The sequence below is a fragment of the Dendrobates tinctorius genome, unplaced genomic scaffold (genome assembly GCF_039654945.1).
Source record: "Dendrobates tinctorius isolate UK_male_01 unplaced genomic scaffold, ASM3965494v1 ptg000094l, whole genome shotgun sequence".
NCBI lineage: Eukaryota > Metazoa > Chordata > Amphibia > Anura > Dendrobatidae > Dendrobates > Dendrobates tinctorius.
The window spans coordinates 18,377,146-18,449,234 of NW_027361762.1; positions in this window are offsets into that span (position 1 = coordinate 18,377,146).

Genomic DNA, 72,089 nt, shown 5'->3' on the forward strand with positions numbered 1-72,089 from the left:
GGAAATGTCAACACTGGCACCACTATGGCATCATTTACTTTAGTCCAATTTGCAGGGAATTCTCCAAGTATAGTGCTGACCTTTTCTTCTTCTATGGGTTGGATGTTGCTTTGTTCTTCCACTCTTTCTTTTAACTGGTCAGGACATAATTTCAAATGATCCCTCGATATTGCTGCTGAGGTTTCCCCTCCTTCTTTACTAATAAGGCACACCTTGGTATTGTCAAAGTTTGATGGTAAAATGGTGTAGGGTTCAGCTTCCCACTGGTCATCCAATTTATGCAGTCTTCTTTTCCTCTTGAGGACTTGTTCTCCTGGTGACAAGGGAACTGCAGGTGCATGTTGGTTGTAGTGCCTTTCTTGTTTTTGTCTTGCCTGAGCTAGACTCTTCTCCACACACTCTTGTACTCTATGGTACTGTTGCTGCCGTTCTGTATCCCAATCAGCATCTGGTGATGTTACTTCAGGTGTCAGGACTCCCATGTCCAAATCAATAGGCAGCTTACCAGGCCTCGCTCTCATAAGGTAGGCTGGAGAGCAGTTGGTGGAATTCACAGGAATGTGATTGTAAAGGTCCACCAGATCTGGCAACTTTTCTGGCCACAGATTCCTCTCCTCCAAAGCCAATGTCTTCAGTAGACCAATCACTACCTGGTTCATCTTTTTACACATGCCATTGGTCTGTGGACGGTATGGTGTTGTCCTGATCTTCTTGCAACCGTACAAGTTACAGAATTCCTGGAACACGTCTGCCTCAAAAGCTGGACCTTGATCTGTAAGCACTCGCTCAGGATATCCATGTAGTCTACAGAAGTGCTGCTGGAATGCTCTGGCTGCTGTCCTGGCTGTTTGATCTTTGACGGGCACAACTACCAGGAATCTTGAGTAGTGGTCCACGATGGTAAGAGCATAGATGTAGCCTGAACGGCTTGGAACCAGCTTCACATGGTCCAGGGCGACCAACTCAAGTGGCTGTTTGGTTACTATTGGCTGTAGAGGAGCTCTCTGGCTGTTTCGGTCCTTTCTGCGCAGGTAACATTGTCCACACTCCCGGCACCACTTTTCAATGGCTTTCCTCTTACCAGCCCAGTAGAATCTCTCCCGGAGCAATGCTTCCAACTTCTTCCATCCGAAGTGTCCAGCTCCATTGTGGTATGCTTCCAAGACCATTGATGCCTCTCTCTTTGGGACTACCACCTGCCAGACCAGCTCATGAGTGCAGGCATTGATACTCCTCCGACACAGCTTTCCTTCATAGATGAACAGCCGACCTCTTTCCTTCCACAACAGCTGAGTTTCTTCAGGAGCATCCGACTCTGGGTGTGAGTCAGCTTGTGACAGTAGCTCCTTCACCAGGCGGACTGCGGGGTCGCTATCCTGCATTTCTGCCCAGTCATGATGGGGCAATGGATTTAGGGTGATCTCTTTCAAGCCAGACCATCTGTTTCTCATTCCTTGAGCACGTTGGGCCGCAATGGGCCGGTGGAAGGGAGGTAGCTCTAACTCTTCAAGAGCCTCAGGGTCTTCTCCTGCATCTGGCAGATTAGACATTCTGGACAGCGCATCAGCATTCTTGTGTCCTGCTCGGTACTTGATGGTAAATTCATAGTTAGACAGCCGGGCCATCCACCGCTGCTCCAGTGCATCTAGTTTTGCAGTTTCCAAGTGAGTCAACGGGTTGTGGTCCGTGAAGATGGTAAACTTGGCTGAAGCTAGGTAGTGCTTAAATCTTTCAGTCACAGCCCAGACTATGGCCAAGAACTCCAGCTTGAAGGAACTGTAATTGTCAGAGTTCCTTTCAGTAGGACGAATCTTCCTGCTGGCATAAGAGATCACTCTTTCCTTGCCATTCTGTACCTGTGACAGTACTGCTCCAAGTCCCACGTTGCCGGCATCAGTGTACAACACAAAGGGTTTGTCATAATCTGGGTAGGCCACAACTTAATCTCCTGTGAGAGCCATCTTCAGTCGAGTAAAGAAGCTCTCCAACTCCTCAGTCCATTCAAAGATGGAACTTTTCTGTTTGGCTTTCTTGGACTGCCCCACCAAAAGATTTTGCATAGGGGTGGCTATTTCAGTAAAGCTTTTGATGAATCTTTGGTAGTAGCTTACCAGTCCGAGGAATTGCCATACTTCATGGAGGCTGCTAGGCTTTGGCCAGTCCCGGATGACTGTGACTGTCAGGATCTGGTGCCACACCTTCTGCACTCACTACATGACCGAGGTACTGTACCTTGGGCTTCAGGAGATGGCATTTGGAAGGCTTCACCTTCAGGCCAAAATTGGACAAGGCTTCAAACACCTCAGCCAGGTGCTCCAGATGGTCTTCATAAGTCTTCGAGAAAACAATGACATCATCAAGGTACAACAGGACTGTCTCAAAGTTCATGTGTCCCAGGCAGCACTCCATCAGCCGTTGAAATGTTCCTTGGGTGTTGCACAGCCTGAATGGCATATAGTTGAACTCACAGAGACCCTTTGGGGTGGTAAATGCTGTTTTCTCCTTGTCTGCCTCTGCCACGGGAACCTGCCAATACTCACTAGTGAGATCCACGGTGGAAAAGGAGTTAGCAGTTTTAAGTGCAGCTAAGGATTCCTCAATTCTAGGTAATGGGTAGGCATCCAACAATCAACACACATTCTCATCGTACCATCCTTTTTCTTTACAAAAACTATGGGAGCTGCCCATGGGCTATAACGGTCTCTGATAACCCCAGCTTCCTTCATCTCTCTCAACATTCCTTTAGCACATTGGTAGTGTGTTGGGGGTATAGGCCGGTACCTTTCTTTAATGGGTGGATGATCTCCAGTGGGGATATGATGTTGAACCCCTTTTACCTTCCCAAAATCTAGGGGGTGTTTGCTGAATACCCGCTCATATTCCTGGGTCACTCTGTAAACCCCATTTTTCTGGTATGAAGGTGTAGAGTCAGTCCCCACCTGCAGTTGCTGGCACCACTCCTCCAGCTGCTTTACAGAGCCATTGTCCTCCACCTGGTCGGATGAGACCAAGGGCTCTGCTGCCTGCATCGCATTGTTACTGACAGGAAACAGCTTAGCAACTGTGGCATACCGAGGTATTATGGCCTCCTCCTCCCCACAATTCAAGAGGCGTACAGGTACTCTCCCTTTTCGGACATCAACTACCCCTCTGGTTGTCAGGACAGTGGGCCTGCTGTCAGAGTATGCTGGCTCTACCAATGCCTGGTAATCCTTTCCTCTGAGACCTATAGCTGCCTGACACCAACATTTCACATCTGGGGGATATTACAATGGGGAAAGCAGCACTCAATCTGACACTGCCAAATTCTCCACCAGAGAGTTCTACCTGTTGTCTTTGCATCAGGGCCTTGATCTCCTTCTGCAGGACTCGTTGTTCACTGGAACCAGCAGTCTCAGCCACCTGTTGCAACAAGACAATAACCTCGGAAAGACAATTTTCAATCACATTGGTACCTAGAGTCATCATTGGATTACATTCTCGTCGATCAATATCCACAACTATCAGACCTTGAGATTTTAACTCTACTCGACCCACTTTAACAGTAATTTCTTTACATCCTATCTGCAGCAAAGACTGACCATTACTGGCAACTACTGTGAGTTCATCAGTTGGGCCACGGGTAAGTTCAGAGTCAGCCCAATACCGCTTGTAAAGGATATACTGTACGGCATACTGGTCACCTGCGAGCCAGTGTCCAGCAAAGCGTTCATGTGGATGCCATCAATCACCACTGGAAGGACTGGTCTCCCTCCAACATACTTGGCTCGCCAGTTTCTTGGGCCTTGTGGTCCTACTCCTGGGGGTTGGCCCTCTGCCCCAGGGGTTACTCGTTTAAAGGACAGAATCTTGCAAAATGGTCTGCCTTGTGGCAGTGACGACAGATGGGACGTCCGTCCTGGTCCTAGCGATCGTTGTTTCTCCCTCGGAGTGGTGGAATCCTCTTCTTCCGGAGCCACGGGACATCCTCTGGACTGGAGGCAAGCTGGATCTTCTGCTTGGAGGACACCTGCAGGGACTGCAACGTTTTAGTAAGTGCAGCCATACCTTTGGTAAACTCCTGGATCTGAAGACGTAGATCTGCAGATGGGTCTTTATCCAGAGTCTGGGCATCAGCCTCCACAGGGATGGAAGGGAAAGATATTGCTTCCTGGTGGTAGGTGATCGCTGGGCGCCTAGGGAGCGCTGGACGGCTGACAGTTGGTTCCTGCAGTACCCGAATAGCCCTGTCCTTGAAATCAGCAAAGTCCAGGTCAGGGTTTTGTAGGGTTATGACGCGCAGCTGCGCTCTGTGGGTACTGGATAGGAGTCCTTCAATAAACTGCTCCTTTAACAGTTTGTCTTCTTCCTTCACACTGTCTGGAACAATTTGCTTGACGGCTCGCAGCGCCTCCTGCAGGTTAAGAGCATAGTCCCTTATACTGTCCTGCGCTTTCTGTTTACATACAAAGAACCTCATCTTGATTTCAGCTGCAGTGAGGGTGTCAAAGGTGCTTCTCACCTTTGCCAGAATCTTTTTAACAGTCTCTTTGTCAGTGTCCAGCCAGGCTTTCACTTCCCTCTGTGCTGCACCTGTTAGCTGCCCAATAATGATGTTCACCTTCTGGCTTTCAGATAGTGGATACACTTCAAACAAACTGCACACTCTCTCTTTAAATTCACTCAGGATATGTGACTCCCCTGAATACTGCGGTAGCCAGGCGGCTCCCGGTATGTAGGGCATGGACAGCGGCATTATGTGGACCGCTGTGGTGGGCGCTGTTGGAGCCGCAGCCGCGTTGAGCCCTGCATCTTGCGGCACTAAGGGGTTTGCGGGGGCGTCCGTCGCTGTATCGGCGCTGGCCTCAGACATTCTCTTCTCCCCCCTAGTTAACGTTAGCCAAGGCCTGGGGTTGAGCAGGCTTACCGGCTGCCGCATTACAGGCTGGATGATCGGGCCGCAGGCCTCCGCTTCTCACTTCTCACGCGCTGTCCTCTCTTCCTGTGCGGGACTTCCCTGCTTCATTCTCTCCGGCAGGCTTCACCCACGAAGGCCCGCCTCTTTTGTTTCCCGCGTGTGCCAATCAGTGGGATAATGGCGGCAATGGCACCAACAGTCTTTTGCACAAAACACAGTCATTGGCACACAGGACCCGGGGATATCAGGCTCCGTTAATCCTGTTTGTGACACCAAAATTGGGTCGCCCTCCCAGGGCTGTGGGGTACTCGGTACCGGGCCGGCCTCTCAGATGGGAATGTCACAGCAGCAGTGACCCGGTCCGTGGCCCTGGGCGCCCATGTAAAAGAGCTTGAGTTGGGAATAAAGTTTGTAAAGGATTCGTGACGCCACCTGTGGTGTTCGGCAAGGAAGGTGTTAAGCCGACGCTGCAAGCAGGTCCGCTGTGACAGATGGTGTAGTGCAGCAATGATGTGATAGCCCTCCACAGGTAGGGCTGTTGGTCCCAGGGCAGTGTAGATTGATGGTTAGGAAGAAGGTGCAGTGTTTGGCACAGAGATGTAGCAGTGCAGAGGATGTTGCAGGAAGGAGGCAAGGACACAACAGGGTGCAGTTTCTTTACCTTTACTTGGCAAACGCAGTCCAGGATCCTGATCACAGATGGCACAGGAGCAGGCTAGCCTGGAAGCAACTCGGGAATCTCTCTATCAGATGGGTTGTGTAGTCTCCTTCCTAGCGCTGGCTTGAGGTACATGCAGTATGTGTTACACTGTAGTTCCTCCTTCTTATCTTCTCTTAGAACTACCTTGTATGGCAGACAACTGTAGCCCTCTATCTCTCTTGGCTCACTCGTCGCTGTTGTGCCTCCGAGTCTTAGGTGGGAATAAAGCATTTACAGCTTCCTGTTCCTCTGGTTTCTGTTGCAGGACCTTCAGTATCCATACAACCATGGAGACCAGGCTCCAGATCATGCGCTATCACTAGGAGGGAGCTCTCTGTCCTCAGCCCAACCTCCAGCTTCTCTCCACACATCTACACACGTTGCCCTCCTCACACTAACTGTGTTATGAATGAGTGACTGAGGAGAAAAAACAAAAAGCAAGCTAAGCCCAGAAAACCGGAGAGGTTGGTAACTAGCGGATTGCAGACCCCTGATCCTATCCACAACAACTAGCAGTAGCCGTGGTGCGTGCCTACGGTGGTCCTAGACGCCTCGTCACGGCCGGAGAACTAAATAAGCCTAAAGAAAGAAAGTGAAAATCTAAACTGCCCCAGAGCAGACCCCAAAGCAATAGACAGCCCCCAACATGTATTGTCGGTGAAACAAGATGAAAACACAGACACAGGTAGAAAGATAGGCTGAGCAAACGATGGGGACCTCGCTAACTAGAAAGGACAGGAAAGAAAAGCTGCTGTCTGCAATCACGCAAAAAACCCTGCCAAAAAGAATGTCCAACACGTCTGATAGAAAAAGGCCCTGAAGTCGCTAGACTTCAAATCACTATATCAGCACTCAAGTATATTCTGAAGACAGAGCAAAAGAGGTCAACTGATCAGAGACAAAATGGGGATTCAGCCCAGTCCCAGCCAGGGCTGGCTGAACACAAAAACTAAGTAAACCAGAAAAAAACTCATATGAACAATAGCAGAGAAAACTTAGCTTTAGGAAGTCAGGAACCAAACTGGAAACCAGGAGCCACAGTCAGGAAAAATCACCAGCAAGAAACTAGGGAGTCGGCTGCCTTAAATCCAATCAGAAACTCCTGATGTCCAATCGCAGTCCTCTTCCTCAGGTGGCCGGTCTCTGCCATTTAGATCAGCTTCATTACTTCCCTTCACCAACAGAGGGAGTCCAGATAGAGAACTCACTACTCCTCTGTCCTCTGCCCTGATGAAGTGAGCCAGCAGGCTCAGGAAACGCGTTGGCTGAATAAAGAACCCTTTACTCTACCAGAAGCAAGCGCAGTCCTTATTGCACTTCCACGTCATTTCTGCAATTTTGTCCTAGGACCCTGTGCAGACTTGCTGCTGCTTCTTAAGCGTTCATGGGTGTTGTGACTTCCTCACAACCCCAATAGGTGAGCACCTTCCTTACTGTTCCACAATTTTAATTGTTTTATACGGATTTCACACAGTGGATGCGCCCTGTATCTCTCCTTTTACTCCTCTGTCAGCACAGCCAGCTCCATAACCCTCACCAGAAGCCAGAGGCAAACCCGAAAATGAGCTCACAACAAACTGACTATTTCCTTTCCTGGCCCTCAGAGTGCACTCTTCCCCCAATCCTGGTTCAGAGCTCCCTCTGCTGGCCTGGAGTGGGAACGTGTTGCATGTAAATGATTAACTGTTAGAGATGCCCTTCATTGCTTCCAAGCATGACATCACCCTCCCTGGAGGAAGGCAATGCCATTGTGGCGACCATACTCCTGGGGGCGCCACATTATCATTGATGAGCTGGCCTGGTTGTTAGATAGTTGATGGTCCATAGTTCCAGAGGAGCAGAGGTCACTATCGTCTGCACAGGAGCTCTTTGTTCTGGGGACTTGTCCAGCTCACAGGCCCGACAGTCTACAAGCTTCCTCTACCGCCACTCTCAGCCGTGGGTGGTAAACGAATCGTTGGAACCACTGAAACGTTTTATCAAGGCCGAAGTGAGCCCCTTTCTCATGAGCTTCAGTGGCCAGGGTAGGCAGCACTGTCTCCGGTATCACCACCTGCCACGAAGCCCCCAATCCTTGTCAAAGTTGAACGTTTCAATATAACAGTCCGTTTCTCACATGCAGGCGCTCCCACTGCTGGAGGATCTTCAATGCTTCTGGAGTCAAAGCACTCCACTGCTCTGGACTAGGCAACTTCTCCTCTGTTACCCAGTGTCTGAACAGAGCATGTTCACGGTCCTCCTGCTGCAATCGAACCCAAGATCTTCCCAATACTCCTTCATGGGGTCTGTATTTGATCCAGCGTGGCCGCCATCGTCCCAGCGCTTCTTCAAAATTGAGGAACCTCTTCTCCTTCTAGCAATTCATCTCTACTCTTCCCAGGTGGTGCATGTCTTGCTCTAGACAGAGCATCAGCGTGCGTATTCTCTGCCCCCCTCCTGTAGGCAATTCGGTACCAAAACTTTGCCATTCGGGCCACCCGACATTGTTCCACGGCACCAAACTTGGTGTTTTCCAGATGTGTCAACGGGTTATTATCGGTACGTTCTAGCACCTCCGAACCGGACAGGTATTCTGCGAATCTCTCCGTCATAGCTCACACCAATGCCAGCAACTCCAGCTTGAAGGAGCTGTAATTGTCTGGGTAATTATTATTATTATTCATTTATATAGTGCCATTTATTCCATGGCGCTTTACATGTGAAAAGGGAAAATATATACAAGTACAATAAACATGTGCAAAACAAGGGACACACAAGTACAGAAGGAGAAAGGACCCTGCCCGCGAGGGCTCACAGTCTACAGGTTGCGTTTGGAATCGTGAAGGGACCGACTAGCATAGGTGATCACCCTTTCTCTTCCGTCCTGCACTTCCGACAACACAGCTTCGGTATAGAGAAGTCCACATAAGCCAGTACCGGTGCCTCAGACAGCACTTTTTTTAGCTCACAGAATGCCTTTTCCTGCCTTTCTTCCCAACTAATGGATCGGCCCTTGCCATTCGGGGGTACTACCTTCAGGAGTTCGAGCAACGGTTGTACCACCTGAGTAAAGTTCTTCACGAAGTGATGGTAGTACCCTGTTAATCTCAGGAATGCACGCACATCCTTCACGGTTTCCAGAGTCGGCCAATCCTTGATCTGATCACCACAATCTTTTCCTGTGAGGGTCTCATTCCCTCGGCAGAAATGACATGGTCCAGGTACTCGATCTGAGTCCGGAACAAGTGACATTTTTGGGGTTTCAATTTCAGCCCATATATCTGTAGATGGCTCAACACTTGCTCTACTCTCCATAGATGGTCTTCAAATGAGGCAGCATACACGATGATGTCATCTAGGTAGATAAGGGTGGCCTCAAAGATCCAGTCGCCTAGACACCGCTCCATTAGCCGTTAGAACGTATCGGGGCATTAGCTAAGCCTAATGGAATTCTGTTGAATTCAAAGAGGCCCATGGGGAGTATAAAGGCCGTCTTTGCTCAATCCTTCTCCAACATGGGCACTTCCCAGTAGCCACTGGCGACACACAATGTTGAGAAGAACTTGGCTTTCCCTAATGCAGACAGAGACTCCTCAATCCGGAGCAGAGGGTATGAGTCGCGTACAGTACAGGCGTTGAGTTTATGGTAATCCACGCAGAACCTCAGGGTCCCGTCCTTTTTCCGCACCAGTACAATGGGGACCACCCACGGACTCTGGCTTTCTCTAATAACACCAGCCTCCAACATTTGGCCGAGCATTTCCCTTACTTCTTGGTACAACTGAGGGGGAATCTGTCAGTAACGCTCTTGAATGGGTGCTGTATCTTCCGTGGGAATCTCATGAGTAATTGCCGTGGTGCAGCCAAAGTCATCCACATGGTTTGAAAAAAAGGATCGGTATCGCCCCAGTAACGCCTCCATTTGATGCACTTGGGTGGTCGTGAGTTCGGACAATTCGACATGAATCATAGAATCGTAGAGTTGGAAGGGACCTCCTGGGCCATCTGGTCCAACCCCCTGCTCAAAGCAGGATTCGCTAAATCATCCCAGTCAGATGTCTGTCCAGCCTCTGTTTGAAGACTTCCATTGAAGGAGAACTCACCACTTCTCGTGGCAGCCTGTTCCACTCATTGATCACTCTAACTGTCAAAAAGTTTTTTCTAATATCTAATCTGTGTCTCCTCCCATTCAGTTTCATCCCATTGCTTCTAGTCTTTCCTTGTGCAAATGAGAATAAAGTTGATCCTTCTACAATGTGACAGCCCTTTAGATATTTGTAGACAGCAATTAAGTCTCCTCTCAGTCTTCTCTTTTGCAAACTAAACATTCCCAAATCCTGCAACCTTTCCTCATAAAACAGGGTTTGCAGACCGGTCACCATTCTGGTCGCTCTTTTCTGAACTTGCTCCAGTTTGTTGATGTCTTTTTTAAAATGTGGTGCCCAAAACTGGACACAATATTCCAGATGAGGTCTGACCAAAGAGGAGTAGAGGGAAATAATGACTTCACGTGATCTAGACTGTATGCTTCTGTTAATACATCCTAGAACTGCATTTGCCTTTTTTGCTGCTGCATCACACTGTTGACTCATATTCAGTCTGTGATCTATTAGTATACCCAAGTCTTTTTCACATGTGCTGTCACTTAGCCCTATTCCTCCCATTCTATATATGCTTTTTTCATTTTTATTGCCCAGATGTAGTACTTTGCATTTCTCCCTGTTAAAAACCATTCTGTTAGTTACTGCCCACTTCTCCAGTTTATTTAAATCTTTTTGAATCCTCTCTCTCTCTTCTCTAGTATTAGCTATCCCTCCTAGCTTTGTGTCATCAGCAAATTTAATCAGTTTACCCTCAATTCCTTCATCTAAATCGTTGATAAAGATGTTGAACAATACAGGGCCCAGGACATGCATCTGCTCTAAAATGCGCCGACCCTCTTGGATGTATTGAGGTTCGGCCGTCGGAGAGGTAGTGACTAGAGTTGAGCGACTTTTGGTTTTTTAGGGTCGCGTTTCGTTTCGTGAAACCCGACTTTTCCAAAAGTGGGGTCGAGCAAGATCGTCCGATTATAGGGAAAAGTCGGGGTCGTCCCGAAACACGAAACCCAATGTAAGTCAATGGGGAATAAAAGTCGGCAGTGAGAGGAGGACAGGAAACACACCTACAGTGCCCATTTGAATGCCAAAAGCATCAATTCTTCTTTCTTAAGCTTGTCAACCTTAATTAACTTCATATTACAAGTTACGCACTGAAAAATGGGGGTTATTTGGCTACAAACTGTGGGGGGGAGGGCTGGCTCCAGGTTTTCATGTGCCCTGGGCGAAAGAGCGCCCCTTTAACACATACCACAACTCATCATGCTCCGATACGGCAGAGAAATAGCGGTATAGTACAATGAAAAATACCTCACTTTTTACATCTCATGACGAGGCCCATCTATTTCTCCATACAGAATCATTGGTCCCATATAATGTTTGAAACAGTATATGATGAGCTCCACATAATGCTACAGTATATGTTGGTCCCCATGGATGAAGCTCCACTGTCTTATGGGCCCAAATAATGCTCCAAATATAATGGGCCCCATTTCTAATGCTCTAGTGTATAATGGGCCCTGTAAATGCTGCTCCAGTGTCTGATGTCCACCTTTGGAATGTTCCAGTGTATGGTGGGCCCCATCTATCATTCTCCAGAGTATAGTGCTCCCCAAAAATTGCTGACCCAACATTGAAAACAATCAAATAAGTCTCCTCGCTAGGGAATCCCTGTACTTGTCAGGACAGGTGCTGTAGCTTGCTTAACAGCTCGCCAGCCGTTCTCACGCCCAGTATGGATTGCACGTGATTGCACAAAGGTTAGAAAGGGTACCGTATCCCTGGATAACATGTATGGATAGCGTACACATTCAAAATATATGTCTATACAGCATGAGGCAGGCTCAGACGGTGTTAGGCCCAGTATGGATTGCACGTCATTGCACAAAGGTTAGAAAGGGTACCGTATCCCCGGATAACATGTATGGATAGCGTACACATTCAAAATATATGTCTATACAGCATGAGGCAGGCTCAGACGGTGTTAGGCCCAGTATGGATTGCACGTCATTGCACAAAGGTTAGAAAAGGTACCGTATCCCCGGATAACATGTATGGATAGCGTACACATTCAAAATATATGTCTCAGGAGGCAGGCTCAGACGGTGTCAGGCACAGTATGGATTTGACGGCCCAGATTACACAGAGGAGGAGCAGGGAGAGGTAAAGATTGCAAATGCTGGGGCCCTGCCCAAGCAAGGGGGGCCCACTCATGGGCGTCGGTACTGGCACTGGGACCCTCATAGTACAGCGGTGTGTCTGACGGCGGGTGTGCACCACCGCCGTCAGAGACACTTGATTGCACTATGAGGGACCCTGTGCCATTGCCCGCGCCCAAGAGTCGGCCTACCCACCTGTCCAGGGCAACGGCACTCGCACGGTGTCGTGCGGTAGGTGGTGACCCCGGCCATGGGGGGGGAGGCAGCACAGTTAGGGAGTTTTAGAAAGTGGCATATGTTGATGTTGGACATTCAGCTGATGCAAAAGGCGAAATAGGTGAAGTACCAGGAAGAGGTGGACCAAAGCAAGCCATTTTTCTGTCACCCTATGTGTCATCAGGGGAAGGTGGGACAAAATCCTTGGAAACCCATGCGTGGTTCATTTTAATGAAGGTTAGATCATCCACATTTTGGGTTGACAGACGGGTCCTTTTTTCTGTAAGGATTGATCCAGCTGCACTGAAGACTCTTTCCGATAGCACACTTGCAGCTGGGCAAGCAAGCTCCTGTAAGGCATATTGGGCCAATTCAGGCCAGGTGTCCAGTTTAGCGGCCCAATAGTCAAAGGGGAATGACCTGTGTGGGAGAACATCGATATGGGAGGAAAAGTAGTTTGTAACCATAGTTGACAACTGCTGTCTCCTGTCACTTTCCATCGATGCAGTATTACCAGTTGTGTGAGCGGTATTTGAAAAATCAGTCCACAACATTGTCATGAAACCCCTGTCTCCAACGCCACTTCTGCTGTGTGCACCACGAACACCTCTGCCAAGCTGCCCCCGGCCCGCACGGCTCGTGTGAGAACCATCACCGCTGCTGTGTGCTGGGAATGCCTCAAGCAACCGATTTACCAGAGTTGCTTGTTTATTAGCCAATATTAGGTCAAGGTTCTCCTGTGGCATGATGTTTTGTAATTTGCCTTTATAGCGTGGATCCAGGATGCTGGCCAACCAGTAGTCGTCATCGTTCATCATTTTGGCAATGCGGGGGTCCCTTTTTAGGATCCGCAAGGCATAATCTGACATGTAGGCCAATGTTCCCGGTGTCAATGATGCACTGCGAGTGCTGGGTGGAGGAGCACTTTCTGGCAAATCCACATCCCTCCAGTCACGCACAAACCCTGTACCAGACCTTGCCACGCCAACATTTTCACTTGCCCCACGAGATGCATCCTCCTCCCCTAAGTAATCATCCCCATCATCCTCCTCCTCCTCCTCCTCCTCTTCTTCCTCCACTTCGTCCAGGAGAGGTCCCTGAGCAGACAATGGCTGAATGTCATCAAGGATTCCCTCCTCCTCTTCCTCCTCATCAACATTGGCTGCAGACGCCTGCTCCTTAAGGTGCGTCAAAGTTTGCATGAGCAGACGCATAAGTGGGATGCTCATGCTTAGGATGGCGTCGTCTGCGCTTACCAGCCGTGTGCATTCCTCAAAACACTGAAGGACTTTACAAAGGTCTTTCAGCTTCGACCACTGCACGCCTGTCAACTCCATGTCTGCTCTCAAAGTGCCTGGCCGTGTATCCTCCCACAAATGCATTATGGCCTGCCTCTGCTCGCACAGCCGCTCCACCATGTGCAGGGTGGAGTTCCACCTTGTTGCAATGTCGATAATGAGGCGGTGGTTGGGAAGGTGGAGCAATCGCTGCAGCTTCTGCATACGAACGGAGTGTACAGGAGACCGGCGGATGTGCGCGCACAGTCTTCGCACCTTCTGGAGCAGGGCTGTTAACTCCGGATAATTTTTGAGGAAGCACTGCACCACCAGGTTCAATTTGTGAGCCAAGCAAGGTATGTGGCTGAGTTTTGAAAGGGCTATGGCTGCCACAAAATTACGGCCGTTATCACTAACTACCTTGCCTGCCTCAAGATGTACACTGCCCAGCCATGACTCAGTTTGTCGCTTCAAGTACTCGGCCAGCACCTCGGCGGTGTGTCTGTCGCCCAAACACATCATCTGCAACACAGCCTGCTGACGCTTTCCACTAGCTGCTCGATAGGGGGACACAGCGTGTGCAACAGTGGCAGCTGCAGATGGAGTGCTCGTACGACTGCGCTCTGTGGACGAGCTTTCGCTTCTGGAGGAGGAGGAGGAGGAGGAGGGTCGAACGCCTACAGCCAACTGTTTCCTATACCGTGGGCTAGGCAGCACTGTCCCACCACCGCTGTCCCCTGTGGACCCTGCATCCACCACATTAACCCAGTGCGCAGTGATGGACACGTAACGGCCCTGGCCATGCCGACTGGACCATGCATCAGTTGTGAGGTGCACCTTTCCGCTCACTGACTGCTTGAGTACATGGACAATGCGGTCTTTCACATGATGGTGGGATGGTGGGATGGTGGGCTGGGATGGCTTTGCGAGAGAAGAAGTGGCGACTGGGTAGGTCATAGCGTGGTACTGCATAGGCCATGAGTTCGCGGAAAGCTGTGCTTTCCACCAACCGAAAGGGCATCATCTCAAACGAGATTAGTTTGGCAATGTGGGCGTTCAAACCCAGTGTACGCGGATGAGAGACTGAGTACTTTCTTGACCTACTCATAGTGTCTGGGAGGGTGAGCTGGACTTGAGAGCTGCATATGGTGGAAGTAGCGGTGGACAGGGCGGACTGAGAGAGGGTTGATGATGGTGATGGAGTTGGTGTTCTTTCTGATGGCCTAGAATCAGTCTTTCGTTGATATAACAGTGGGATTCCCTGACTGCTGTGGCCTTGCAACGACACCTCAACATTTGCTGCTGTGCTAACCGGTGGGCTTACAGTGGGGGAAACAATGTAGCGTTGCTGACTACCTTCGTTGTGATCAGTTGCACATGTGGCACCTGAGGTTTGGTGTTGTGTCCACGCTTGCAAGTGCATGCTGGTTAAATGTCTAAGCATGCAACTGGTATTCAAATTTTTCAGATTTTTCCCTCGGCTAAAGGTCTTTGCGCACTTCTTACAGATAACCTTGGCCTGATCATGAGGATTTTGTTAAAAAAAGTGCCACACTGCACTCTTCCTACTTTGGCAGACATTTTGCGGCCTAGCACGCTGTGATCTTTTGACCCTCTGGACAAGCTGTCCAGCAACTCTTTTGATGTTTGGAACCTGTCTTTGGAGTGCTCCGGGCCTGCCAGATAACAGCTGTTGCGATGTCGATGTCTGCTGTGGATGCTCCTCATCTGAGCTATTGGAAGCAGCACCCTCTTCCCCCAATGGATGCCAATCTGGGTCAACAACTGGGTCATCCATCACCTCCTCTTCTATGTCATGTGCACCTTTCTCTGTGTCACCGTGTATGGTGGTATAGTGTGCGGGAAGGGGCACCTGAGTCTCATCAGGGTCAAAATCTGGCTCTGTACACTGCGAGGACAATGTAGTGCTCTGAGTGAATGTACCAGCAGAATCATCCATCAGCGGCTGTGCATCAGTGCACTCCATGTCAGATTCATCTTGGCCTGGATAATTCACCATTTGACTTGATAATCCAGGCATGGTATGTGAAAACAGCTCCATGGAGTAATCAGTAGTATGGCCTGCATCATCCTTCAATCTTGGTTGGGGTGAAGGACACAAGGAAAGGTGTGGTTCATGAACATGAGCCTCCAATGACGACTCAGTGTTTTTACTTTTTACAACTGAAGAAGAGGAGGCGATAGAGCTGGAGGCTGAGTCAGCAATGTAAGACAAAACTTTTTCCTGATGCTCTGCCTTTAAAAGCGGTTTGCCAACTCCTAGAAAACTAAGCGTTCGAGGCCTTATGTAGCCAGACGATGACGCAGGGTCAGCACCTCCTGCATTCGGTCCTATTTTGCTCTTGCCACTACCATCAGATCCACCACCAACACCATCATTACCAGCTGCCAACCCCCGCCCAATTCCACGGCCTCTTCCACCAGCCTTCCTCATTTTTGGTAGAAATGTAGACAAAATCCAACAAACTATATAGTAATGTAAAACAAGGTAAAAGGTGTCTATAGGACAGGGGAGATTTAGAATTTCTGCACACACTTGTGGACAGTGGACACTTTTGGATTGTGTGAGGCCCACTGATATCTGAGCGCTATGTGACACGCTCGATGGCACAGCTGCCTGTGACCAAAGTGACGAGAGGATAATGGAGATTTTGAATCTCTGCGTACACTTTTGGACACTGGACACTTGTGGATTGTGTGAGGCCCACTGATATCTGAGCGCTATGTGACACGCTCGATGGCACAGCTGCCTGTGACCAAAGTGACGAGAGGATAATGGAGATTTTGAATCTCTGCGTACACTTTTGGACACTGGACACTTGTAGATTGTGTGAGGCCCACTGATATCTGAGCGCTATGTGACACGCTCGATGGCACAGCTGCCTGTGACCAAAGTGATGAGAGGATAATGGAGATTTTGAATCTCTGCGTACACTTTTGGACACTGGACACTTGTAGATTGTGTGAGGCCCACTGATATCTGAGCGCTATGTGACACGCTCGATGGCACAGCTGCCTGTGACCAAAGTGACGAGAGGATAATGGAGATTTTGAATCTCTGCGTACACTTTTGGACACTGGACACTTGTAGATTGTGTGAGGCCCACTGATATCTGAGCGCTATGTGACACGCTCGATGGCACAGCTGCCTGTGACCAAAGTGACGAGAGGATAATGGAGATTTTGAATCTCTGCGTACACTTTTGGACACTGGACACTTGTGGATTGTGTGAGGCCCACTGATATCTGAGCGCTATGTGACACGCTCGATGGCACAGCTGCCTGTGACCAAAGTGACGAGAGGATAATGGAGATTTTGAATCTCTGCGTAAACTTTTGGACACTGGACACTTGTGGATTGTGTGAGGCCCACTGATATCTGAGCGCTATGTGACACGCTCGATGGCACAGCTGCCTGTGACCAAAGTGACGAGAGGATAATGGAGATTTTGAATCTCTGCGTACACTTTTGGACACTGGACACTTGTAGATTGTGTGAGGCCCACTGATATCTGAGCGCTATGTGACACGCTCGATGGCACAGCTGCCTGTGACCAAAGTGACGAGAGGATAATGGAGATTTTGAATCTCTGCATACACTTTTGGACACTGGACACTTGTGGATTGTGTGAGGCCCACTGATATCTGAGCGCTATGTGACACGCTCGATGGCACAGCTGTGACAAAAGTGACTAGAGGATAAGGGAGATTGGATTGCTTTTAAAAAAGCAGTTTGCGGAGCAGTGGGTAAACAGCAATGCCAGCGTGTCAGGAAGCCTTAGAAGGCAGCCCAACAACCAACACCACTGATACACCACAATATAGCCTCCCCTTGCACTGCACACACAGTGACTTGTGTGTTGTGCAGGCCAAATCGCTAGCAGCAGAAGCAGTTCTTTTGTCTTCTTCCCTGCCTAACGCTCTCCCTACAGAATCAGCAGCAACCTCTCCCTATACTAAGATCGGCAGAAGTAAGATGGCGGTCGGTGTGCATGCCCTTTTATACCCCCTGTGACGCCCACCAAAGCAAGCCAATCACTTGCATGCCCTTCTGAAAGATGGTGGTGACCCGTGCCTAGGTCATCACATTGCCCACAGTGTCCGTGGATCCTGATTGGCTGAAAAAGAGCGCAAAACAAACTTTTGAAACGCGACTTTGGCGCGTAAGTCGCCGACCTCGTGGCCGACCTCATCCTAGGGTCGGGTTTCGTTTCATGAAACCCGACTTTGCCAAAAGTCGGCGACTTTTTAATTTTTTCGACCCGTTTCGCTCAACTCTAGTAGTGACTTTCACCGACCATGGGTCTTCCGGACTCACCGCTAGCTGTATGTCCTGGGGCGGTATGACTTCTTCAGGCATGCCCACTACCCGAGCTATCTCGCCTCTGCGTGGGACAATAATCTCCTGATCAGTGAGGTTCACACAGCGTATTAGTACCATTCCCTCTCATACCACGGTCAGTGTCCGGGCCACCAAGAGCCCCGCTGGCAGTTGTTGCACTACCGGAGGTTCCAATTGAGCTTCCACTCCCTCCAGTGGGGCGTGTGCTCTGACGGGCAGGGTTAACACAGTCTGTCTCGGTAGTAGGATGAGTTGGGCAGACGCCGGCACCATCGCTTTCCCCAGCGTCTCCCCTTGACTGGATACTTCCTACACCTAAGGCTATGTGCACACGTAGTTTTAGGTGCTGCGGATTTTTCTGGGTGGATTTGGAAAAATCCGCAGGTAAATTCTCAGGTCAAAAGACCGGTGGTTTACCTACGGTTTAGCCTGCGGTTTAACCCTGCGGTTTCACACTTCTACAATGGATTCTGCTCAAAGAATTGACATGCTGCGGATTTAAACCCGCCGCTAATCCGCACGGAAAAATCCGTAGCATGTGCACAGCGTTTTTCAGTTTACCATTGAAAACAATGGTACTGTACAACGCAGCTAAATCTGCTGCGGACCAGCAGAGCCTAAAACGCTGCGGATCTGCAGCAGAATCTGCAATGTGTGCACATGGCCTAAGCTATATGAAACAACTGTTGGCACACCTGACGCTGGGGTGTGTGCGAGCTCCACTGATTCAAGGACAAATGCGAAGGCTCATCACTCAGCAGTTTTCCAAACTCTTTCAAGATATTCATCCTTAATGTTACAATGTGACCATGGCCAGCCAGTCCCCTGGGTAAATATGATACCCCTGCATCCAAGATCGCTCCCACACAGGGAGACCTGCATCCATACCACGCCTGCGACCGGGATGGGTAGGTGATTCGCTGTCATCAGCTTCACCACCGGGCCCCACTCGGGCCTAAGAGTTTCTGGAAAGTGCAGACGGAAATATGCTTCTGGCATCGTAGTTACTTGCGACCCAGTGTCCACCAGGCAACACACGGCCTGGCCATCTAATTCAGCCCATATCAGCGGACATGAGGAAACCAGATTTGTGGGACTTTCACTACTCCTTCCTTTCCATTCTGGCTCCAGGCGACGTCCCCCTAGCTCAGAGCCCTTTAGTTTAATGGGCGTCGGGGACGAGGCCCAGCCCGTTGCAGATACTCCCTAGGCAAATGTCCTATTTCTCTGCAGTTTTAGCATGTGAAAGACCTCAGCCAACAGACCTTTCGGCCTTCGTTACAGGCATTTGTCTCGTCTTGACATCTGGCGGTACACTGGCCGGTCTCAACTTTCTCTTTCATTTGGGTCAGTTCCCCTTGAATATTAACCAGTTCTTTTCGCATCTCTTCGACCCATTGGGGTTCAAAGGTTGACTGCACTGCTACTTCACCACTCTGGACCTTCCCTACCGGGACTGTCACCCCCTGCTCCTGTTCACGTGAGTTGGCCTCTCTCCCTATGTCAGCAAAGGTGATACGAGGCCGCTCACCAACAAGTCATGCAGTACGACATCCGTCAGCCCTACCTTCATCCCATCTTTTCTGACAATGGCAGTGTATAATTCTTGTAGGGTATTCATATACTGCGTAACCGTCTCCCCCTCTCTTTGCATACTGCTAAACAGGCGTGTCCTAAGCTCCCCTATGTCAGTGGGGTCCCCATGAGTCACCTCTAAGATCTGGAGTACATAAGCAAACGTGTCTCGGTCCTGGGGAGTACGCAACATCACAGAGTCTCGAGCCTCTCTCTGTCTAAGGCCTGTGATAAAACACCCCAGTATCGCCTTTGCTGGGGTCAAAGGTCACGTGCATTCAGCATGAAACTCAGGCGCAGAGCTGGGATTCGGGTATAACTGACACTGGGTCAGGTTTATTAACGGTGAAAGCAATGCTTAAAGAAATAAAACATAAAACAAATCCTTGCCTGTCCGGCACTAACTAAACAAGGTACAACCTAACTACCAACTGGCGGGCTTCTCCCGTCCAGCCAAACCACAGTTACAGTAGGCACTGCTTTCACTCACGTGTGTCTCTCACACAGACAGGCTCTCTGTGTTCCCAGGCTGAGACACTCACACAACCACCTGGTATCCTTTTAGATCCGCCTCCCATTATTCATTAGTAACCAGGTGCGATACTGACCAGACTAGGCCACACAGGAAAGGTATCTGGGCGAGACATACCTGCCCTCATCCACTATTCCCACATGATTCTCACATATCCCCCCCCTCTGCTCAGACCACTCCGGTCGAGCAATGACACCCGCCAAACAGTGCACTCGGGACAGGGCATCTGCATTCCCCATCTGTACCCCTGGGCGGTGCTCCACCGTAAAAGTGTAGGCCTGCAGGGCAAGGAACCACCGGGTCACCCGGCTATTCCGTTCCTTGTGCAAGTGCATCCACTTGAGAGGGGCATGGTCAGTGATCAGCCTGAACTTTCGGCCCACCAGGTAATATTTGAGGGCCTCTAGAGCCCACTTAATGGTGAGGCACTCTTTTTCTACGACTGCATACCTTTGCTCGTGTTTATTCAGCTTCCTGCTGAGATAGAGGACTGGGTGTTCCACTCCGTCCCTCACTTGTGAGAGTACGGCCCCGATACCGGTATCAGAGGCATCCGTTTGTACCACAAACTCGCTGCAGAAGTCCGGAGTCACCAGTACTGGTTGAGAGCAAAGTGCCCGTTTTAGGCTATGGAAGGCTTCTTCAGCCGCTAAACTCCATTTAATCATGATGGAATCTTTCCCTTTGGTAAGATCCGTCAGGGGGGTAGCGATGGCTGCAAAATTGGGTATGAACCGGTGATAATAGCCGGTGATCCCCAGAAAGGCTTGCACCTGCTTCTTGTTGACAGGTTGCGGCCAGTCCTGAACCGCCTGAATCTTATCGAGCTGGGGTTTAACAATACTCCTCCCAATTACATACCCCAAATACCGGGCTTCTTCTAGCCCGATGTGACATTTTTTGGGGTTCGCGGTTAGACCTGCCACCCACAGGTCGTCAATCACAGCTTGTAAATTCTGGAGATGAGTTTCCCAGTCCAAGCTGTAAATGACAATGTCATCCTAACAGGCCAAAGCGTACTGCCAATGTGGCCTCAGGACTCGATCCATCAGTCTCTGGAAGGTCGCCGGTGCCCCGTGCAGTCCAAACGGCATATACACATACTGAAATAAACCTTCCGGCGTAGCAAATGCCGTCTGGCAGCCTCCGCCAGAGGGATCTGCCAATACCCCTTTGTTAGGTCTAGGGTCGTAATATACCGGGCTTTTCCTAACCGATCTATTAACTCGTCGACCCGGGGCATAGGGTAGGCATCAAATTTTGAGACTGCATTCAGTTTCCTGAAGTCATTGCAGAACCGGATGGTGCCGTCCGGTTTAAGAATTAGCACAATCGGGCTGGACCAAGCACTGTGCGATTCCTCAATGACTCCTAACTCTAACATTACCTTCACTTCTCGGGAAACGGCTTCACGGCACGCTTCCGGGATTCGGTAGGGTTTTACGTGAACTGTGACACCAGGTTCCGTTACGATGTCATGTTTCATTAGCGTAGTCTGCCCAGGTTTTTCTGAGAAAAACGTTTGGTTGTGAAGTAGAAACTGCCTGACCTCAGTCTTTTGCCATTCCGAGAGTCTTTGCAACCCGTACCTCCAGTACGGTATGCGAGCAGACGGGACGGCCTAGCTCCGCTGACAAGGCAGACCGATCTTTCCAGGGTTTTATCAGATTTACATGATAAATCTGTTCAGGTTTCCGTTTACCTGCCTGGTATACTTTGTAGTTTACTTCACCAACTCTTTCCTTGATCTCAAAGGGGCCCTGCCACTTTGCCAGGAACTTACTGTCCACCGTGGGGACCAGGATCAACACCCTGTCTCCGGGTGCAAACGTACGGATCTTGGCACCCCTATCATAGATTCTATTTTGGGCTCCTTGAGCCTGCATCATGTGTTCTTTGACAATAGGCATAACAGCCGCAATACGGTCCTGCATTTGTGTGACGTGATCTATCACCGTTTTAAATGGAGTGACCTGACCCTCCCACGTTTCTTTTGCAACGTCTAACAGTCCGCGAGGACGTCGGGCGTACAATAACTCGAAAGGCGAGAATCCCGTGGAAGACTGAGGAACTTCCCTGATGGCAAAAAGCAAATACGGAAGTAAATAGTCCCAGTTCTTCCCATCCTTGTCTATCACCTTTCTCTGCATCTGCTTCAGAGTTTTATTGAACCGTTCGACCAACCCGTCTGTTTGAGGGTGATACACGGATGTGCGTAACGGTTCGATTTGTAACAATCGACAGAGCTCCTTCATTACCCTGGACATAAAGGGAGTCCCCTGGTCGATGAGTATCTGTTTTGGTATACCGACCCGACTAAACACATGCACCAGTTCCTTGGCAATGATCTTGGTGGCCGTGTTGCGCAAAGGGATGGCCTCCGGGTAACGCGTGGCATAATCCAAGATGACCAGGATATGTTGGTGTCCACGGGCAGACCGTGGAAGGGGCCCAACTAAATCCATCCCAATCCTCTCAAACGGGACTTCAATAATAGGTAGGGGTACCAAAGGGCTACAGAACCGGGGCTTAGGTGCAGAGGCTTGGCAGTCAGGACAAGACTCACAATATACACGAATATCGTGATGCATGCCTGGCCAAACAAAACAGTGTAATATCCTTTCGGTGGTTTTCTGAACTCCCTGGTGACCTCCCATCACATGTCCATGGGCCAGGTCCAGCACCTGTCGCCGGTAGGGTTTTGGCATGACTAATAGTTGCACTGTGTCTTCCCCCTTTTTCTCTATCTGATAGAGTAAACATTCTCCAGAACCATGTTAGGATATGCCAGCCTAGACCCAGGTTCTACGGGTACCCCATTTATCACTTTTACATTTGTCCTAGCCTGAGAAAGGGTAGGATCCTTTATTTGCTCGTTTTGGAAGTCATCTTTCTGAACTTCTAAATCCGGCAAACGGGGAGGTGGACGGCTGTCGGCCTCCTCCTCTTCCCCGGTCTCCTCCGTATCACCCGCCATGACTAAAAACGGGAACTGCAGGTCATTTCCAGCAGACTCTTCCCCCAAGTCTTCCGGGGAGACCTCTTCTAGGGGTTCGGGACCCACACGGGCCCTGGGAGAAGAATCATGTACACTATTACCCTGGGGTATCAACTGATTCTCCCACAATTGCCAGAAGTGGGGAAAATCCCCGCCAAGGATAACATCATGCAATAATGCCGGGACGAGTCCCACTTTATGTTGCACAGACCCATAGGAAGTAGTAATGCATATGACCGTGGTGAGGTATGAACAGGTGTCTCCATGCACACATGTTACAGAAAATTTGTCTGATGGTCCAGTCGGGGCTGACACCAGACTGGCCTTCACCAGAGTCACCACACTTCCCGAGTCTAACAATGCCACCACATTTTTTCCATCAACAGTTAAATCACACAGGTGTTTTTCCACATCCTTTTGACCAGCATTCACACTCACTACCCGTGCAACCATAGACATGCGGTTTTTAGAGTCTGTGATGTCGCACTGCATGGGTTCAGTAGTGAGCAGACAGTTCGCAACAATGTGTCCCATCTCTTGGCAGCGGAAACACCTAACGGGCCCCTTGCTTAGACCATAGTTTGTTACTCTCGGCCTCGCATTGCGGACAGTCCCGGTTTCCTCCCCCACTGTCTTAGGGATTTTCCTTCTCCCCTACTCCCTGGAACAGTCTTACTGGTTCCACGTGGAGATGATGAAAAATGAGGAGGGGTAGCGTCGTCTCGGAGTCCTTCCGCCACGGAGTAACATTCAACCAGATCCACCAGTTGATCTGTCGTCGTAGGATTTCCATGGCTTACACACTTCCTCAGGGCTGGCGGTAGAGCTCTCAGGTACTTGTCCATGACAACTCTCTGGATTATCTCTGGCGCTGTCAGCACCTCGGGTTGTAGCCACTTCTTCGTCATGTGGATCAGGTCGAACATCTGTGACCGCGGTGGTTTATCCGGCTGATAAGTCCATTGATGCACTCTCTGTGCACGGACAGCGGTCGTCACTCCCAGCCGGGCCAAGATCTCGGCTTTCAGTTTGTCAAAGTCCTGCGCAGCTTCAGGCTCTAAGTCATAATAAGCCTTTTGGGCCTCACCGGAAAGAAACGGGGCAATCAGGCCGGCCCATCGTGCCTTCGGCCATTTTTCTCGCACCGCCGTCCGTTCAAACGTGTTCAGGTATGCCTCGACGTCATCTTCGGTCGTCATCTTCTGCCAGTACCGACTCACGTGAATCACTCTCGACTCTGCTTCCAGGTTAACCTCAGGTAAGCTTGCCAGGCGCTGCGCCACCTGCTGGAGAAGCGAACGATCGATAGCTGTCATGTCCACCAACTCCTTCAGCTGGGCCATCATCACCCGACTAGCTTCTTGCTGGATGGCGGTGGACTGTACCAGCGCTTTCACCACGTCCTCCATGCTCATGCTTCCAACGTGATGCCCGCATTCTCCACCACAATGTGATAAAACACCTTTGTTGGGGTCAAAGGTCACGTGCGTTCAGCATGAAACTCAGGCGCAGAGCTGGGATTCGGGTATAACTGACACTGGGTCTTTCAGAGTAGTCTCTGAGCGGTTGCTCTGGTATCTCAGGTGAAACCAGGGTAGTCAACGGTGCAGGTACAGATGGTACCTGAATAGTGTCAAGAGTAGTCTCGAAGTCAGAAACAAACAGGGGAGTTGTCAATAGAAGCAGCGGAGAGGGAGTCAACCATCTCCTGTTGCCTTCCCGCCAAGTCTGGCCCGTTCCCGTGCTCAGGTCTCCTTTCCTACCCTGTGCCCTCTGCTGTCTGACTGAGCGGCCTCTCTCTCAGAGGAAAACTCCTCCGCAAACAGTGGTCACAGCCCCGATAGTTCCGGTCCAAAAGGGCACCGCACACCGCTGATTCTGTCTTGTCTCATCTTCTTACACCATGTTCCCATTATTATGAATTTGGTACTCCCATACTGTTTGCCTGGCCTACCCCAAATTTACACGCACCCCAATACCCCTTTGAAGACAGGTACATGATGGCCACCTGAAAGCAATGTTCCCATGATTATGAAGTTGGTACTCCCGTAGTGTTTTCCTATGCATTATTGGAAGGCCTGCCACAAATTTAGATGCACCCCAATACCCCTTTGAAGACTCGTACATGATGGCCACCTGAAAGCAATGTTCCCTTTATTAGGACGTTGGTCCTCCAATACTGTTTGCATATGCATTAAATGCAAGGCCTGCTTGCACCATATTTAGACACACCCCAATACCCCTTTGAACAGATGTACAGGAGGGCCACCTTAAAGCAATATTATCATTATTAGGAAGTTGGTACTCCCATATTGTTTGACTATGCTGTGAATGCAAGGCCTTCCTCAAATTTAGACGCACCCCAATACCCATTTGAAGACATGTACAGGATGGCCACCTGAAAGCAATATTCCCATTATTGAGAAGTTGATACTCCCATACTGTTTGCCTGTAAAGAGGAGAGGTATGTTGGATTCAGTGAATAGCCGGAGACAGAGAAGGGGTTAACAAGGGTTTAGTAAACAGGAAATTAACAATTATTACTCCATGCAGGGAGGCAAGACCAGTAATGAAGAGAGAAAATTCACATTAGAACACAATGCTCAGGAATAAGAGATAAAGAAACACGGTAACTTATTGATTCCAGTTCTTGCAGGGGACAGGCTGGAAAATGTAACATCGGCGTCGCAAATCGTGTACAAAGTCTCTGTTTCTGCTACGGAGATATGAGAAGCACTGTCTCCCGACGGTGCTGATGGATTCTGTCCACCTTGACTTGAGTGCGCCGGAATGTGGAAACAGTCTTTTAGGCGGATTCCTCAGCAATGGCGCCGGACACGAGACATGGGCACGCTTACAGTCCATGGCAACTGGTGATTTTTCAGAATAGTCTCTAGGCAGTTTATCCTCTATTATAGTCACAACAGGGATATCCGAAAGCATGGGTCCAGACAATAAATTAATAGCGTCAAAGGAAGTCTTTTGGTCAGCACGCTGAGGGTTGGGTGACGTGAAGTTGTCAGCACGAGCAGAGGGGAAGGAGTCAACCATCCCCTGTCATCTTCCCACCAAGTCTGACCTGTTCCTGCGCTCAGGTCTTCTTATATACCCCGCACCCCGTGCTGTCTGACAGAAAGGTCTCTCCCTCTTAGAAGAAACCCCCCCACCAACAGTGGTGACAGTCCAGATAGTTCCGACCCCAAGGGCACCGGACACCGCTGACTCTGTCTCGGTTCATCTACTTAAACCCCCTCTCTTTTCACTCGCCATTCCACGGGCAAGGCATCCTGAGCATAGCTAGAGAGTCTATTGTCGGTTCTAGCGGTTTGCCACCAAATGAACTGATCCTGATTATACCGAATGGGGGTTAAAGAATCATAGAATCATAGAGTTGGAAGGGACCTCCTGGGCCATCTAGTCCAACCCCCTGCTCAAAACAGGATTCGCTAAATCATCCCAGACAGATGTCTGTCCAGCCTCTGTTTGAAGACTTCCATTGAAGGAGAACTCACCACTTCTCGTGGTAGCCTGTTCCACTCATTGATCACTCTAACTGTCAAAAAGTTTTTTCTAATATCTAATCTGTGTCTCCTCCCATTCAGTTTCATCCCATTGCTTCTAGTCTTTCCTTGTGCAAATGAGAATAAAGATGATCCTTCTACAATGTGACAGCCCTTGAAATATTTGTAGACAGCTAATAAGTCTCCTCTCAGTCTTCTCTTTTGCAAGCTAAACATTCCCAAATCATGCAACCTTTTTTCATAAGACAGGATTTGCAGACCGGTCACCATTCTGGTCGCTCTTTTCAGAACTTCCTCCAGTTTGTTGATGTCTTTTTTAAAATATGGTGCCCAAAACTGGACACAATATTCCAGATGAGGTCTGACCAAAGAGGAGTAGACGGCAATAATGACTTCACGTGATCTAGACTGTATGCTTCTGTTAATACATCCTAGAATTGCATTTGCCTTTTTGCTGCTGCATCACACTGTTGACTCATATTCAGTCTGTGATCTATTAGTATACAAAAGACTTTTTCACATGTGCTGTTGCTTAGCCCTATTCCTCCCATTCTGTATATGCTTTTTTCATTTTTATTGCCCAGATGTAGTACTTTGCATTTTTTCCTGTTAAAAAAACATTCTGTTAGTTGCTGCCCACTGCTCCAGTTTATTTATATCTTTTTGAATCCTCTCTCTTCTCTAGTGTTAGCTGTCCCTCCTAGCTTTGCGTCATCAGCAAATTTAATCAGTTTACCCTCAATTCCTTCATCTAAATCGTTGATATCGATGTTGAACAATACAGGGCCCAGGACAGAGCCCTGTGGTACCCCACTTGAGACATTCTTCCAACTGGATGTGCAGCCATTTACGACCACTCTTTGGGTCCGATCACTAAGCCAGTTATAAATCCACCTAACAGTTGCCTTGTCCATTCCATACCTAGTCATTTTTTCAATAAGGATTGTGTGAGATACTTTGCTGAATGCTTTGCTGAAGTCAAGATATACTATATCTACAGCATTTCCCTGATCCACCCAATCAGTGATTCCGTCATAGAAGGAAATTAAGTTAGTCTGACATGATTTATTAGTTACAAACCCATGCTGACTCTGTTTAATCACTTCATTCTTATCCAGGTACTGACTGTTACGCCGCGCTCACAAGGAGGCGGGGCTTCGGCCCCGACGTCACTCCCTCCGGTACGGCGGTCCCTCAGGGGTCCCCGTCGGGTGCGCACGCGCAACTCTCGTCCCCGGGTCTCCTCCTCCATGCCACGTTTGCGCTTGCGCGCTCCTGTCAGTGCTGTATAGGGCTCGGTCCTCTCTATGGTATTGGAGGACCTGACCCGGAACCACTAGTGGTCATGTGCTTTCTGGCTAGGTCCTGACCCGGAACCAGTAGTAGTCATGTGCTATATCAGATGACCTCCCCCTAGGGGAGGTGCCTGATTATTGTTGTGCTTCCTGGCTGGGTCAGCTGTGTCCCAGCCTGGCTGTGCGCTGTTCTCAGGTCCTCTGCTCTGTCTGCTATTCTGTGGTGCTCCTAGCACTTGCTCTGAACCCTTGTTTCTTCTTGCTCCGCCGTGCCTCCTGGCATTCACTCTATTCCTGTGTTCTGTTACTTGCTACACGCCTTATGTTCCCACGTGTACCCGTCTAGCACTACCCTGTACTCAGCGCACTCCCGTGTACTCTCCCGTGTTCCCTAGTATCCTGCACCCTCCAGTCACTCAGTCTCGTATCTCCTGTGAGCCGGCCGCCTGGTGCCAGCAGTCGTGGTATCGTATCCCCTGGGGCTTGCTCCTGACACTCCCTGTATAGGGGTGGTCCTCACTAGGCTAGCTCGCCCTGGGAGGGTTGGTGCCGCGACCCAGAGGGTCCACTCCAGGAGTCGCTAACACTCTAACAGTATAATCAGGCCATTGACTCCGCTGGTACTGCGGCTTCCGTCCAAAAGGAGCTGACGTTCCTCCGGGAAAACCAGATTAGGATTATGGCATTTCTCAAGTCCATGGAGTCCGGTTTATCTGCCTCTCAGTCCTCTGAGTCTGGGAATGCTGCCCAGTTGGCTAGTCTCCAGCAGGAACTTGCGCAGCAACGCGACTCCCAGGCTCAGATTCTTAACTATATAGCGTCGGTAGATAATCGGCTCCTTTCCATACAATCTGCCCAGGCCATGCTTCCACACTCACTTCCGCGCCTATGCAAGCCACCCCGGTATAGTGGTGACCCTGTGTTGTGTCGCGGATTCTTGAACCAGTGTCGTTTGCATTTTGAGTTTTTGCCGCAGCATTACCCCACCGATCGTGCTAAAATAGCATTTATTGTTTCTCACTTAGAGGGTAAGGCGCTTGCGTGGGTGAATCCCCTTTGGGAGCGTAATGACCCGCTCGTCGCTCAGCTTTCCATCTTTTTGGACACTTTCCGTATGGTGTTCGATGAGCCAGGTCGCCTTGCTTCCACCACCGAGTCCCTCCTTAATCTTCGTCAAGGTTCTCTATCGGTTGGACAATACGCGATATGTTTTCGCACTTTGTCCTCTGAGCTAGGTTGGAATAATGATGCCCTCGTAGGGGCCTTTTGGCGTGGTCTGTCCGGTCGGCTCAAAGACGAACTGGCGGGCCGAGATACCCCTACCAATTTGGAGGATCTTATCTCTCTCGCGACATGCATTGATTTGCGCTTCCAGGAGCGCACCCGCGAGTCAGCCAGAGAGAGAGGGTCCTCTCGCCTCTCTTCGTCCACTCGCAGTTTTTCTCATCCGTCACCCGAGTTATCTGCGGCAGATCCGGTACCTGAGCCTATGCAGGTGGATCGCCTCCAGATAGCTCAACGGCGTCGTGTGAAAAGGCAGGCACAAGGGCTCTGTTTCTATTGTGGGGATGCCTCCCACTTTCTACGCTCATGTCCCAAGAGACCGGGGAAGTCTCTCCGCCTGGGACTGTTAAGTGAGGTCTCCCCAAGTGTATGTGATTCCTCTCTACCCCTGACCGTGCCTGTCTCCCTGAATTTTGGTTTCGAGACTTTTACTGTGAAAGCTATTGTGGACTCTGGCGCAGTGGGTAACTTTATTAGTCTCGAGGCAGTTAAGAAGTTTCGCATCCCTGTCAGATCCCTGGAGTCTCCTAGGTCAGTAGTTCCGGTCGACGATAAGCCCTTGCAGGACACCGTTAACCAGGTCACTGAGGAAGTTGAGTTGCAGATTGGCACATGTCATCGGGAGCGGATCTCCTTCTACGTATTGCCGACTTCGCCTCATACCCTTCTTCTTGGACTTCCTTGGTTACGTATTCATGGGCCGACCCTGGACTGGCAATCTGGTGATATACTCCGTTGGGGACCGTCCTGTCAAAAGAGTTGCCTGCTGTTCATTCATCCGAAGAACCCTGCTTGCTCGTCTTCGACGGTTATAGGTCCGCCGTCCACCATCCCATCTGTGACTTGTGACATTGTCGAGAAGGAGGCTGAGAGTCAGTCTCCACATCCGTCAAGCATTCCGTCTGTGACTTGTGACATTGTCAAGAAGGAGGCTGAGAGTCAGTCTCCACATCCGTCAAGCATTCCGTCTGTGACTTGTGACATTGTCGAGAAGGAGGCTGAGAGTCAGTCTCCACATCCGTCAAGCATTCCGTCTGTGACTTATGACATTGTCGAGAAGGAGGCTGAGAGTCAGTCTCCACATCATTCAAGCAACCGGTCTGTGACTTTTGACATTATCAACAGGGGGGCTGAGAGTCAGTCTCCACCTCCGTCAAGTGACCGTCCCAAGGTAATTACCGTGGCTTCCGTCAAGTTGACGCCCCAGCGTCCAGGGGAGACCTTTGTGTCTAAAGGTAACCGTAAAGGTGTGTTATCCTGGGGACATTCTTCTCCGGCTGCCGGTCATGTTGGTGCCAAGAGGACACTCTCCCGTTTATCCCACGATTACTGGTGGCCGTCTATTGCTCAGGACGTCAAAGACTTCGTGGCTGCTTGCCCATCGTGTGCCAAGAAGAAACTTCCCAAGCAACCATCCTCCGACTGCTCGCCTCCTAAGGATGAATTGACTTCCAATGACTGCACCACCATTTCGGCCTCCAAGCATGTCTGTGTGCCTCTGCCGGTTCGACCTGTCTCGGGGATACCTGCCTCCGACTCTCTGTCCGTGGAGTTCTCCAGGGTATGGCAGGAGACCGAATTTTCTCGTATTGAGACTCTGGATCTCATTGGTCCTCATGCAGTTAGGAAGTGTCTGGATCCCGCTCCTAGTGTCAAGGTGCTATTTTCCAGTTCTAGAGAGAGGGGGCTTAAAGGAGGGGGTACTGTTACGCCGCGCTCACAAGGAGGCGAGGCTTCGGCCCCGACGTCACTCCCTCCGGTACGGCGGTCCCTCAGGGGTCCCCGTCGGGTGCGCACGCGCAACTCTCGTCCCCGGGTCTCCTCCTCCATGCCACGTTTGCGCTTGCGCGCTCCTGTCAGTGCTGTATAGGGCTCGGTCCTCTCTATGGTATTGGAGGACCTGACCCGGAACCACTAGTGGTCATGTGCTTTCTGGCTAGGTCCTGACCCGGAACCAGTAGTAGTCATGTGCTATATCAGACGACCTCCCCCTAGGGGAGGTGCCTGATTATTGTTGTGCTTCCTGGCTGGGTCAGCTGTGTCCCAGCCTGGCTGTGCGCTGTTCTCAGGTCCTCTGCTCTGTCTGCTATTCTGTGGTGCTCCTAGCACTTGCTCTGAACCCTTGTTTCTTCTTGCTCCGCCGTGCCTCCTGGCATTCACTCTATTCCTGTGTTCTGTTACTTGCTACATGCCTTATGTTCCCACGTGTACCCGTCTAGCACTACCCTGTACTCAGCGCACTCCCGTGTACTCTCCCGTGTTCCCTAGTATCCTGCACCCTCCAGTCACTCAGTCTCGTATCTCCTGTGAGCCGGCCGCCTGGTGCCAGCAGTCGTGGTATCGTATCCCCTGGGGCTTGCTCCTGACACTCCCTGTATAGGGGGTGGTCCTCACTAGGCTAGCTCGCCCTGGGAGGGTTGGTGCCGCGACCCAGAGGGTCCACTCCAGGAGTCGCTAACACTCTAACACTGACATACATGTTGTTTAATAATTTGTTCAAAGATCGTTCCTGGTATAGAAGTCAGACTCACCAGCCTATAGTTACCTGGGTCCACCTTCTTCCCCTTTTTGAAGATAGGAACAACATTTGCTCTTCTCCAGTCATCTGGGACTTCTCCTGTTCTCCAAGAATTTTCAAAGATTATGGAGAGGGGTTCAAAAATTTCTTCTGCTATCTCCTTCAGTACTCTGGGGTGTAATTAATCTGGACCTGGAGACTTGAATTCATTTAGGTTAGCTAAGTGTTTCCTCACTAACTTTCTGTTTATAGATATCCTGGATTCTTCTATTCCCTTAATAGGACAGTGAAGAACAGTTGATGTTACATTTCCTTTCTGAGAGAAAACAGATGCAAAATAGGAATTTAAAAGTTCGGCCTTCTCAACACCCTGTCTTACCATTTCATCATTTACATCCTGTAAAAATCCTATAGCATCTTTGACTTTTCTTTTACTTTTGACATATCCCCAAAATCCTTTATTATTGCTTTTGACGTCTTTTGCAAGCCTCAATTCATTGCCAGCTTTAGATAATCTGATTCGTCCCCTGCAGGTTCTGCAGACAGAAGTATATTCTTTAGCCATGCCTCCCTCTTTCCATTTTATAAACATTTCTTTCTTCCTTTTTAGCATATGCTTAAGTTCTGTGTTCATCCATCCTGGTTTCCTTAAATGCTTCCTATTCTTCCCTATTTTCGGAATTATTAACAACTGGGCTTTGAGAATTTCATTTTTCAAGATTTCCCATCCTTCCTGGACATTTTTGTCTTTAAGGCTATCCAGCCATTGGATACCTCCAATTCTCTTTCTGAATCCCTTAAATCTGCCTTTCTGAAATCTAACCTTGACGTCTGAGTCTTCACAGGTCTTGCTCCTCTAGTTATCAAAATTCTAAAATAGCATGGTCGCTACCTCCTAGGCTCCCAGCCACTTTTACTTCCTCAACCATTTCCTCCCTGTATATAAGGATTAGATCCAAGGTAGCAGATCCCCTTGTTTTCTCCCCTACCTTTTGGAAGATAAAGTTGTCAGCAAGAGAGGATAAGAATTTCCTTGACCTATTAGTTTTGCCTGCGAGAGATTCCCAACAAATGTCTGGATAGTTGAAATCTCCCATGACGACTATGTTATATTTTTTGGAGGACTTGGCCATTTGATGCATAAATAGTTGTCCAGCCGTCCATAGTTGTCCAGCTGTTGTTCGTTCAGAGCGACGCAGATTGGGAGGAATAGTGGAGTCTGCCTGTAGAGGTAAAGCTGAATCTGCACCCGTCATAGCATTTTTTTCTGGGGTCTCAGGATTCCGCTCTGCAGACAAATTTGTGGATGGCTGCTCAAAACTTTCTTCTTCTTCATCCTCCACGGCCACAGGAGACACTTCTTCAGGAACTTCAGGGGTTTCTTCTTTCTGTATTGGGTCTTCGGAGTGGCATGGCTGGAGCATACTCCTGTGGACCACTCTGGTGGGCGCATTCTCTTGCCCTTCTGGATAAACCTCGTACACAGGTCCTTCCATACTGACCAGACGCTTCACTCTGAACGGCCTACTCTCCCATCGATTTTCCAACTTGTCACGAGGACGTTTCTCCCTTACTAACACCCGATCACCAACCTGAAGATCTGTCCCCCGTAGAGGAAGCTTCCCAGGGTGCTCCAGTTCCCGAAGTCGTGTCTGAACTAACTGAGGTATGGTTTTTAGACAATGACAATGTTCTTGGAACCAGGTAGACACCCCCATCCATGGGTAGTCTTCTCCTGGATCCAGCTCTGTGACTTCCTTTCCTGTTCGGCCAAGCAATAAGAAGTAGGGTGTGTAACCTGTGGTTTGATGGACTTGATTGTTGTAGATCCACACGAGCTCAGAGACATATCCCGGCCACATAGCTTTTCTATCATCTTCTAGGGTCCTCAGCATCTGAGTCAGAGTACGGTTAAATTGCTCACTGTCCTCGTTTCCCTGAGGATGGTGTGGTGTGTGATCGGTCAAACTGATAGATCCGCTGTAACTCATCAATCACTCTTCCCAAGAAACGAGCTCCTTGGTCTGAATGAATGCGCTGTGGGCATCCATACAAAAGAATGAAGTGTTTACAGATAGTATACCCAGCGGACTCAGCCATCTGATCTCGGGTTGGCGTCACCACCACAAATTTCGTGAAATGATCTACCATCACGCAGTGGTCATATCGTGGGTGAGCTGGCCCGATGGTTAAATAGCCGACGGTCTATGAATAGTCGATGGGCCGATGAAGTTACTATCGTTTGAGTAGGAGCTTTTTGTTTCAGGGACTTGGCCACACAGGCCCGACAGAGTCTACAAGCTTCTTCGACTGCCGCTCTTAGCTGTGGGTGGTAAATGAACTGCTGAAGCCACTGGAATGTTTTTTCAAGTCTGAAGTGAACCCCTTTTTCGTGAGCTTCAGTGGTCACAGCAGACCGCACTGTCTCTTGAATCACCACCTGCCAGGAAGCCCCAAGTTCCCTCTGAAGTTGAACCTTCAGGTCTAACAGCCCGTCTCTCATCTGGAGGTGCTCCCACTGATGAAGCATCTTCAATGCTTCTTGAGTCAGAGCACTCCGCTGTTCTAGGCTAGGCAGCTTCTTCAACGTCACCCAGTGTCTGAACAGAGCAAGCTCACGTTCTTCCTGCAATTCAACCCACTCATCTCGAAATCTTCCAAATATGCCTTTATGATGGGGAGTCTGTATATGGACCAGTATGGCCGACACTATCCTAGCTGTCCTTTGGAACCGGGGCACCTTCTCTTCCTCTAGCAACTCATCTCTGCTCTTTCCAGGTGGTGCATATCTTGCTCTGAACAAGGCATCAGCGTGCGTGTTCTCTGTTCCCCTTCTATAGGTCATTCTGTACCGGAACTTCACCATTCGGGCCACCCAATGCTGTTCCAAGGCCCCTAGCTTGGCATTCTCCAGATGCGCTAATGGATTATTATCAGTGCACACTAGCACCTCCGAGCCGGACAGTTATTCTGCAAATCTCTGTCATGGACCACACCAACGCCAGCAACTCCAGCTTGAAGGAGCTATAGTTGCCCATATTGCGTTCAGAATCGTGAAGGGAATGGCTAGCATAAGCGATCACACTTTCTCTTCCGTCCTGCACCTGCGACAACATAGCCTCAAGCCCGTGCAAGCTTCCGTTAGTGTGTAGAATGAACGCTATAGAGAAGTCCGCATAAGCCAGTACCTGAGCTTTGGTCAGTGCTTTTTTCAACTCACAAAACACCTTTGTCTGCCTCTCCTCCCAATGGATGGATCGACGCTTGGCATTTGGGGATACCCCCTTCAGGAGTTCAAGTATCGGTTGTACCACCCGGGCAAAATTCTTCACGAAGCGACGGTAGCATCCTGTCAATCCCAGGAAAGCTTGTACATCTTTTGCACTCTCTGGGGTTGACCAGTCCCTGATCAATTTAATCTTCTCCTGTGATGGCTTCTTCCCTTGGTGGAAATGACATGACCAAGATACTCACTCTGAGTCCGGAACAAATGACATTTTTGGGGTTTCACTTTTAGCCCATACTTTTGTAAACGGCTCAACCCTTGCTCCAGTCTCCGCAGATTGTCTTCAAATGAGGCGGCGTACACGATGATGTCATCCAGATAGATGAGTGTGGCCTCAAAGTTCAGATCACCTAGACACCTCTCCATCAGATGTTGAAACGTCCCAGGGGCATTGGCCAGACTGAACGGCATTCTGTTAAACTCAAAGAGACCCATGGGCAGTATAAAGGCCGTCTTTGCCCAATCCTTTTACGACATGGGCACTTGCCAGTAGCCACTGGCGAGATCCAGCATCAAGCATCCCCAATGCGGTCAGAGACTCCTCAATCCGGGGCAGAGGGTAGGAATTTCGTACAGTACATGCATTTAGCTTATGGTAGTCCACACAGAAATTTTTGTCTAGCGGCATTAGATCAGTGTATGATTTTTGGAGGTGCAGTTCATGTGTATTTTTTTTTATTTGATTTATTTGCCTGTGTGGATTGGATGGGTTGTGTGAGAATTTCATGTCTATAGCACCTTTAGAAATATATATATACATACGTGCGCAATACTTATTTCAGCCATTTATATGTACTGCATATATTTACTAGCAATAACAATAGAACACGTTCTAATAAAAGATATTCTGGCATTATTTAATCGAGAATTAATGTATTTACCAAAAGACAATTTAGAACTCTAGTTTTTATAACTCTATATATTATTTATCATGTATTATTTCTTTGCATATTTATGTTTTCAGGACTTTGACAGACCTACTGGAGCAGCCAGCTCTGGATGATCTCTTAAATGATGGGCACAGAGGCAGTGTGCAGGTTCAAATAACAGAGGTGATACCAAGAATATCTCCACGAAACAGCATAGGTAAAATATGTAATCATGGATGGTTTTAATATTTCAGCCAACCTTTACATTATGATTAACACAGAAAGGCCCCACCAAAGGTATTAAGTCAATGAGAGTGTCAGAAAGTATATTCAACCATTAAAAACGTTTTTTTTTATTAGTATAAATAAATATTAAAAAATCATTAAACAAAGTAACACTACCAAAAAGCAGGACAATATATGGGGTTATAATAAGAGGGTATAGCCAAGCAAAAAAAAGAGTCAAATTTCATCAAATAGTTAATACTTGTGCAAAAGGTCTAGCAGCAGCATGAAGGCAAATGCAATGTTAAAAAGCAGTGTATTGTGAGCTCAAAATCTTCATAGCGACATGAAGGTAAAGTGCAAATGCAGTGTAAACAGAAGGATCTATTGTGAGCTCAAAATTTTCATAGCAGCATAATGCATTCTCATGTGAGATGGAGACTAGTAATGAATCCAATATATGAAAGTTAAAGTGCCTGCTGCGCAAGAAGAAAGAATATATTGTACGAATACATGGGCTAATACCTACATAATTAGAGAGTGAATGGACCCTGACCTGCCGCCCCTACGTGCATTTCGCCATGTCTACATCAGGTGAGGTGGTCTAAAGTTATTTCAGGGCTAGTATATGTACTACAGACGGACCAATCAGATGTGCTGCTTATTAGTGACGTGTAGTCCGTTATCGGCGCATGCGTGAATGCGACTGCACCACATAAGAGACTTCCTCCTGCGCTCGTGGGACGCAAGGAATCCACCACTGCTAGGCAACGGGGATCGCTTATGAACACACAGTAGCACATCGTGAATTCCCATGCGAGGTCGGATCCAGGCATGCCCATAGGACAAATGGGATAAATAAACCAATTAAAGGGCCAGATATCTATATGGAGCCAAAGAACGAGATGTGGATAAATAAATTCTATACACTGTATATACTCGAGTATAAGCCTACCCGAGTATAAGCTGAGGCACCTAACTTTGCCACGGAAAAATGGGTAAGCTTATTGACTCGAGTATAAGCTGGGTATGCATTGTCCCCTCATCCCTGTCCTGGTATGTGTGGCTCCCCCTGCTGTATGCATGGCTCCTCCATCCTCAACAACCCTCGGAGGGATTGTTTCATCGTCACCCAGAGGAACATTCTGTTACCCCTCATTTGTGCTCTGAACGTTAACAAGAGACATTTATGAAATTTGAGGCCTTTTCCCACCATTTTACTGCAAGGTGACGCCATCTTTGTCCGTGAGTGGAAACATCCTCTCCCTTCCCCCCCCCTTCTACCAGTGGTCCTTGTTCTCAAAAAAAGTGTCCACACACCTGTCTGCCTCATTTTAAAGATTTTTATTGACTTCTGGAGATATTATTTTATTATTATAACAATCTCGTTATTAGTGTTGAGTAGTGTTGAGCGATAACGTCCGATATTGAGAAATATCGGATTGGATTGGATCGGCCGATACCCAAAAAGTATCGGGTATCGCCGATTCCGATAGCGGAAGTCCCATTCAAGTCAATGGGACAGAAATGTCGGAATAAAAAAAAACCCTTTCTGTACTTGCACATCCTGATCGGGAGGGGGGAAGAGTGTGGGCGTTGTGTGGGCGGACACTGTGCCTGTCTGTGTGTGCAGGCGGGGTCTGTGCAGGCTTGCCGGGGGTCTGTACAGGCCTGCCGGGGGTCTGTACGGGCTTGCCAGGGGTCTGTACGGGCCTGCCGGGGGTCTGTACGGGCCTGCCGGGGGTCTGTGCGGACTGCCGGGGGTCTGTGCGGGCCTACCGGGGGTCTGTGCCGGCTGCCGGGGGTCTATGCCGGGCTGCCGGGGGTCTGTGCGGAGTGCCGCGGGATCTGTACGGGCCTGCCGGGGGTCGGTGCCGGCTGCCGGGGGTCTGTGCGGGCTGGCCAGGGGTCTGTGCCGGCTGCTGGGGGTCTGTGCGGGCCTGATGGGGGTCTGTGCCGGCTGCCGGGGGTCTGTGCGGACTGCCAGGGGTCTGTACGAGCCTGTCGGGGGTCTGTGCCGGCTGCCGGGGGTCTGTGCGGGCCTGCCGGGGGTCTGTGCCGGCTGCCGGGGATCTTTGTGTCTGTGTGCAGGCATCGTCCGATGGGACTACAAGTCCCATCGGGCTATGCCTGCTACAATGACAGTGATTGACACATTAGCCAATGATGGGACAGTAGTAGTCCCATCATCTGGCTAATGTGTTGAATGTAAAAAAAAAATACATACATACTTCATATATACAACATTCATACAACATACATACATACTACATACATACTACATTGATACAGCATACATACATGCTACATACATACTACATATATACTACATTCATTCAACATACATACATACTACATACATACTACATATATACAAAATTCATACAACATACATAAATACTACATACTACATACATAATTCATATATACTACATTCATACAGCATACATACATACTACATTCATACAACATACATACATACTACATACTTACCACATATACACAACATTCATACAGCATACATACATACTACATACATACTTCATATATACTACATTCATACAACATACATACTACATACTACATACATACTTCATATATACTACATTCATACAACATACATACACTCACTGGCCACTTTATTAGGTACACCTGTCCAACTGTGTGTTAAGACTTAATTTCTAATCTTCCAATCACATGGCGGCAACTCAGTGCATTTAGGCATGTAGACATGGTCAAGACAATCTCCTGCAGTTCAAACCGAGCATCAGTATGGGGAAGAAAGGTGATTTGAGTGCCTTTGAACGTGGCATGATTGTTGGTGCCAGAAGGGCTGGTCTGAGTATTTCAGAAACTGCTGATCTACTGGGATTTTCACGCACAACCATCTCTAGGGTTTACAGAGAATGGTCCGAAAAAGAAAAAAAATCCAGTGAGCGGCAGTTCTGTGGCTGGAAATGCCTTGTTGATGCCAGAGGTCAGAGGAGAATGGGCAGACTGGTTCGAGCTGATAGAAAGGCAACAGTGACTCAAATTGCCACCCGTTACAACCAAGGTAGGCAGAAGAGCATCTCTGAACGCACAGTGCGTCGAACTTTGAGGCAGGTGGGCTACAGCAGCAGAAGACCACACTGGGTACCACTCCTCTCAGCTAAGAACAGGAAACTGAGGCTACAATTTGCACAAGCTCATCGAAATTGGACAGTAGAAGATTGGAAAAACGTTGCCTGGTCTGATGAGTCTCGATTTCTGCTGCGACATTCGGATGGTAGGGTCAGAATTTGGCGTAAACAACATGAAAGCATGGATCCATCCTGCCTTGTATCAACGGTTCAGGCTGGTGGTGGTGGTGTCATGGTGTGGGGAATTTTTTCTTGGCACTCTTTGGGCCCCTTGGTACCAATTGAGCATCGTTGCAACGCCACAGCCTACCTGAGTATTGTTGCTGACCATGTCCATCCCTTTATGACCACAATGTACCCAACATCTGATGGCTACTTTCAGCAGGATAATGCGCCATGTCATAAAGCTCGAATCATCTCAGATTGGTTTCTTGAACATGACAATGAGTTCACTGTACTCAAATGGCCTCCTCAGTCACCAGATCTCAATCCAATAGAGCATCTTTGGGATGTGGTGGTACGGGAGATTCGCATCAGGGATGTGCAGCCGACAAATCTGCGCCAACTGTGTGATGCCATCATGTCAATATGGTCCAAAATCTCTGAGGAATGCTTCCAGCACCTTGTTGAATCTCTGCCACGAAGAATTGAGGCAGTTCTGAAGGCAAAAGGGGGTCCAACCCGTTACTAGCATGGTGTACCTAATAAAATGGCCAGTGAGTGTACATGCACACTACATACTACATACATGCTACATATATACTACATTCGTACAACATACACAAATACTACATACATACAACATGCTACAGACAGAAAACATACATACTACATACATGCTACATACAATACATTCATACAATACATACGGACATACAGTACATACAACATAGAGTACATACCATCACTTGTCACTTTGATCTCCGAAGCCAGTGTCATCTGTGAAAAAATATGAAAATAACAAACAACCGATACACTCCCTGATCCGCAGAAATCCACGAGTGTCCCACGCCGATCTCCTGTGGAGAACAGCAGCATCAGCTGATGTGACCGCTCTCTAGGGGCTCCAGGAATCCAATGACGGGAGGTAGGTATCCTTCCTCACTGTATTCCTCCGCCACTGTAAAAAATAGTCCCTAGTCTCACTATTGGCATTGCTGTGTGAGAAAGTTCCCACGCAGCTTTTGCCATAAAGTGAGACCAGTGAACCATAGTAACCTCTCTTAGATGCAGTGCAGCACATCGTCATGTGACACTCGTGGATTTCTGCGGATCAGGGAGTATATTGCTTGTTTGTTTTTTTCATAGTTGACACTGGCTTCGGGGATCAAAGTGACAAGTGATGGTGAGTATGTACTCTATGTTATATGTACTGTATGTCTATATGTATGTATTGTATGAATGTAGGAATGTATTGTATGTAGTATGTATGTAGTATGTATGTAGTATGTATGTAGTATGTATGTAGTATGTATGTATTGTATGAATGTATTGTATGTAGTATGTTTGTTGTATGTATTGTGTATGTTGTATGTATGTTGTATGTCTGCAGCATGTTTATGTATGTTGTATGTATGTATTAAGTATGTAGCATGTATGTATGTTGTATGAATGTAGTATATATGTATGTAGCATGTATGTATGTTGTATGAATGTAGTATAGATGTATGTAGTATGTATGTATGTATGTTGTATGAATGTAGTATATATGTAGTATGTATGTATGTTGAATGAATGTAGTATATATGTAGTATGTATGTAGTATGTAGTATGTAGTATGTATGTATGAATGTAGTATGTATGTAGTATGTATGTATGTTGTATGAATGTAGTATACTGTATATGAAGTATGTATGTAGTATGTAGTATGTATGTATGTTGTATGAATGTTGTATATATGTAGTATGTATGTAGTATTTTTTTTTTTTACATTCAACACATTAGCCGGATGATGGGACTACTACTGTCCCATCATTGGCTAATGTGTCAATCACTGTCATTGTAGCAGGCATCGCCCGATGGGACTTGTAGTCCCATCGGACGATGCCTGCACACACGCACAAGACCCCCGGCAGGCCCGCACAGACCCCCAGCAGCCGGCACAGGCCCCCGGCAGACCCGTAAAGACCCCCGAAAGCCGGCACAGGCCCGTACAGACCCCCGACAGCCGGCACAGGCCCCCTGCAGGCCCGTACAGACCCCCGGCAGCCGGCACAGTCCCCCAGCAGGCCCGTATAGACCCCCGACAGCCGGCACAGGCCCCCAGCAGGCCCGTACAGACCCCCGGCAGCTGGCACAGGCCCCCGGCAGGCCCGTACAGACCCCCAGCAGCCCGTACAGACACCCGGCAGCCAGCACAGACCCCCGGCAGGCCTGTACAGACCCCCCACAGTCGGCACAGACCACGCATCATGATGACATCATTTCAGCAGCCAATCACAGCCACAACAGTGGCTCATTGCATTATGGGAACTTCTGATTCCGGTATCCGATATTGAAAAAATATCGGTACTCGGTATCGGAATTCCGATACTGCAAATATTGGGTATCAGCCGATATTCGCGGTATCGGAATTCCGATACCGAGTACCGATACTTTTTGCATATCAAATACCGGAATTGGAAGTTGCCATAATGCTATGAGCCAGTGTGATTTGATTCAGCCAATGAGGAATCCTAAGAAGTGTGGGCACATCCTGTTAGGCATGTAGCCATGTTAACTAATGGCATGGCTGTGATTGGCTGCGAGCAGACAACCCAGCTGCTCCTCCCCCAGACACACGCTGAACAGTGATCTATGGAAAGTCAAACTAGTGAGGGAAGAGGAAACGACCAGTTCTCATTTCAATGCCAGAACACACACCCATGGACGTTTATCTTAGAAGCAAGAGATGATATCTTGGAAACCATGCAGACTAGCCACAGAAGGTAAACTACTTATTGTCAGCATTCTGCAGCCTAGATATGCACTGAGATTATGTGAAAAGCCCGGACAACCTGTCCTGTTATGTATTTCCGCCAAGTTGGATCGCCCGCCAGGGCTGGTGGGGTACTCGGTACTGGGCCCGTTGGTTTCAATGGGAGATGTCACAGCAGCTGTGACCAGGTCCATGGCCCTGGGCGTCCATTGTAAAAGGGAAATGTTGACCATGTGGATGATGATTAAAGTTTATGAGTGAATGATTCATGACTAGTGTTGAGCGATACCATCCAATATTCAGAAATATCAGATCGGATTGGATAGGCCCGATACCCCAAAAAGTATCAGTATCGCCGATTCCGATACCGGAAGTCCCATTCAAGTCAATGGGACAGAAATATCGGAATTAAAAAAAACCCTTTCTTGCCTTGTACATCCTGTTCGGGAGGGGGGAAGAGTGTGAGCGGTGCGTGAGTGGACACTGTGCGTGTCTGTGTGTGCGAGTGGGGTCTATGCGGGCCCCTCGGGGGTCTGTGCCGACTGTCGGGGGCCTGTGCCGGCTGCCGGTGGTCTGTACGGGCCTCTCGGGGGTCTGTGCCGACTGTCGGGGGCCTGTGCCGGCTGCCGGTGGTCTATACGTGCCTCTCGGGGGTCTGTGCCGACTGTTGGGGGCCAGTGCCGGCTGCTGGTGGTCTGTACGGGCCTCTCGGGGGTCTGTACAGGCCTGTCGGGGGCCTGTGCCGGCTGCCGGTGGTCTGTACGGGCTTCTTGAGGGCCTGTGCCGGCTGTCGTGGTCTGTGCCGGCTGTCGTGGTCTGTGCTGGCTGCTGGGGGCCTGTTCCGGCTGCAGGTGGTCTGTACGGGCCTCTCGGGGGTCTGTACAGGCCTGTCGGGGGCCTGTGCCGGCTGCCGGGAGCCTGTGCCGGCTGCTGGTGGTCTGTATGGGCCTCTCGGGGGCCTGTGCCAGCTGTTGGTGGTCTGTGCCGGCTGCCGGTGGTCTGTGCAGGCCTGACGGGGGTCTTGTGTGTGTGCAGGCATCGTCCGATGGGACTACAAGTCCCATCGGGCGAAGCCTACTACAATGACAGTGATTGACACATTAGCCAATGATGGGACAGTAGTAGTCCCATCATCCGGCTAATGTGTTGAATGTAAAAAATAAAAAAAAAAACATACTACATACATACTACATACATACTACATATATACTACATTCATACAACATACATACATACTACGTACATGCTACATATATACTACATTCATACAACATACATACATACTACATACATGCTATATATATACTACATTCATACAACATACATATATACTACATACATGCTATATATATACTACATTCATACGACATACATACATACTACATACATGCTACATATATACTACATTCATACAACATACATACATACTACATACATGCCACATATATACCACATTCATACAACATACATATATACTACATATATACTACATTCATAAACATACATACATACTACATACATGCTACATATATACTACATTCATACAACATACATACATGCTATATATATAATATATTCATACAACATACATACATACTACATACTACATACATGCTACATATATACTACATTCATACAACATGCATACTACATACTACATACATGCTACATATACACTCACTGGCCACTTTATTAGGTACACCTGTCCAACTGTGTGTTAAGACTTAATTTCTAATCAGCCAATCACATGGCGGCAACTCAGTGCATTTAGGCATGTAGACATGGTCAAGACAATCTCCTGCAGTTCAAACCGAGCATCAGTATGGGGAAGAAAGGTGATTTGAGTGCCTTTGAACGTGGCATGATTGTTGGTGCCAGAAGGGCTGGTCTGAGTATTTCAGAAACTGCTGATCTACTGGGATTTTCACGCACAACCATCTCTAGGGTTTACAGAGAATGGTCCGAAAAAGAAAAAAAATCCAGTGAGCGGCAGTTCTGTGGCCGGAAATGCCTTGTTGATGCCAGAGGTCAGAGGAGAATGGGCATACTGGTTCGAGCTGATAGAAAGGCAACAGTGACTCAAATTGCCACCCGTTACAACCAAGGTAGGCAGAAGAGCATCTCTGAACGCACAGTGCGTCGAACTTTGAGGCAGATGGGCTACAGCAGCAGAAGACCACACTGGGTACCACTCCTCTCAGCTAAGAACAGGAAACTGAGGCTACAATTTGCACAAGCTCATCGAAATTGGACAGTAGAAGATTGGAAAAACGTTGCCTGGTCTGATGAGTCTCGATTTCTGCTGCGACATTCGGATGGTAGGGTCAGAATTTGGCGTAAACAACATGAAAGCAGGGATCCATCCTGCCTTGTATCAACGGTTCAGGCTGGTGGTGGTGGTGTCATGGTGTGGGGAATTTTTTCTGGGCACTCTTTGGGCCCCTTGGTACCAATTGAGCATCGTTGCAACGCCACAGCCTACCTGAGTATTGTTGCTGACCATGTCCATCCCTTTATGACCACAATGTACCCAACATCTGATGGCTACTTTCAGCAGGATAATGCGCCATGTCATAAAGCTCGAATCATCTCAGATTGGTTTCTTGAACATGACAATGAGTTTACTGTACTCAAATGGCCTCCTCAGTCACCAGATCTCAATCCAATAGAGCATCTTTGGGATGTGGTGGAACGGGAGATTCGCATCAGGGATGTGCAGCCAACAAATCTGCGCCAACTGTGTGATGCCATCATGTCAATATGGTCCAAAATCTCTGAGGAATGCTTCCAGCACCTTGTTGAATCTCTGCCACGAAGAATTGAGGCAGTTCTGAAGGCAAAAGGGGGTCCAACCCGTTACTAGCATGGTGTACCTAATAAAGTGGCCAGTGAGTGTATACTACATGCATACAACATACATACATACTACAAACATGCTACATATATACTACATTCATGCAACATACATACATACTACATACTACATACGTGCTACATATATACTACATTCATACAACACACATACTACATACATGCTACATATATACTACATTCATACAACATACACATATACTACATACATACTACATATATACTACATTCATACAACATACATACATACATACTACGTACATGCTACATATATACTACATTCATACAACATACATACATACTACATACATGCTACATATATACTACATTCATACAACATACATACTACATACATGCTACATATATACTACATTCATACAACATACATACATACTACATACATGCTACATATATACCATATTCATACAACATACATATATACTACATTCATACAACAAAGATACATACTACTGTGGGGAATAGATAGCTCAGCTGGGATCTTTGCTTTGGCACAAGCGTGTGGCTATGAAGTCACTTTAGCAGACTAGCAAGTTCCACATGAATATGGACACGGCATATTTATTGTGCACACTTGTTATTCAATGTTACACATGCTAAACATGAAATAAAACATCTAAGGCCGTCTGGCCACTAACTAACATTAGCAGGCTAACTACAAAATAAACCTATATAACAGCAAACAAGTCCATGTAATCTTACTGTGTCAGCTCCCAGCTCAGCAGATGAGATAGACTGAGAGATCCCAGCTCCTCCTGATTATATCAGCTGGACCAGTCAGGAAACCAAAACCTGGATTGAATAAGTGGAGGGGGAACTACCAGTCCTTTCCATGCTGATCACTAAGGAAACCAGGACTGGATTACAGTGAAATAAACTGGCTTCATCATCAGTACAGGGAGACATATGAAATGAAACGGGGAGAAATATACCTGTTTTCTATTACCTCTCCCCTTGGCACCTCACACTACATACATGCTACATATATACTACATTCATACAACATACATATATACTACATACATACTACATATATACTACATTCATACAACATACATACATACTACATACTACATACATGCTTCATATATACTACATTCATACAACATGCATACATAGTACATACTACATACATACTACATACATACAACATGCAACAGACATACAACAAACATACTGCATACAATACATTCATACAATACATACATAGACATACAGCACATATAACATAGCGTACATACTCACAATCACTTGTCACTAACATACATACTACATGTATATTACATTCATACAACATACATACATACTACATACATGCTACATATATACTATATTCATACAACATACATACATACTACATACATGCTACATATATACTACATTCATACAACATACATACATACTACTTACTACATACATGCTACATATATACTACATTCATACAACATACATACTACATACATGCTACATATATACTACATTCATACAACATACATACTACATACATGCTACATATATACTACATTCATACAACTTACACATATACTACATACATACTGCATATATACTACATTCATACAACATACATACATACTACGTACATGCTACATATATACTACATTCATACAACATACAAACATACTATATACATGCTACATATATACTACATTCATACAACATACATACTACATACATGCTACATATATACTACATTCATACAACATACATACATACTACATACATGCTACATATATACCACATTCATACAACATACATATATACTACATACATACTACATATATACTACATTCATGCAACATACATACTACATACTACATACATGCTAAATATATACTACATTCATACAACTTACATACATACATACTACATACATGCTACATATATACTACATTCATACAACATACATACATACTACATACATGCTGCATATATACCACATTCATACAACATACATATATACTACATACATACTACATATATACTACATTCATACAACATACATACATACTACATACATGCTACATATATACTACATTCATACAACATACATACATACATACTACATACTACATACATGCTACATATATACTACATTCATACAACATGCATACTACATGCTACATACATGCTACATATATACTACATTCATACAACATACATATATACTACATACATGCTTCATATATGCTACATTCATACAACATACATACATACTACATGCATGCTACATATATACTACATTCATGCAACATACATACTACATACATGCTACATATATACTACATTCATACAACATACATACATACTACATACATGCTACATATATACCACATTCATACAACATACATATATACTACATACATACTACATATATACTGCATTCATACAACATACATTCATACTACATACTACATACATGCTACATTATATACTACATTCATACAACATACATACTACATACTACATACATGCTAAATATATACTACATTCATACAACTTACATACATACATACTACATACATGCTACATATATACTACATTCATACAACATACATACATACTACATACTACATACATGCTACATATATACTACATTCATACAACATGCATACTACATGCTACATACATGCTACATATATACTACATTCATACAACATACATATATACTACATACATGCTTCATATATGCTACATTCATACAACATACATATATACTACATACATACTACATGTATACTACATTCATACAACATACATACATACTACATACATGCTACATATATACTACATTCATACAACATACATATATACTACATACATACTACATATATACTACATTCATACAACATACATACTACATACATGCTTCATATATACTACATTCATACAACATGCATACATAGTACATACTACATACATACAACATGATACGGACATACAACAAACATACTGCATACAATACATTCATACAATACATACATAGGCATACAGCACATATAACATAGAGTACATACTCACAATCACTTGTCACTTTGATCCCCGAAGCCAGTGTCATCTATAAAAAATTAGAAAATAACAAACAAGCCATATACTCCCTGATCCGCAGAAATCCACGAGGGTCCCACGCCGATCTCCCGTGGAGAACAGCAGCATCAGTTGATGCGACCATCCTCTAGGGGCTGCAGGAATCCAATGACAGGAGGTAGGTATCCTTCCTCACTGTATTCCTCCGCCACTGTAAAAAAATAGTCCGTAGTCTCACTTTTGGCATTGCTGTGTGACAAAGTTCCCACGCAGCTTTTGCCATAAAGTGAGACTAGGGACTATATTTTTTACAGTGGCGGAGGAATACTCTGTTCCACTTCTAGCAGGTTTCATAATCCGAATGTGTTTGCCGTCCACAGCCCCCACACAGTTAGGAAAATCATAAACGTCCTTGAATTTCTCAGCATTTTCCAGCCAGAGATCAATTGTGGGTTTGGGGAGGAATTCTTGATGCAGAATGTCACACAAAGCCCTGCAGTTGTCTCCAACAATCCCAGAAAGGGTGGACACTCCAATCTGGAACTGGAAATGGAGAGATAATAAGGTCTCTCCGGTAGCCAGGAATCTGGCAAACAGAAAATAGAAAAAAAAATTAATACATAGGATTTCTCACAATAATGCGATGAACATGTGTTTGTTTTTCACAATTACGTACCTTAGGGTCACCAACAGACATTCCTCAGCAGGAATTGCTTGCCGGAGTTGTGTGTCATGCCTGGTGATGGATCCTCGGACACGCTGCAGCAACTCATCGAAACTCCATGCACACATCCTCGTGTAGTCAAAAAACTTCTGAGGGTTTGCACGCAGCTCAGTGTACAAAGAGTGGTAGGCTCAATGACGTCTTTGTCTTCTTTTTTCTTCTTGACAAGCAAAAGCAAAGGTAGCAGTCAATTTCAATTGTAAATCCAGATTATCATAGAAGCTCTCCATGTCAAGATCCATCTTGCAGCTGGATACAGCAGGAAAGGCGAGGATTTCCTCAGTGCACTGTGTCTATATATATAGAAATGCCATGAGGCACGCATATTGGGTGTCTGATTTCAAGGAAAAGCAACTGCAAAATATTAGCGGCACCATTAGGGATGAGCGAGTACTGTAGTATTCGGACTCGCTGTACTCGTTACGAGTACCTCCTAATACTCGGGTACTCGCAACCAGTATCGAGTCCAATGTAAGTCTATGGGAAATGCGATTAATGGGCGGGGACTTGATGGACTGGGCGGGGACTGTGCGAAAACTGTGCCAGGCTATGCGGGACTGTGCCGGCCTGTGCGGGGACTGGGCCGGGCTGTGCGGGACTGTGCTGGCCTGTGCGAAGACTGTGCCGGGCTGTGCGGGACTGTGCTGGCCTGTGCGAAGACTGTGCCGTGGTGTGCGGGACTGTGCAGGGCTTTGAAGGTACTGTGCGGGACTGTGCTGGGCTGTGTGGGACTGTGGTGGGCCGTTCTGGGCTGTGCGGGGACTGAGCAGGGACTGTGCCGTGCTGTGCAGGACTGTGCAGGGCTGTGCGGGGACTGTGCGGGACTGTGCTGGGCTGTGTGGGACTGTGGTGGGCCGTGCTGGGCTGTGCGGGGACTGTGCCGTGCTGTGCAGGACTGTGCAGGGCTGTGCGGGGACTGTGCGGGCTGTTGCGAATATTGCGAGGCGAGTAGTGAAATACTTGCGAGGATTCGAGTAACGTGAGTACCGCATTACTCGCCGAGTACTGAATCCTCACGAGTATACTCGCTCATCCCTAGTCACCATCCTGCTTCTCTGTGTTCTAATAATAATAATCGTTATTTATATAGCGACAACATATTCCACAGCACTGTACGGTTTAACAGTTTCAAACAATACAGTCATAAGTAACAACGTTAACACTAATACAATAATTAAAGCAAAATAAAAGGACCCTGCTCCTGAGAGCTTACAATCTACAATGAGGTGGGGGATATACAAAGTACAGGTGTGTATTTACAATGATGTATTTACAATGATGGGAGTGAGGGGTAGATAGAGATAGTGAATGGGCTACACACACACATAAAATGACTTTTATTAGGGAACGTGATAGACTGCTCTGAACAAACGTGTTTTGAGAGAGCGCCTAACATTGTGCAAGTTGTGGCTGGTCCTAATTTCTTGGGGTAGAGCATTCCATAGGATTGTGGTTAGTGTTGAGCGATACCACCCGATACTGAAAAATATCATATCGGAATGGATCGGCCGATCTAAAAAAAGTATCGGGTATCGCCGATTCCGATCCCGGAAGTCCCATTCAAGTCAATGGAACAGAAATATCGGAATTAAAAAAAAACCCTTTCTTTCCCTGTCGGTTAATTCTTCATGAAGAAAAACAACTAATAATAATGTAGAATGTATTGTGGGAGGTGTAGGAGACATTAAAGCCATAGCCCAATCTAATGGAATAGCAGGAATTTTTTTTTTTTTTAAAGACGTTCGTAGTTACAAAGATATTGACTATGTTAAAGTCTTTAATTTTTTGTCAGATATGTATGTTTCACTACTTCCATGCTCTTCACCTTCTTTTTTACTTCTCCCACACTTTCTCCTTCATCATCTTCAGTAGCAGTATCTTCTTCTTCTTCTTCTATTCTTCTTCATATTCTACTTCTTCTTCTTCTTCTTTTATTCTTCTTCATATTCTACTTCTTCATCTTCTTCCTATTCTTCTTCATCATATTCTTATTTGTGCTAGGCATTCCTGTAGTTGTTATCTATAAAAGTTTGAAGATTACACCTTCCGTTCAGCCTGTCACAAAAGATTTACAGCAGGATTTGTCCACGTTCAGTTTGGCCTGCAGCAGCAGGCCTTTTCCAGGGGCACCACGAGGAGGAACGGACTCACCCCCATACACTGCTTAGTCTTCTTCTGCTTATAAATTTGATAATCTCATTTGCTCAGATTTTTATTCTTATGCTTAATGTTCTTCTACTTTTGGTTTTTATGCTTCTTGGTCTTCTGTCTCTTGTTGTTCTGCATCTTGGTGGTTGTCTTCCTGTTCTTTGTCCTCTTGGTCATCTTCTTCAGGGTCATCTTTTAGGTATTCTTCTGTGTGGTCTTCAGGGTTGTCATCTTCAGGGTCATTGTCAGGGAGATTCAGAGTGAGAATCAAAAACCATTTCCACAAGCTTGAACTTTGAAATACTTTTTCAGAAGTTACAAGAAGGCTGAACAACTGGCGAGAACCAGCTGATGGTACTGGAACCTGGAGTGGCAGCAGAATGAACAAGAGCCAATGGCACAACCGTGGACCAGCTGACGATGCTGGAACACGGTTACTAAGGAGGAGGTACCTGTGCTCCAAAGCACTACCAAGGACCAGCAGACGTTGGTGGAACTCGGATACTGACAATGAGGCACCAAGACCAAAGGCACTGCCGAGAGCCAGCTGACGGTGCAAGAACCCGGATGGGTGGCAGACGCTGCAAGAGCAAATGAAACTAGCGAGGACCAGCTGACGGTGCTGGAACCCGGAGGGGCAGCAGAAGGAACAAGAGCCAATGGGACAACCGTGGAACAGCTGACGGTGCTGGAACACGGTTACTAAGCAGGAGGTACCTGTGCTCCAAAGCACTACCAGGGACCAGCAGACGTTGGTGGAACTCGGATACTGACAAGGAGGCACCTAGGCCAAAGGCTCTGCCGGGAACCATCTGACGTTGCTGGAACCCGGATGGGTAGCAGAAGGTATCCATGATTAAGAAAGTGTCGCGACCGCGAGCAGGCCGCAGTTACCGAAACCCACAGTCCTACAGGGGGTGCTTTTCCTATTGGCACTATGGAACTAGCCTTTGTTACCAGAACCCGCAGTCCACATAGGAAGCACTGAAACTGCAGGCACCATAGACTCGGCTAACCCGACCGCAACACGACAGGACAACGTATCAGTGGCAAAGTGATGTTGACACTACCCGGAAACAGCAGGCGTGCTGTAACCAGACTGGGCAGGAGGGAGTACCCGTGCAAAAGACACTGCCGAGAACCAGCTGACGGTGCTGGAACCCGGAGGGGCAGCAGAATGAACAAGAGCCAATGACAAAACCATGGACCAGCTGACGGTGCTGGAACACGGTTACTAAGCAGGAGGTACCTGTGCTCCAAAGCACTACCAAGGACCAGCAGACGTTGGTGGAACTCGGATACCGACAAGGAGGCACCTAGGCCAAAGGCTCTGCCAGGAACCAGCTGACGTTGCTGGAACCCGGATGGGTAGCAGAATGTACCCATGATTAACAAAGTGTGGCGTCCGCGAGCAGGCCGCAGTTACCGAAACCCACAGTCCTACAAGGGGTGCTTTTCCTATTGGCACTATGGAACCAGCCTTTGTTACCAGAGCCCGCAGTCCACATAGGAAGCACTGAAACTGCAGGCACCATAGACTCGGCTAACCCGACCGCAACACGACAGGACAACGTATCAGTGGCAAAGTGACGTTGACACTACCCGGAAACTGCAGGCGTGCTGTAACCAGGCTGAACAGGAGGGAGTACTCGTGCCAAAGACACTGCCGAGAACCAGCTGACGGTGCTGGAACCCGGAGGGGCAGCAGAATGAACAAGAGCCAATGGCACAACCGTGGACCAGCTGACGGTGCTGGAAGACGGTTACTATGCAGGAGTTACCTGTGCTAAAAAGCACTACCAAGGACCAGCAGACATTGCTGGAACTCGGATACCAAGAAGGAGGCACCTAGGCCAAAGGCTCTGCCGAGAAACAGCTGATGGTGCTGGATCCCAGCTGGGCAGGAGGGAGTACCCGTGGCAAACACACTTCTGAGCAGCAACATGCGATGTTGAAGCCCAGGGGTCAATCATGCAGCAGGCTGAGGCCAACTTCTAGCGAGTTTTATATTGGTTGTACACAACTACTGATTGTAACCGTGCTCCACTTTGGCCTCTGGCTCTACTGTCCCTAGTATTTCCCCTGGCCTCCAACCACACCAGTTGCTGCTCTGCTGTGTTGTCTGCACAATCCACACTTACTGAACCCCACTAACACAGGAGCTATTGTGTGTTTCTCTGTTAAGACGGCACTTCTGAACACCAACTGGAGTTGTTGGAGCCCAGGATGAGGCATGGAGTTTGCTGAGGCCAACTTGCAGCACGTTTTATAGAGGTTGTAGACTACTACTGATTGTAATCGTGCTCCACTTAGGCCTCTGGCTCCACTGTCTCTAGTATTTCCCCTGGCCTCCAACCCCGTCAGTGACAGCTCTGAAGTGGCATCAGCACAATCCACACTTGTTCCTGTGTTACTTGGCCTCAGTCCCGTCAGTTGATTCCCTGATGTGTGTCCGGCAAGGTCTCCTCTCCTGCTCTGTCCTCATTCACACTTCTAGTAATGGGAATGTGGACAGAGCAGGAGACCTTGACGGACACACATCAGGGGATCAACTGATGTGACTGAGGCCAAGTAACACAGGAACAAGTGTGGATTGTGCAGACGCCACTTCAGAGCTGTCACTGGCAGGGTTGGAGGCCAGGGGAAATACTAGAGACAGTGGAGCCAGAGGCCTAAGTGGAGCAGTGTTAAAAATCAGTAGTAGTTTGAATGTGGATGGAGCAGGAGACTTTGCCATCCACACAGCAGGGGAGCAGCTGGCATTACTGAACCCCACTAACACAGGAGCGAGTGTTTCAATCTGTGCGGACGACACATCTGAGCGACAACTGGCTGTGTTGAAGCCCAGGGATTATAGTTCAGGTGGTAGAAGCATGAACACAAGAGGAGACCTGGATACAGTTGCCAACCAATTATTTAGTCGGGAAGAGGACTGGCAAATTCTGGGGAGATCCAGGCCTTGTTCATTTTCAGAAAAGTAAGCTGGTCGACGTTATCGGAAGAAAGTCGCGTGCGACGGTCTGTTAGTACACCACCTGTGGCACTAAAGACGCGTTCCGATAATACACTGGCAGCAGGGCAAGCCAGCACCTCTAATGCATACTGACTAAGCTCTGGCCATGTATCCAGCTTACAGACCCAAAACTTGAAGGGGGAAGAGCCATCTGGGAGTACAGTCACAGGGCAAGGCATGTAGTCTGTCACCATCTGACGGAAACGTTGCCTCCTGCTGACTGGAGCCGTCAGTGATGGTGTAGACAATTGTGGCGGACACACAAAACTTTGCCACATTTGGGCCATAGTGGTCTTGCCTTGTGCTGAGGCGCTGCCTCTGCTCCATCTTTGTGCCGAGTTTCCTCCACTGGCTCGACGCATAGAGGTGCTTTGTAAAGCACTAGCACCACTGCTGTAGGGTGGAATGGAAAACATGATGGACTGCACCGGTGTGTCTTGGTACTCCCGCAGTTTACGCTCCTGGTTCAACGTTGGTATGAGGGTTTGCAAGTTGTCCCGGTAGCGAGGATCTAGGAGGGTGTACACCCAATAATCAGCCGTGTAGAGAATGTGGGCGATGCGGCGGTCGTTTCTCAGGCACTGCAGCATGAAGTCATCCATGTGCTGCAGACTCCCAACTGCCAAAGAACCGCTGTCCCCTGCTTGAGGCGTGATCTCTGCCTGCTCTGCACCACCCCACCCTCGCTGTACATACTGACTAGCTTTGTGTACCTCCACTCCATCGACTCCTCCTCATCCTCCTCACAAAGTGTCCCCTGCCTAGGCCTTTGTGAGGAAGCACGTAGCGCAGACTGTCCAGAGGCAGATGGCATTTGGGACTCCTCATCCTCCACCTCTTCCAAAACCTCATTCCTTAGTGCTTGCAGTGTTTTTTGAAGCAGGCAGATAAGGGGGACAGTCATGCTGACTAGTGCATCATCTGCATTCGCCATCCGCGTGGAATCATCGAAGGCACGCAAAACGAGGCAGATGTCCTTCATAGAGGCCCACTCAGTTGTGCTGAAGTGTGACCGGCGCACATTGTCTCCGGACAACAGTGCCAGAGGTTCTTCCTTGGCGATCCTGTGAGGAAGCCGAACCAGCTGTTTGTAAGCTGGAGGAAGAGGCCCCAACACGAGCTGAAGAGGTGGTAGGTGGTGCTGTACGTTGGCCTACGTCTTCAGTGTGTCTGTGTAACTCCACCTCGTGCTTGGTCCGCACATGTTTCCACATATTAATGGTATTGAGGTTGCTGACATTTTTCCCTCTTTTGACTCTCTGATGACACAGCTTGCATTTGACAAAGCAAATGTCATCTGCAACTGTGTCAAAAAAGGACCACGCACTGCAAGTCTTGGGAGCACCCGTTTTGCCTTTTGAAAGTGGAATGCTCCTAACGGGTGCCGAAGTGGAGGCTACAGGCAACCAAGTCTGCCCCCTCCCTCTCCCTCCAGTTTTGGCCGTTCGGGGAATCTCTTCCTCAGAGCTGCTCCCACCACCTTCCTGTTCCTCACGCCATGATGGGTCAAGGACCTCATCATCTACACTCCCCTCTTCAAATACCTGCTTCTCCTGGGTTGTCTCGCCAGCACCGTACGCACCAGAAAGTGGTAATTGAGTCTCATCATCATCTGATGCATACTGAGGTGTGCTGACCATAGGCACTGGCCCACCCGCCTCTTCAGATTCAGAGGGACAAAGAAGTTGCACATCACTGCATACTCCCTCTTCTTCACATTCTGGAATGCTGCTTGGCTGGCCCCCTCTTTCCTAACCAACAGATTCTGAGTACAGAAGTAGAGACTGTGATGGCTCCTGTCCAGGGCTCTCTGACTGCCTGGGCACTTTGGCAGGTGGTGAAGAGACAGATGGTTGCTCTACGGTGCTCTGGCCCTGAGAGGATGTGGAAGTAATTGAAGTCGATGCGTTAGCTGCCATCCATCCGACAACGGCTTCAATTTGTTCCTAACGCAGCAGTGGGGTACGGTGAGGTCCTACAAAGCTGCGCATAAAGGACTGTTGCCTGCTAAAACTGGGGGATGCTGACTCACTGGTGCCAACAGCAGCCACAGAATCACCAAGTCCTCTCCCTGCAGAATCTCCACGTCCTCTCCCTGCAGAATCCCCACGTCCTCTCCCTGCTGAAACTCCACGCCCACGTGCCTTACTCCCTGCCTTCTTCATCTTGCTAGACTGAGAAAGATAGGCAGAAAAGTACAAAGGGGGGCCTTAGTGTGCTTATTCCTGAACAGCTGGTTACAGGTATAAGAAACACTAATTTTATGAAGTGTGTGTCGACTACACTTTAATGGGAGCTAATGTGGCCTACACAACTTTCAAATGTAGTGTTTGGTGAACTTTGTTGTTTTTTTGGGGGGGAAAAAAACTAAAAGGATGTGACCAAAGATTTGAAAGTCAGAGTATCACCAACTTTCTGGAGCTACTGTATTACAATGCAGGCAGGTAACCTACAATGCAAAAGATGAGGCTCCAAAAAAATGTGTCGCACTCTGAGCGGCTTACAACCAGACATAGCTGCAGGACACACTACTCAGCGTGAGCTGCACTCACACACAGTCAGAGACCTCTCAGACAGCCGTGAACAGTGCAGCTAAGTGGGCACTAGCAATGACAGGCTGCAGAAAGGCTCCGCTGCCTACTCCTAGAGTGTTTGCAACCACCGTATATGGATATGGATGGATGCACACTAATAGGAGAAAAAATGAGCTGCAATAAAAGAAAAATGTGTGAGGCAGTGACACGCTGAGCGGCCTACAACCAGACGTAGCTGCAGGACACACTACTCAGCGTGAGCTGCATTCACACAGTCAGAGACCTCTCAGACACCTGTGAACAGTGCAGCTAAGTGGGCACTAGCACTGAAAGGCTGCAGAAAGGCTCCGCTGTCTACTACTAGTGCTTGCAACCAACATATATGGATACGGATAGAAGCACACTAGATAGAATTTTTTAAAAATAAGCAGCTCAAAAAGAAAAATATGAAATATGTATGAGGCAGCAGTGTGGCACGCTGGGCGGCCTACAACCAGACATGGCTGAAGGACCCACTCCACAGCGTGAGCTGCACTCACACAGCCCTTGCAGACAGCTGTGAACACTGCTGCTAGGGAAAAGAAAGCTATAGTGGTGGTTTATGTATCCTGGGTAAAGCACAATATTGTTTTGAGAATCGCTATTTCTAACTGTCCCTCACAGTCTTCAAAAGCAGCCTGTCCCTAACTGAATTCACAGCAGAGTGACCAGAAATGGCGGCGGCGGTGGCTTTTATAGTGCATCATGACATAATTTCAGCAGCCAATCACAGCCATGCCAATAGTTAACATGCCTACATGCCTAACAGGATGTGCCCACACTTCTGAGGATTCCCATTGGCTGAATCAAAGCGAGCGGGCTGATAGCATTATGGGAACTTCCGATTCCGGTATCCGATATGAAAAAAGTATCGGAAGTCAGTATCGGAATTCCGATACAGCTAATATCGGCCGATACCCGATACTTGCGGTATCGGAAAGCTCAACACTAATTGTGGTAGTGCGGGAGAAGTCTTTGAGTCGGGAGCGTGAGGTGCAGAGTGCAGCAATCGGCTAGGCTGATAAACAGAAGTGAGGGAAGAGATTTGAGGGGGTGCCGCACTGGGGAGAGCTTTGTGGGTGAGAGCAAGTACTTTGAATTGGATCCTATAATGAATGGGCAGCCAGTGTAACGACTTGCGAAGAGTGGACTCGTCTGAGTACCGACTAGCCAGATGGACAACCCTGGCTGCTGCATTAAAGGGAACCTGTCACCCCCTGGGTGTTTTTGACTAAAAGAGCCACCTTCAGCAGCACTAAGGCTGCATTCTGTGAAGGCGGCTTTTCTGTTTCTGACCCCCAGTAACGTCGAATTATTAACTTTTATAAATAGCGCCTCATACCTGTAATGTGTCCCATAGGTACGGTCTAGACTCTGCAGAGACATGATTGATGGCGGGGAGGTGGCTGATACAGGGGGACACACCATACCTATGGGACACATAACAGGTATGAGAAGCTATTTATAAAAGTTAATATTTCAGCGTTACTGGGGGTCAGGAACAGAAGAGCCACCTTCACAGATTGCAGCCTTAGTGCTGCTGAAGGTGGCTTTTAGTTAAAAATGCCCTGGGGGGTGACAGGTTCCCTCTAAGGATGGACTGGAGATGGGAATGTTGAGGGAGGATGCATTGCTGGTGGAGCATGATGAGATGAAACAAGGAACCATACAGGGTGATTACACACAGCCCAGCCTCATCTTATCCCAACGTGGATTGGGTGACAAGAAGGAAGAGGAGGAAGAACAGGCGCTAATTTCATGCACTATAGACGGTACTACAAGCACAACTCATACAGTCAGTTCAGCATGGATGGCCTGAGGACAAGGAGGAGGAGGAAAGCATGGTCAGTCGTCCTCTTGGTGAGGACACAGAAGTCTTGGCTGTTAGCAGTCTGGCACACATGGCTGAGTTTATGTTACACTGCCTTTCCCGTGGCCCTCGCGTTATCCAAATTTTGGGTGACAGGTAATACTGATTGGTGAAACTTCTAGACCCACACTACAAGGAGAACTTTATATCAGGGCCGTTTTTAGGGGGGACGAGGGTGCGATCGCCGGGGGTGCCACCCAAGCCAGGGGGCGCCTGCCCAGGGCCGCCATCAGGGCATGACATCCCTTACTGCTGAATGGGGCCCGATGAACAGCAGTACAGAAGGGGGCTCTGCAGATCAGGGGCCCCGCTCCTGTGCTTACAGTCATCGGGCCCCAAGTGCTGCATGTCATGGGGCGCCAGGCGGGCCCCAAGTGTGCGCTGCGGTCGCCGGTCGGGCCCCAAGTGTGCACTGCAGCCGGGCCTGCAGTGCACACATCAGCAGAGCTGCCACAGCGGCCGACATCCAAAGCTACAGAAGAGCTGAAGGACCTGTGGTGACGTCATCATTACCACAGTCCTTCACCATTGATCACCCCGCCCCCTGATCACATGACGATGACATCACCACAGGTCTTTTCAGCTCAGCCTCACACAGCTGCAGCTCCAACTTCAACACAGGAGCGAGGCCAGGTAAGAAAAAAGTTTTTATTTTATTTTATTATTGAAAGGGGCAATATGTTTCCCTGGCAGAATGGAGACCCGGGGGCAGGACTGGAGACACACAGGGGCAAATATGGAGAAATGGGGGCAGAATGCAAGACATGGGGGGCAGAATGCAAGACATGGGGGCAGAATGCAGACATGATGGGGGCAGAATGCAAGACATGATGGGGGCAGAATGCAAGACATGATGTGGGCAGAATGCAAGACATGATGGGGCAGAATGCAGACATAATGGGGCAGAATGCAGATATGATGGGGTTAGAATGCAAGACATGGGGCAGAATGCAAGACATGATGGGGCAGAATGCAAGACATGGGGGCAGAATGCAGACATGATGGGGGCAGAATGCAAGACATGGGGGCAGAATGCAGACATGATGGGGGCAGAATGCAAGACATGATGGGGGCAGAATGCAAGACATGATGTGGGCAGAATGCAAGACATGATGGGGCAGAATGCAGACATAATGGGGCAGAATGCAGATATGATGAGGCAGAATGCAAGACATGGGTGTTGTGAGTTCATTTTCCCCTCCGTCACTGAGGCCTGGTGAACTCCCTATTCTAGTGAAGGAAGGTAGTGAGCCTGATTATCAGGCACCTGGGACTAATGAAGACGATTGGCTGAGTGGAGTCTCTGACTGGATTTAAGGCAGCCTACGTCCTTTCTGCCCTGCGGGTGATTTCTCTGTGGACTCTTGGACACCAGTCTGGTTCCTGCTCTCCTAAAGCTAAGTTTTCTGTTTTGCCTTTTTGCATTTAAGATTTGTTTTTGTTTTTCTTGCTTTTTGGATTCTGCCACTCCCTGCTGGAGTGTGCAGTGTTCCGTGAGCTCTGTCTTCTGATAGTACCTGAGTGCTGATTTAGTTTTGGAAGCTTAGTTGCTTCAGGGCCATTTTTATATCAGCTTGTTGGCTTTTGTCTCTGATAGGGTTTTGGCAGATTGCAGACAGCAGCCTTCCTATCCGTTCCTATCTAGGTAGTTTTTGGGCCCCGTCTTTGCTCAGCCTGTCTTTCTGTCTGTGTAAGTGTTTTCATCTTGCTTCACCATCATTATATGTGGGGGGCTGCCTATTGCTTTGGGGTCTGCTCTGGGGCACTTAGATTTCCCCTTTCCTTCTTTAGGCCTATGTATCTCTCCGGCTGTGATCGAGGGGTCTAGGTCATCGTAGGAACCCCCCACGGCTACTGCTAGTTGTGTTGATAGGTTCAGGGGTCTGCAATCTGATAGTTGCCAACTTCTCTGGTTTTCTGGACTTAGCTAGCATTTCTGTTTTTGCCTCCTACGGTGACTCAATCCTAACAGAATCACCCGCCAAACCGCAGATCCTGGGGTACTCAATAGCAGGAAAGAATTGTGTTTAAAAAAAAAAAAAAAAAGGTGTGTGTATATTCTTTCCTCTATATCTCTGAGGCCGTAGGGGGAATTTTTTTTTTCTCTCAATAGAGATAAAGCAAGTGTCTGATCATGTGGAGCAGCTCGCTGCGGAAGTGCGAGGAATTTCCGCCTATCTTGCTCATTCACATGCTGTTGAACCAAAGATCACCACACCTGATGTATTTTTTGGGGATCGATCTAAATTTTTGAGTTTCAAAAATAATTGTAAATTATTTTTTGCTTTCAAGCCTAACTCGTCAGGGAGCCCCGCGCAGCAGGTTAAAATTGTCATCTCTTTGCTGCGTGGCGATCCCCAGGATTGGGCGTTTTCTTTGAAACCAGATGACCCTATTCTGACTAATGTGAACGCATTTTTTCAAGCCTTGGGGTTGCTGTACGACGAACCTAATGCTATTGATCAGGCTGAAAAGACCCTGTTAGCATTGAACCAGGGTCGAGAATCTGCAGAGTTGTACTGTCAAAAGTTCCGAAAGTGGGAGGTCCTTACTACCTGGAATGATAGTGCCTTGGCTGTTCTCTTTCGGAAAGGTTTGTCAGAAGCCGTAAAAGATACTATGGTGGAATTTCCTGTTCCCTCTGGTCTTGACGATTCTATGTCTTTAGCCATTCAGGTTGATCGGCGTTTACGTGAACGCAGGATTACAGGAGAGGTGTTGCCACCGGTTGAACAGACGTCTGAACCTATGCAATGTGATAGAGTTTTGTCTAAGGCGCAACGTCAGAAATTCAGAAGGCGCAATAAGCTGTGTTTTTTCTGTGGAGATGACTCACATATTATTTCTGTTTGTCCTAAACGTGAGAAACGCTTTGCACACACGTTTTCTGTTGGTGGGGTTCAGCCTAAGTTTCTTTTGGCGATTACTCTGATCTGTTCCCTGTCCACCTTTTCCGCCAAGGCTTTTGTGGATTCGGGAGCAGCGCTAAACCTAATGGACTTGGATTTTGCTAAACGATGTGGATTTCCGTTGACACCTCTGCAGACGCCTATCCCTTTGAGGGGGATTGATGCTACCCCTCTGGCTAAAAATAAACCTCAGTTTTGGACCCAGTTGGTCATGCGGGTCGCCCCAGACCACCAAGAAAATTGCAGATTTTTGGTGTTGCATGGTCTGAATGATGCCGTTGTTCTGGGGTTTCCCTGGTTGCAGATTCATAATCCAGTTTTGGATTGGAAGTCTGTGTCTGTGGTGAGTTGGGGTTGCCGGTGTACCTTTAGTGAGGCTCCGGTTTTTTCCACCTCTCCTCAGTCGCATGAGGTTCCTGACTATTTGGCGGACTACTATGATGTATTTAGTGAGAATGAGTCTGCGTCCTTGCCTCCTCATAGGAGTTATGACTGTGCTATTGAACTAAGCCCGGGGTGTAAATTTCCTAAGGGTCGACTCTTCAATTTATCTGTACCCGAGCACGAGGCTATGCGGTCCTATATTAAGGAGGCGTTGGAGAAGGGTCATATTAGACCATCCTCTTCACCCTTAGGTGCCGGTTTTTTTTTTGTGGCCAAGAAGGATGGTTCTTTAAGGCCGTGTATTGATTTTCGTGCCCTCAATAAAATTACTATTAAATATCAGTATCCGTTACCCCTGATTTCGGATCTATTCTCTAGAGTCAGAGGTGCTTGCTGGTTTACCAAGCTTGACCTCAGGGGGCGTATAATCTTATCCGCATTAAGCAGGGGGATGAATGGAAGACGGTGTTTAATACTCCGGAGGGACATTTTGAGTACCTGGTGATGCCTTTTGGGCTCACTAATGCCCCTTCTGTCTTCCAGTGCTTCATGAACGATATTTTCCGAGACTTTGTCGATAAATTTTTGATTATCTATCTGAACGATATTTTGATCTTCTCCAAGGATTGGGATGCTCATGTGGAACATATTCGGACTGTGTTCCGGATCTTGAGAGAGAATTCTCTGTATGTCAAAGGATCAAAATGCCTTTTTGGAGTACAGAGGATTTCTTTTCTGGGATTTATTTTGTCTCCGTCAACTATTGAAATGGACCCGGCCAAGGTACAGGCCATTTATGATTGGGTTCAGCCCACTTCTTTGAAGGCCCTCCAGAAGTTTTTGGGTTTTGCTAATTTTTATCGGAAATTTATAGCAAAATTTTCTAGTATTGCCAAACCATTGACTGACCTGACCAGGAAGGGTGCGGATGTGTTGAATTGGTCTCCGGAGGCGGTTGCTTCCTTTCAGGAGCTGAAGCGTAGATTTACCTCCGCCCCGGTTCTGCGGCAACCTGATGTCTCACTCCCGTTTCAGGTAGAGGTGGATGCTTCTGAGATTGGTGCAGGAGCAGTGTTGTCCCAAAAGGATCCGGTAACATCTAAAATGAATCCCTGTGCTTTCTTTTCCCGAAAGTTCTCTTCATCTGAACATAACTATAATGTGGGGAATCGGGAACTGTTGGCCATGAAATGGGCATTTGAGGAGTGGCGACTTTGGTTGGAGGGAGCCAAACATCAAGTTGTGGTCCTCACTGACCACAAAAATTTGATTTACCTAGAGTCGGCTAAACGCTTGAACCCTAGACAGGCTAGGTGGGCCTTGTTTTTTACATGTTTTGATTTTGTGGTCTCTTTCCTTCCTGGAACTAAGAATGTCAAGGCAGACGCCCTCTCTAGGAGTTTCTTTGCTGATTCTCCTGTGGTGACCAAGCCTGCTACCATCTTAGGCGAAGGGGTAGTTCTTTCTGCCATCTCGCCCGATTTGAGACTTGCTCTACAAGAGTTCCAGGAGGACAAACCTGGGCGTTGCCCCAGTGGAAAGTTGTATGTTCCTGACCAGTGGAAGAAGAGAGTGATGTCTGAAGTTCATTGCTCTGCATTGGCTGGTCATCCGGGTATTTTTGGTACTAGAGATCTGGTGAGTCGCTCTTTTTGGTGGCCCACCTTGTCTCATGATGTCAGGAATTTTGTGCAGTCCTGTGGGACTTGCTCCCGGTCTAAATCTTGTTCTTGCTCTAGTGGGTTGTTGATGCCTTTGCCGGTCCCCAGGAGGCCATGGACCCATATTTCAATGGATTTCATCTCTGATATGCCGGTCTCTCAAAGAATGACTGTTATTTGGGTGATTTGTGATAGGTTCTCTAAGATGGTTCATCTTGTACCACTCCTTAAGTTGCCATCTTCCTCTGAGTTGGTGCCCCTGTTTTTGCAACAGGTGGTTCGCTTGCACGGGATTCCTGAGAACATTGTATCTGACAGAGGAGTTCAATTTGTGTCTAAATTTTGGAGGAAATTCTGTTCCAAGTTGGGAATTCAGTTGTCCTTCTCCTCTGCTTTTCACCCTCAGACCAATGGACAGACAGAGAGAACAAACCAGACCTTGGAGTCGTATTTGAGATGTTTTATTTCTGCTGATCAGGATGATTGGGTTTCATTTTTGCCCTTGGCTGAATTTGCTTTAAATAATAGAGCTAGTTCTGCCACTTTGATGTCACCTTTTTTTTGTAACTTTGGGTTTCATCCTCGATTTTCTTCAGGGCAGGTGGAGCCCTCTGCCTGCCCAGGTGTTGACACTGTGGTGGAGAGAATGCACCAGATCTGGGACCAAGTGGTGGATAAGTTATCTCTCTCCCAGGAAAAGCCCAGCGGTTTTCCAATCGACATAGGACCATTGGTCCCCAGTTTAAGATTGGTGATATGGTGTGGTTATCATCAAAGAATATTGCTATGAAGGTGGCTTCTCCTAAGTTTAAGCCTAGATTTATTGGACCTTACAAGATTTTGGAGATTATTAATCCGGTCTCTTTTCGTTTGGCTCTTCCTGTCACATTTAAGATCCATAATGTGTTCCATAAGTCCTTGTTGAAGAGGTTTGTTGAGCCAGTTGTGCCTGAGGTGGCACCTCCGGACCCTGTATTGGTTGAAGGTAACTTGGAATATGAGGTAGAGAAAATTCTGGATTCCCGTCTGGCTAGACGGAGACTCCAGTATTTGGTTAAGTGGAAGGGTTATGGTCAGGAGGATAATTCCTGGGTCTCTGCCTCTGATATTCGTGCCAAAAGATTGGTGCGTGCCTTTCATCGGGCTCACCCTGATCGCCCTGGTAGCATTGTTGAGGGTTCGGTGACCCCTCCTCAAGGGGGGGTACTGTTGTGAGTTCATTTTCCCCTCCGTTACTGAGGCCTGGTGAACTCCCTATCCTAGTGAAGGAAGGTAGTGAGCCTGATTATCAGGCACCTGGGACTAATGAAGACGATTGGCTGAGTGGAGTCTCTGACTGGATTTAAGGCAGCCTACGCCCTTTCTGCCCTGCGGGTGATTTCTCTGTGGACTCTTGGACACCAGTCTGGTTCCTGCTCTCCTAAAGCTAAGTTTTCTGTTTTGCCTTTTTGCATTTAAGATTTGTTTTTGTTTTTCTTGCTTTTTGGATTCTGCCACTCCCTGCTGGAGTGTGCAGTGTTCCGTGAGCTCTGTCTTCTGAAAGTACCTGAGTGCTGATTTAGTTTTGGAAGCTTAGTTGCTTCAGGGCCATTTTTATATCAGCTTGTTGGCTTTTGTCTCTGATAGGGTTTTGGCAGATTGCAGACAGCAGCCTTCCTATCCGTTCCTATCTAGGTAGTTTTTGGGCCCCGTCTTTGCTCAGCCTGTCTTTCTGTCTGTGTAAGTGTTTTCATCTTGCTTCACCGTCATTATATGTGGGGGGCTGCCTATTGCTTTGGGGTCTGCTCTGGGGCAGTTAGATTTCCCCTTTCCTTCTTTAGGCCTATGTATCTCTCCGGCTGTGATCGAGGGGTCTAGGTCATCGTAGGAACCCCCCACGGCTACTGCTAGTTGTGTTGATAGGTTCAGGGGTCTGCAATCTGATAGTTGCCAACTTCTCTGGTTTTCTGGACTTAGCTAGCATTTCTGTTTTTGCCTCCTACGGTGACTCAATCATAACACATGGGGCAGAATGCAAGACATGATGGGGGCAGAATGCAAGACATGGGGGCAGAATGCAGACATGATGGGGGCAGAATGCAAGACATGATGGGGGCAGAATGCAAGACATGATGGGGGCAGAATTCAGACATGGGGCAGAATGCAAGACAAGGGGGCAGAATGCAAGACATGATGGGGCAGAATGCAAGACATGATGGGGCAGAATGCAAGACATGATGGGGGCAGAATGCAGACATGATGGGGCAGAAAGCAAGACATGATGGGGGCAGAAGGCAAGACATGATGGGGCAGATTGCTGGACATGATGGGGCAGATTGCTGGACATGATGGGGGCAGAATGCTGGACATCATGGGGGAGATTGCTGGACATGATGGGGGCAGAATTCTGGACATGATGGGGCAGAATGCAAGACATGATGGGCACAGAATGCAAGACATGATGGGGGCAGAATGCAAGACATGATGGGGGCAGAAAGCAAGACATGATGGGGCCAGAATGCTGGACATAATGGGGCAAATTGCTGAACATGATGGAGGCAGAATGCTGGACATGATGGGGCAGAATGCAAGACATGATGGGGCAGATTGCAAGACATGATGGGGGCAATTTGCAAGACATGATGGGGCAGAATGCAGACATGATGGGGGCAGAATGCAAGACATGATGGGGGCAGAATGCAAGACATGATGGGGCAGATTGCTGGACATGATGGGGGCAGAATGCTGGACATCATGGGGGAGATTGCTGGACATGATGGGGGCAGAATTCTTGACATGATGGGGCAGAATGCAAGACATGATGGGCACAGAATGCAAGACATGATGGGGCAGAATGCAAGACATGATGGGGGCAGAAATCAAGACATGATGGGGCAGATTGCTGGACATGATGGGGGCAGAATGCTGGACATGATGGGGCAGATTGCTGAACATGATGGGGGCAGAATGCTGGACATGATGCGGCAGAATGCACGACATGATGGGGCAGATTGCAAGACATGATGGGGGCAATTTGCAAGACATGATGGGGCAGAATGCAGACATGATGGGGCAGAATGCAAGACATGTGGCAGAATGCAAGACATGGGGGCAGAATGCAGATATGATGGGGGCAGAATGCAGACATGGGGCAGAATGTGCCAGTAAGACAGGATGGAGCAGAATGTGACAGTGAGACACAGGAGGGGGCAGAAAGTGAGACATGTGGGCAGAATGCAAGACATGGGGGCAGAATGTGATAATAAGACACAACAGGGGGCAGAATGTGACAGTGAGACACAGGAGGGGGCAGAATGCGAGACATGCGGGCAGAATGTGACAGTGAGACACAGGAGGGGGCAGAATGCGAGACATGGGGGCAGAATGTGACAGTGAGACACAGGAGGGGGCAGAATGTGAGACATGGGGACAGAATGCAAGACATGATGGGGCAGAATGCAAGACATGATGGGGCAGAATGCAAGACATGATCGGCACAGAATGCAAGACATGATGGGGGAAGAATGCAAGACATGATGGGGGCAGAAGGAAAGAAATGATGGGGCAGATTGCTGGACATGATGGGGCAGAATGCTGGACATGATGGGGTGGATTGCTGGACATGATGGGGGCAGAATGCTGGACATGATGGGGCAGAATGCAAGACATGATGGGGCAATTTGCAAGACATGATGGGGCAGAATGCAGACATGATGGGGCAGAATGCAAGACATGGGGGCAGAATGCAGATATGATGGGGGCAGAATGTGCCAGTAAGACAGGATGGGGCAGAATGCAAGACATGATGGGGGCAGAATGCAAGACATGATTGGGGCAGAATTCAGACATGGGGCAGAATGTAAGACATGGGGGCAGAATGCAAGACATAATGGGGCAGAATGCAAGACATGATGGGGTAGAATGCAAGACATGATCGGGGCAGAATGCAAGACATGATGGGGCAGATTGCTGAACATGATGGGGGCAGAATGCTGGACATGATGGGAAAGATTGCAGGACATGATGGGGCAGAATGCTAGACATGATGGGGCAGAATGCAAGACATGATGGGCACAGAATGCAAGGCATGATGGGGCAGAATGCAAGACATGATAAGGGCAGAATGCAAGACATGATGGGGCAGATTGCTGTACATGATGGGGCAGAATGCTGGACATGATGGGGCAGATTGCTTTACATGATGGGGGCAGAATGCTGGACATGATGCGGCAGAATGCAAGACATGATGGGGCAGATTGCAAGACATGATGGGGCAGAATGCAGACATGATGGGGCAGAGTGCACGACATGGGGGCAGAATGCAGACATGATGGGGCAGAATGCAAGACATGTGGCAGAATGCAAGACATGGGGGCAGAATGCAGATATGATGGGGGCGGAATGCAGACATGGGGGCAGAATGTGCCAGTAAGACAGGATGGGGCAGAATGTGACAGTGAGACACAGGAGGGGGCAGAAAGTGAGACATGTGGGCAGAATGCAAGACATGGGGGCAGAATGTGACAATAAGACACAGCAGGGGGCAGAATGTGAGAGTGAGACACAGGAGGGGGGCAGACATGCAAGACATGATGGGGGCAGAATGCAAGACATGATGGGGCAGATTGCTGGACATGATGGGGGCAGAATGCTGGACATGATGGGGCATATTGCTGAACATGATGGGGCAGAATGCTGGACATGATGGGAAAGATTGCTGGACATGATGGGGGCAGAATCCTGGACATGATGGGGCAGAATGCAAGACATGATGGGCACAGAATGCAAGGCATGATGGGGGCAGAATACAAGACATGATGAGGGCAGAATGCAAGACATGATGGGGCAGATTGCTGGACATGATGGGGCAGAATGCTGGACATGATGAGGCAGATTGCTGAACATGATGGGGGCAGAATGCTGGACATGATGCGGCAGAATGCAAGACATGATGGGGGCAGATTGTAAGACATGATGGGGCAATTTGCAAGACATGATGGGGCAGAATGCAGACATGATGGGGCAGAATGCAAGACATGGGGGCAGAATGCAGACATGATGGGGGTGTCGTAGCCGCTTTTGTTCTGACCAAGCGTCAGCTGTCCATATCACCAGTGAGTCCGAATTGTGAGGTTTCTCGCCCTTCTGTTCACAAGCGCTTGGAGACAAAGTGACACACACACTGGTCGTGGCTAAATCACTTTATCTGACGTAATGAAATATAAGACATGTTTTTATACCATTTACAACAATATGTGACTCTATGGAGCTCATTTGGCCCCCACCATCACCTCAGGGTCGTACCTTGTTTACAATATAGCCAGAACATGTTGTTGAAAACAAATATGATAACAAGTATAGTTTCCTTGAAGACAGAGACTACTAGTCTACATAAGAATAATTCTAGCAATAATAAGGCAAAAGGCAATTGAAGTCTTAAAGGCATTTAAAGGGATATAAAAGCAAACCATTAACTCTTCTATATCAATTTCCCCCTTTTGTATTGGTATAACCTTTGCCACAGGGTCAGGTGATGTCCACAAAGGAGCTACTGTCTCATGGGTCTAGTACCCATAAGGGGGCTTCCTACCTGCTTCGCCCATCCACCCTCAGTGTGGACACTCACCTTCCCCATCAGCAATGGTTACCTGGGGTCTATGATACACTACAGAAGGTTCAGCCTTAGATTTTTTTTCCACACATACATTATTCAGTAGGTTAAGTAATACATATATTAGCGCTTTTACGGCTACATAAAACAATAAGCAAAACAACAAAATTTGCATACAAGTCTGCAAAATGCCAAAAATCCATCCTGCTAAGCCATTAAACCAATTTGCTGGATTTAGGAAAGAGAATGTGTTACCCCACCAGGAGTCTCTCTTTGCACTGTGTTGCTTTAACCATTGGTCTCTAAGTTCACCTATTTTGTCTATACTGGCCCTGATCTGGAGATTGCCAGCAGGGTCGATATAATTACAACAGGTGGGACCAATTATCTGACACATTCCTCCTTCTTTTGCAGTCAGGTAATCTAGTACTATAGTATGTTGGTTAGTAACTACGATTAATTGTCTCTGTATTGTATTAGTTTCATTAAGAACTTCAAGAATCTGGAAAATCTGATCGTCCAGGTAGTCGGTAGCTTCCACTAATTTATCCCACATTTGTGTTATGAAGGGGTATATTAGCATACTACTGAATATTTTATTTGTTATCCCCATTTCTACTAGATGCGGCCTACCATTTGGCCGGTGCTTATTATCTGCAGCCCTTCTATACAAAGTGTGAATTGGAACTGCTGCTGTGTCTATTTTACTATGAGGAACTATAAAAGTGGCTGGCGTTAGTTTGGCAAGAGTGCAAACCCCTCTTATGTCCGGGCTCACCCACCTGTAGGCACGATGTCCGCCAACCAGGAATACTCCATCAGGGAGAACACAAACGTGACCAGGGGTCTGTATACATTGGTATAAACTCAAAAGTCCTGACATAGGCTTATGGGCACACCAAGTATTATTCATTTGTTTTCCCCTTATACCAGATGTACATTTACCCCTTTCTTTCCTTATTATTTTACCCGTAGATGCTCTACAGCCTTCAATACCATCCTGGTACACCGTCTTATTAACCTGTGTTTGATCATGAGTGTATATGCGGAAGCAATTATTGTCCTCACCACATGTGTCTGCTCCAGTGTGTTGAAGACTGAACCACAGTCCATCATTGGGAATAGGGTCTGAGTGAGGGATTTCAGTCCTCCTCCTGGCGACCATATTTCCGACATCTGAGTCATATTCCCGCCACCACATTTGTACCTTAGGCCGCATTATATTAAACTGAAACCAGGGATTAGCGGCCCATCCGATTATAGCCAATGAGGCAGATATATCACGGGGCACATCTTTTCCCCAAAACCTAAATTGAGTCCAAGTCTCATTGTGTATGCAGTGTGGGGTTAATACCTCCCATGGCTCCAGAGGTAAGGCCAAGTACGGCATAGTCCTTGCAGATACTGGGCTGTGTGTACAGATCCAACACTCTTTCGGTTTCTGTCCTTCCATGTCCTTTATAAGAAGGGCATGATGCCGAATAAGTTTGTTGTCCCAGTCAACATTTAAGAGGTTGTCCTGTGTCTCTGTAGAGTGCAGTAACCCTGTCACTGCCAGCAAGGTGTTGAGGAGAACAGTCATTTTGCTGGTGAAAGGACCTTCTTGCAATGACTGGCGTGGATCCAGGTTGGCTTTCTCTCAAGTTTTACTGAGGTGGATGTGGTCAGCTGGACTTGGAAGGGGCCGTCAAATCGTGGGTCCAGGCTCCTTCTCACGTGCCTGCGTATAACCACCCAATCACCTGGATTCAGCTGATGCACATCTGCACTGGCATTAGGATCTGGAATGGATGAGAACACATGTTTATGCACCACATTAAGTCTTTCCTGTAAGGCCTGGACGTAGGCTGTCATAGACCCGTGTTGCATTTGCAGCACCTGTGGGAAGTACAGACCAGTCTTTGGTGCACTACCAAACAGGACTTCAAAGGGAGACAAGCCTGTCTTTCTATTTGGAGTGTGTCTGACTGAAAAGAGTGCAAGAGGCAAGCACTCTACCCAGCTCTTTCCTGTGTCTGCCATGGCCTTTTGAATTTTCAGTTTAAGTGTCCCATTTAGTCTTTCTACCTTCCCACTACTTTGTGGCCTATATGGTGTATGAAATGCTTGCTGAACACCCAGGGCCTGCATGACTTCCCTCATTATTTCTCCCATGAAGTGTGTACCCCTATCACTTTCTATGGTTTCTGGGACACCATACCTGCAGATCAGTTCTTTCATCAGTTTGTCTGCAGTTATTTTAGCAGTTGCAGATTTTACCGGATAGGCTTCCGGCCAACCAGCGAAGAGATCTACGCATACTAGGACATATTCATACACTCCTACCTTTGGTAACTGTATGTAATCAATCTGCAGTCTCTGAAACGGGTAGAGAGGCCTAGGTGTCGCTTTCTTAGGGACTTTTACTGTTTTACCTGGGTTGTGCTGTGCACAGATGAGGCATGATTGTACAAGTTTCGCGGCTGCGTAACTGAAACCAGGAGCGATCCAGAAGGCATCTACCATGGCACACATGTGACTTTTGGAAGCGTGCGTGGGGCCATGTGTTGCTTGCGCCATAATCGGAAACAGGGACTTCGGTAGACACAACTTATCCTTATTCTCCCATACTCCATTTGAGTTCAGCTCAGCTCCCAGTCTCCCCCAGTGTTCCTTCTCTGTTTGGGCAGCCTGTTGCTGGAGAGATTTCAGGACATCTAAGCTCAGTGTGGCTGGAATATGCTGACTCCCCGCCACCGTCCACTGCTTCCTAGGCCCCCTGGCTGCTACTTTAGCAGCCTCGTCCGCCCTTCTGTTGCCTTCTACCTCCACGGAGTCACCTTTTGCGTGTGCTTTTACCTTGATAATGCCAACCTGGATTGGTAACATCAATGCCTCCATCAATTGTTTCACCAGCTCTGCATTTTTAATGGGCTTACCGGCTGATGTAAGGAACGCTCTGCTTCTCCAGATAGGGCCATAATCATGGGCTATTCCCCATGCATAATTTGAATCAGTGTAAATATTAGCGACTTTTCCTGCAGCGGCTCTACACGCCTCAGTGAGTGCCTTCAACTCTGCCTCCTGCGCCGACATGTGAGGAGAGAGTGGTTCAGCTTGGATTACCTCATGTGAGGATACTACTGCATATCCAGTGTAGAATTGTCCATCCTGGTGGTATCTGGAGCCATCTACAAAAAACTCAAAATCTGCATTAGGAATAGGTTTTTCATGAACGTGTGCAAACCCAACTGTCTCCTGACTCATCAGTTCCATGCAGTCATGTTCATGTGTCATGTCAAAGTATTCTTCCTCACTTGCTAAAATGGTCACCAATTCCCCCTTTTCTGAATCCACAGGCAGGAGGGTGGCTGGATTCAGAACGTTACACCTTTTGAGGGTGACATACTCAGGAATTAGTAGAGCACACTCAAGTCGCAGCTGTCTGGCCATAGACAGATGTTTCGGTTGAAC